Here is a 71,817-nt window from a genome sequence, read left to right as displayed (position 1 = left end):
GAGGGAAACATGGTGGAGAAACATTTCTGCACTAAATAAATATATAGAAATATAAATCCAGACAAACACATTTCACCTCAAGATCGCAGCTGCTATTTAAACGAAAATACAAATGTATGTAATATGATGAAAACAGGGCCATTACATTTTTATAGAGAATAATAATAAGGATAAAACCAAGAAGTAAATTCTTTGATTTTTTTGCACCACATTAATGATTTTCAGCTTCAACTGTTTGTCGTGTCACACTGATATCAGCATAAAGGCGATGTCTAAAAATACAACAATTAAGATTATGACAGAAGTGACTCATGGAAACCAAAAAATAAAAATAAATAAAAAAATAAAACATGACCAAAACTTGTGCTCTTTTACCGGTGAAAGTATTTAATTAAAGTGGTTATTTTTTAACATTTGCTCCAGTTATTACGACTGTTTGAGCTCATCTCTTCTTATGTTAATATTATTATCACTTGATATGAGGCTGCGATTTTATTCTCACTAAAATACTGATACATATATTTAAAAGGTATAAACATTTTTTATTTTTCTGAAGAATCATCAATAAGCTTCGTCTGCTGCCTCATTTACACATTTAACCCGCAGCTGATGGAGTCTCGTGCTCCTGCTGGAAGGTGTTTCTGGGACATGAATGAGACTAAATGAGGGTTCAATAAAAGTATAAAACAATTACACTTTGTTACAGAATATCTCCCGCTTCTCCTTTTGTTTGCTTTTGTTTTCAGATTCACCTTAAATGTTTCAGTATCTTACATGAGCTAAATGTCCCAGTTAACGTAGCTTCTTGTTCATTTAGGATATGAAATTTAATTCCCTTGTATTCGGTTATTGTGAATGTTAATACACTGTATTTTTTATTTTTTTATTTTTTTTTATACCCTTTGTCTGTCCCCAGTGGTCATTCTGCTTTGTAGCAATAAATACAAACACTGGTTTGTCAACACTGCGCTGATTAGATCACATGTCTTTTTATTTGGAGCATCTGATGGAGGTGTGATATTAATGTGTGTTTATTTCATAGTCCTGTTATTATTCAAATATACACAAATGCTTTGTATTTGATATTTTATACCACAGTGGAACATTTAGGTTCAGTCTACTCTCACCTCTCCAGCTGTTCTTTTCATCATATTTACGCTTTAAAGACTCCAGAAATTTAATGTTTTCCTCAACAGATTAAAAAAAATAATTATTCTCTTACTTACAGTATCTACATTTCTTATTACGATTGTTATTTATCATCATTTGTTAATATATTTCTTATTCTGTTTCTGTGAAGGGAAGATGGCTGCCGTAATAAAGACAGCTACTCTGTTGCACTTAAAGCTTTTATGCATTTCCTTTTATCATTTAACTGGATATGAAACAGCTGATGGCAGACCTGCTTAGAAGTGAGGAACAGAGGATTCCTTAAAAGATCATTTCAGTCGTTTGACATGCAGTTAATAAGGAAAGAACATCGAGCTCAACCCAAAACAAAACTGTGTACTGACGTGCCCGCAACCAAAGCCAAAGTTTAAAGCACAACAGAGAGTTCACACACCCAAATCAGTCATATTGTTCCTTTTATGTGGGAGCACAGGGGAAAAACGCGCAGACAGCTTTGCTTTCTTCAGTCTGCAACAGTCAATGCAATTAATGATAAAAACGACTGTTTAAATCAGAATCAGGTTTATTGCTGAGTGGGTTTGTACATACAAGGAATTTGCTTTGTTGTTGTGCGTAACGACCAAAATATACAAAGTAAGAGAAAATGCAAACACGTCAAATGATCATAAACAATACGAAATAGAAATTTACTACATAAAATTTGTAAAATATATTCTACAGTGAAAGAGCTGTTGCACAGTTTAAAATGAAGGGCATGAATGTACAAAAAATTAACCAGTAATGTACAAATGTTTATAGTATAAAGAGCAAATGCAATTATGCAAATAATAATACAGAGTTTGCGTTAATGTAAAGCGTCATGTCAGATGTTGATGGGTTACAGATGTGCAAATAACAAGATTTTTAGTTCATATCAACCAACGGGAAGCATAAATAAACTCAGCTTGTAATAATTAAAACATGTTCAGAAAATTAAACTCATTTTATTGAACACACTGAGTCTTTAGTCTGATGTAAACAATCTTTCTGTCACGAGATAAGTTATTATTCCATCTTTCCAAATAGTCTTTTTCTCTGTATCTTCCGTTTACAAATGAAATTGGCTGCCATAAGAAAAAATACTGTTACCATGGTTACCAACGTTCAAGTTCCTACTCATTTCCATTTTCATGACAATGGCAGCCATCTTATGTGTAGGTAGTTAAAGCAGAAACCACAGTTTGCAATAGACACTTGTATATTACGACCATTTTAGCTTACTGGGAAAAAATATTATTGACCATTAAAATGCAACTGTCCAAAACGACAGTATTGCACGTAAAAAAAACCCAAAAAACAAACAAACAAAAAAAAAACTGCTATTACTGAATGTTTCAGAGTTTAATTCTACCAGGTATCTTCTATGATTATGTTTATAAGTCTGTAATTGATGGTTTGTTTTATATTTGAGCAGAAATATGTGTTGACAACATTTTAATATCTACATTTATGTGAAACCATACTTATCTGTGGTGAAAGAGAAAACAAGAGTCTATATGCATTTTCTGCATTATATTACTTTTTTTTTTTTTTACAATACTTGGTTGTAATATTTCTAATCTTCTTATGAGATATTTGTAATTTTCTGCTTTCTCAGTTAAAAGTAAGGAGCTCTAAATAATTAAGCTCATGTTTATCAGACACTGCATGAAGAAGAAGGAGTAACAATGTTTTTCTGCTCAGTTTTACAGAGATGTGTTGATTTTGTCTGTTAATCAGGATGTGATTAACTGCAGGCAGAGACCTGGCAAAGCTACTGGTTGAAAGTTTTATGTTGAAGAGGAAAGTGGAAGCACCATGACAGTATACCTCTGACTGAAGTATACTCCATAAAATATTACTGACTGACTTGATCCCTTTATGGTGCCACAGTAGAGGTTAAAAATCTCATCTACAAATTATGGAACTTTACAGGTTGAGATAATGTATTCTTCAAATTGTTTTTTTTTTAAAGTGAGTGGAAAGTGAGCTGAAACCCATTTCACAGTTCAGAGAACAACATTCTTATCTAACAACAGATATTTTCTGCGTGTGTCTCCTCAGGAATGTAAAATCTTAAAGGACAGGTTCACAGTTTTTCAAGTCTGTCTTAAAACAACAGTCAAGTGCCCAAATGAACACTGAAAGAGGTTTTTCTTGCCATAATTATTCATTTCTTCTCTTCATAATGCACTTACAATGTAAAAATATATTTAAAATTTATCTGAAGCTAATATGAAGCTTCAGTCGTTCAAATGAGTCAAATCAAGTAGATATCCTTCAACGTTACAGTCTTTTAGTGCCAAAGTGACTTTTTTTGTTACTATACTTCCACTGCAGCTCAACAGAGAAACATAAAGAGGAAATTTAATGCTAAAAAGACTGTAAATGTGTCAGATATCCACTTGATATGACTAACTCAGACTGCTGAAGCCTCATATAAACTTCACATCAACTTTTAAATGACTGTGTGGACACACTGTGGATTTTGTCTCCATCACTTACATTTAAAGCACATTTGAAGGGGATGTTTTAACAGCCAGTATGAACAAGAGGAATGATTACAGCGAGGAAAACCTCTTTCAGTTTTCACATGGTCACCTGACTGTTGTTTTAAGACAACAGTCAGAAACATTGTGATCCTTTCCTTTAACTTATACAACCATAAGATAAACATAGAGGGTTATGATGAATGCTGTGGAGAAAAAGCCTCAAATTTACACTCAGCTATAACCTGCTGCTTGCAAAGAATGAATCATGTCCCGTTTTAAATTATTACATTTGAAATAAACAAGGTTCTACTGAGATTTGAACTCAGATCGCTGGATTCAGAGTCCAGAGTGCTAACCATTACACCATAGAACCATTTACTGCGCTTCTCCAAGTCATGAAATACAACACCTCCACCCAGCGGACAGAAGGAGTAACTACACACACATACACACACACACACACACACAAACACACACACACACACACACACACAGAGAGAGAGAGAGAGAGAGAGAGACAGCAGTGCAGCTTCATGGTGTGTTTTTAAATGTTTCTGAGTGTTTAAACTCAGCTCACATCTGTAAAAGTCTCAGTCCAGAGGTGTAACTTTGAGACGACACAGTCAGGATCAATTTGTTGATTTAAAAAAAATGGATTTCTGAATTTATTCCACAGTAGGTTCAACATTAATGTCATGAAACGACGGCTGCAGCATCTCCTTAAAGAAGAACAAATTATGCATGTTATATATTATCTCAACCAACTGACACAGTGCACTACTGCTGCTAAATGCATCTTTTGGCATTTTCTAAACAATCATTTTGTATGTAAACCTACCTTTTTAATAATTCTTAATTACTACACCACTGTGGATTCATTTCATCTAAAAGCAGAGACTGTGTTGGGACCAGCGTTTAATCGGAGGCAATAATTTGAGCATAACTTGCCGTCCTATTTCATTTCTGCAGCACAATAAATATTCCGTTTATTGTAGTTGACTGTTGACGCGGTGGTGTCGTTCATTTTGTTTTATGACGGCCTCTAAAATAGTTGCGTCCCGCAGCTTCATTTCATCAGAATCTCCCAGCGTTTTTATTTATTTTTGTTTGGGTTGATTTTGCATTTTGCAAAACTAATTTCTCAGTTACATTCTCGCCTTTATTTAACAACCGTTTTGCTTCATATTTAATGTAAGTGTGTTTGGAGTTAAACGGTGCAGAACAGATTTTTTTATTATGTTATGCCAACAATTAAAAAAGAATTTATATTCATGGGACAAATGATTCTCAATACTACAGTATATTTATCTACATAATGATATGAATGCTCCATCAACACAGCAGGCCCATGTGGAGATAACTCACACACTGCGGGCGTAATACGAACCAACATTTTAATGTAGGATGCTCTTTTTCACTCGTTTCTATTTGTAGCAAGAATTCAATTTTTACAAATCTGCTATTTATAAAAGCAAAATACTGAATAAAACCTCAATCATGTGTGGAATTAGGTCCGTTTCTTGTTTTATAAGCCACTACACATGTATTTAATAGTCTGCAGCCTAAAATCAAGATGATAATCTGTGTGGGCTTTTTTGTTTTTTACATTCCTACATTAGTGATTGCAGATCAAGTCTGACATCTACTTTTAGTACAAAGAACAATAACAGCAAATCCGGACTTTTTGTCTCTCGTTTTAATTCACTGTATCACGCCTTTTCCTGTGTTTTTCTCGTCTCGTGGTGTGTAGAAATGTGATTGAGGCTGTCTGGTCTCATCTTCAGACAATGACTTTAACATTTAGAAGGACAGTTCAGGCTCCAGGACAGGAAAGGGTGTCTAATAAAACCATATAGTCACGATGACTGTCTGGGCTAAATTACTTTATGGTACCTCTCTCTGTGTCTTGAGTGGGGGGAAAGTCACGTTTATTCTCCAAATGCATGCTGTTGGTTTATGACCCTGCAGTAGGATGAGCGCTGAGCAGATTATATGGCCGCAATAAATGAGGGAAGCTACGAGGCGCTGCACTGACTTTGACAAAACAAGGAGGCACAAATGTCTCTCTGTGGACTGAAACTCAGCCTACATACCTGAAAGCAGTGAAACACCTTGACGTTGAAGTAACTATAACCATAATAAAAAACATAATAAATCCCGTTATTGGCCCTATAATCCAGTGAAGCATCAAATATGACAAACTGCTTTTCCTGTTTACTTGTTTGGCTATTGTAGGATCATATCATAATAATAATAATATAGGATGATACTATTAGGAGACCAATATTATCATTGTTGCTAATATTAATTTTATTAGTAGCATTTTGTATGTTTTTCTATTTAAATTAACAAACAAACAAATTAAGCTACATCAATAACAATATAAGTAAAGTTTTACTGTAATTATCTATTATGACGATTCCACATTCAGTATAATAATAATAATTAATACTACAACGAATAATTATAATAATGGATGTCCAAGTAATGTTAAAATATATATACTATTGCAACTGGCTACTACATCTAGGATTCATAGAAATGTCAAATTAGAGCTGCAACTAACAATTATTTTCATTATCTGTCGATTATTTTCGTGATTAATCGATTATTTGTTTGAGGAAAAATGGTGAAAAATGTCCATCACTGTTTCCCAAAGCTCAAGATTACGTCGTCAAATGTCTTCTTTTGTTCCGACCAACAGTCCAACAACAACAAAGATCTTCAGTTTATCACAGAGGAGTAAAGAAACCAGAAAATATTCACATTTGAGAAACTGGAATCAGAGACTTTTTTCTTTACAAATGACTCAAGACGTTTGATCTGTTGTCAAAATAGTTGGCGGTTAATTTAATAGTAGGCAGCAAATCGATGAATTGACTTATGTTGCGGCTCTATGTCAAATAAAATCCTAAAAACAGTACCTAAACGCCCAATCCGTTGCATAAAACTACCGAGATTCACTGAAAAGAAAAAGGAAAACAACCCAGTAAGCACATAATTAACAATGATGTTGTAATGCTTCTTTTATTTCATTTTTCTTCTTTAAAAAATCACCACGAGCAGCATATTTAGCCTAAATGAGCAGATGAAGGCCTTGTTTCATCACATGTTGACTCCAGTTACATCACAGCACAGACCTGCCGCTTTAGGCTAACATAGCCTGTTGTTTCTCCTTTTCTCCCATCGCAGAGAGAACGTGTCGTGAGTCCATCTCAAAAAAACACTAACATATATTTATTTAACGTCCCGATAACATTCCCGTAACATTTATCATCATACTTTACATTCTAAAAAATAACATAGGTTGTGCGTCGTTTCTGTAGCTGTTTATTCTAACAGGAGGTAACAGTGAAACAGAAAAGAAAAAATAACCATCAGACTGCTGTCACACACACCGTAGCTTAGCAATGACTGGTGTGTGTGTGTGTGTGTGTGTGTGTGTGTGTGTGTGTGTGTGTGTGTAGAAGAATATAGACATATGAGAACAACAGATATACATACTGTAGTAACAATGACAACAGCAACAACAACAATAACAACAAATATGCCCACGAGGCCACATGCACAGTTTATAAAAACAAAACAAGGAGGCTTATTCTGTTTTGATGAACACAATGTTTAAAGTCCTTTCTGAAGAATATTTTAGGGGAGACAGGGGTAGGTTGTAACACATATAATTGAACCAATCAGATGCATGATAAAAAAAAATCACATGATTATCTGTGTATCTGCCTCTCACTGCTGCATTACTCACCTGGAAACACCTGAAATACACTGGAAATCACTGAAACTGTGGTATCTTCAATTTATTTAACCTTTTTCTTGTTTATTAAAGTTTAAAAATGTATTTAATGATTCTAATTTTGTAAATTGTATTTGAAAACATCACAAACCTTCCTGCACAAACCTTACTTTATGCTAATCTAACACTGTGAGGCTACAATAGCAAACTTGCCTCAAGGTTTTCAAGCAGTTATGAGCTACACATTTTTCTATATAATTATCCACAATTATGGAAAACACTGAAGAATACTCCTCTCAGGTTGTCGTCCTCTACAGCTGCATGAGATCATTTAAATTATAGTCAAACTACAGATAAAATGGCAGAGCATTACTTGTAATTTCTCCCCCTGTTGTTTTATGAGCGGTATCTGGGGGAATTAACATGTCGTCAACTGAACAGAGAAGATCTTTGATAAACTGTATTTCACTGCAGAGGTGAATTTTTTCATTAAAGTAACACGAGGTTTAATTTTACACCTTAAAAAGAAGTCTGGAGTAATGTTTGGTTATGACACTTATTCTGTGACAGCTCTGGTTTGAACAAACTTTCCTTTACAAAAAAAAAGAAAGAAAAAAGCACAAGTCAGTTCATCACAGGTGAAACTTTTCACATGTTTATGGCACCAAATGCATTTCAGACACTCACATGCTGAAGGTAACATGTGAATTGTGGATATTTCACCTGTGAATTGCAGATATTTCACCTGTAAATTGTGGATATTTCACCTGTGAATTGTGGATATTTCACCTGTGAATTGCGGATATTTCACCTGTGAATTGTGGATATTTCACCTGTGAATTGCGGATATTTCACCTGTAAATTGTGGATATTTTGCCTGTGAATTGCGGATATTTCACCTGTGAATTGCAGGATATCACACGTGAAAACGACGATTTCATGTGATAAATTCACATATAATCACAATCTGTACATGACGCAGACATTTCACATGTAAAAATGTCCTATTTGACATGTGAAATATCATATTTGACATATGAAATGCAATATTTTAGATGAGAAAACATGAATTTCACACATGTGCTCTCTCAGTAAGGCTAAATGGCATCGTCCACTACAATGAGAAATGAGAGTAGCAGAATATGAACAATCAGTCCAGCCACAGTAAATGTGCCTACATGTCTTAAGGTCTAATAACACTCTGCCATGCAAATTATATAAAGTTACAATATTTTAAACCATTAATATTTACAGATTTCAGCATCTATTCAAAGCTAACAGAAGTATTAAAGTACATCCACTGCTCCTTTTAGCCCTTTATGTTCCTAAATGTCAGACTTCTGTTTGTTTTGGTTTCTTTTCCACAAGTAGGTCTGATTAATTCCAAATAAACCCTCTGCAACTATTTTTCAGGTCATGTCAGACAGGTGCTCAGTCATGAGATCACTCATGGGATTGATAGTTTCCTTGTAGTACAGTCTCCCGTGGCACACTGAGAATAGTTTTATGGGGATGATGGTTTTAGCATTGAATCATAAAACATGATTCGCATTCAGCCGCAGGCATTTTATGTGAAGTCAAGTATGTGTCAAGTAGTTTCAGTTTTGGACATGTGAGATATACAACCTAATCAAAAACAGATGTGTTTTTAAAAAGGAGCCATTCATATCAAATAGTATGTTTTTTTATTCAATTTATGAATCTTCCTTTAAATGTTTTATTCTGACCGTTATTTACAACTAGCTCAGTTTCGAGCTGGACGGCGGTGTCTCTTTGTTTTGTAACATGCAGATGGAAGACTTTTACTCCAAAAGATCAAACATGAAAAGGCCAAAAGATGCTGATGGGAATTTTTTTTTTTTGAAAGTGTTACAACACACCCTGGTCTCCCCTGCAGAGTTTCACCATTGCTGCAGTTAACTCTACAATCCTGCCAGCTGATGTTAAAGATGTTGGGCATCACAGGGCATTTATTTTAACAGCTAATAACCTCACCTCCTCCTCACCTATCCTGGGAAAAAGACCAAACCCCCCAGCCTCCACTCCAAATCCATCATTCATTCATGTTCCTCCTCTCCCGGATCATCAGCTTCTTCATCTTCATCCGTCTGTTCTGGAACCAGATTTTGACCTGTCTCTCTGTCAGGTTTAAGAGTCCCGCCACCTCCAGGCGCCGGTCCCTGGTCAGGTACATGTTGTAGAGAAACTCCTTCTCCAGCTCCAGGGTCTGGTGTTTGGTGTACGGACACCTCTTCTTCCGGGTCGATTTGGCGGAGATCCAACTGGCTGATGGATTATCTGTTAGAGAGAAGACAGAATGGGATAGATTTTTTACTTTAACCAACTAGACTCTTCTTCTAGTTGGTCTCTGCTAGTGTCAGAAGTTCAAAGACTAACATAAAAATCAAAGCAAATATTACCAGGAGCAAAGTTTATGAGCCAGTGACTTTTGGCTCATTAGAAAAAGAAACAATACTACATACTTAAAAAACAGCTCCACATAAAGACAATGTTTATTCTCATTTATTTTTTACTGTAGCTCCTTATGTCTGAAACAACAGCAGAGTTTTATCCTTCAGGTTGAACTCATTTTACCCCTCCTTCATTTCAATACTTTAACTTAATGTGACATAATGTAAAATTATGTCCACGGTTCCTGATGTATCTATAGACCTCTTAAGATGAAAATGTTTTTGGAAGGACAGCAAGCAGCAATAAATACACCCAATAAAGATCAACTAAATCTCTAAAAGTCAGGCAGCGTTGATAAGTTGCCAAACTAAGCCTCATTTTTTAGAATTATTAAACTGCAGTTGGTGAGGGGATATTTAGAGTTTTTTGACTGACGTGAAATGTTTTATTTATTGAGCGCTTGAAAAAGTAAAGCAGCCAGAAAGTACTGTGAAATTACAGTTATTAGACAGACAGGCAGCCAGCAAGAGAGCAACAAGTATTTGGCTTGGGTTCACATCACTTTGCAGCACAGAGGGCATCTTTGCTTCTATTTTTAAAACTATTTATTTGATTCACTGGGCTAAAAGTTCATTTATAGACCTTCATTTTAAAGTAGGTAGACCTCTTAATTGATTCCAAGCTACTTCTGACATAAAAAAGCTGTTTATAACCTTTTATTATCTCCTAAAGATAAGCCAAAACATTTACAGCAGGAGAAATAGCAAAATATCTCACATTAATCTATAATTACAGAAAAAACATGAATAACATTATTATATTTTTAAGCCCATTCACTCTTTGTTTTGACTCACATTCGCTGTGTTTCCTCTGTCGCTTCTGCTGTACAACACTTCTGTTTATTGTGATTCAAACTTTTTAAAAAAAAAACCTTTTGTGGATTGTAGGTAAAAATATAATTAATAATAATACAGGTTTATTTGTTGCTGTATGAGGCATACTGCATGATAAAGTTATTTTTGTCCAGCGGTGAATTCAGTGCATTAAGGGCCTAAAAGTTATTAATGCACACTCATCCGTGCACTTCCTGCATATATGTGATCATAGAAATACAGTATAAGCCTACCTGTGTTTTCCCTATAGTGACAAATTGCTAAATAACAGCAATAGCACCTTAATTATTTTAATGGACAATAAAGTTTTATATTTGACCGTTTACAAGACATTTATTGGGCTATAAAAGTCACACACACTTACTTACATAGGCCACATTCTCCCTCTCTCACTCCCTCTCTCTCTCTCACACACACACACACACACGCACACACACCTGTGTATTACCACTTCTTAAAAGCTAATAAACATTCCTGAGTTTTGTATACATCTGTCTTTACCCGGTTCAGGCTGCTGCTGCTGTGTTTTCCTCTCCTCGTCCTCTTTCTTAGGCTCCGGCTTCCCTCCCAGCTCCTCCACGGTCCCCAGCCGCTCGAGAACCACCTCAGTCGGGCTCGCGAAGCTGGAATCCCCGGGGCTGCCGTGTGAGGGCGGTGAACTCTCGGGTTTAACAGCCTCAAACCTCGGGCTCGGATTAGAGAGGTCACCCTGAGCTGGGAGACACCCGGGGAAACCAGAGGAAGCTTGAGACAGAGTGGACTCCGGGGTGGGGGCAGCCCCCTCCCAACAGCGGACGAACCTACTCTCCGAGGCGGCCGCGGATGCGAGGTGTTCGGCGTGGGTCTGCGTCTGCGGGCCGTAGTAGGGCTGGTGGTGGCTCAGGAGGTGGTGTGGATGGAAAAGCCCGGGGATGGAGGCGCCGGGGGCGGGCTGCAGCTGCGGAGAAGAAGACGAGGAGGATGTTGGGGTGTTTGTCCAAGGAGAGAAGCCATTTAAGCTGGTTTGTTTGTTGGAGAAATGTGAAAAATCCGGAATGTGTGAGCCGGGGGTCCCCTCCTCCTCGGTTCCCCGGGCTGGCTTTGCGCAGCCGGCCGTCGAACTCTGCAAGCCTCCCGGGATGAAATGTGCACCGTACGGCTCCTCGGTCTGGAGCCCCATCATGGAATAATAATTCGTTAGCGACATGTTTATTTTATTATTTCAATAAAAAGACACTTAAGTGCGACTGTAAAACGTTAGATGGGCTGGTATAGTGGCTTACATCCTACCCTAAAATGGTAGTAATTTTTTCCTGCCCTTACCTTCTTCTCGGCTGCCTATTGGTTACTCTGTGAATCACATGGTTAGACTGTATTTACCCAATGTAGGATATAAATCAAATCATTCTTTTGTGCTCAGAAATGTGATAGTGGGCCTACTAGCCTACTACCAGATGTGGCTGACTGTAGGAAAGATAGCATGTAGGTTTTTAAAACTCTGGACTTGAACCACCGTTTTACAAGCTGAATAAAAAGTAGCAGGGAGCCGTTTACAAGCCTATTTGAAGTGTGTGTGTGTGTGTGTGTGTGTGTGTGTGTGTGTGTGTGTGTGTGTGTGTGTGTGTCAGGTTTGAGAATTTATATAGGCCAACTTTCATTCTGCCAAACCACTTTCTTAGAGCAAAGTGAATGGCTGAGTGTATTTCTAATTAGTGGCAATAATGTCTCATCATCTGGATTGAGATTAACAGAGATTAACAGAGATTCTTTGTATACAGTGTTTCTGTGTCTGAGCGATTTTCTTCATCTGTCCAGCTAATAATTAGCTTTACACTCATAATAACTACTGTGTATTTACTGTGTATTTCTTGGAAAATTAAAACAAAAACATTCATTTGAAATACATGATGAACGGCGCGCTTTCTGTTGCTTATTATCCAGATTTATTGTCGTCAATGGATTTCTGCCACTGGATTAGTTCCTGTCAGATCGTTTGATTTCTGCTTTTCTGATTCAGTTTATCTGGGTTTTTTTTTTTTTCTTTTTTGTTAAATAAAAAAATGTCACGTGTTCACTTACTTATTAACTTAGTGTCTTAGCCTATGAATTAATTCCTTGCCTAATAAATAAAATTATATTTATAAGTAAATACAATTATATTTATTTGGCAAGGCTACATGTATTTTTTATATTTCAAGAAAGTTTTTTTCCCTTTTTTTTATTTGTCTTGTGATATTTTGTTGTGTTGAAAACGATGCTTTTTAGTTAAACTGAAGGTGCTCCTGTGATTAAATCTGAAGCTAAATAAAATCATTTAAAACCAGATTAGATCCGTCTGAAAAATTCTGTCTGTTTATCAATAAAGTTGGTAGAATATTTTAAGCAAAAAAAAAAGATATTGAGGATGCCATTGGGGTTTTTTTTGTTGTTGTTGTTTTGTTTTTTCTTCTTTTTTTTTCTTTATTGCAACACAAAAGACAAAAACACTAAGAACACCACGAGGAAGACAAAAACAGTCAGGAAACAAGGTGATGTTGCGTGTTGTGTTGATATGATGTCGGTGTGTGTGTGTGTGTGTGTGTGTGTGTGTGTGTGTGTGTGTGTGTGTGTGTGTGTGTGTATCTGTCAGTCTGGGGATGAAGTCTTTAAGGCAGATGGGTAAAATCATAAGGCTAGAAGAGAAAAGAATAGTACTGCTGCTTCCAATTAGATATCAACATACTTGGTCTAATTGATTCAACATTCTCCATCTTCCTGTCCGTGTTCGTGTGTGAAAGTGAAATTCAATTGGCTGGAGAACAGGATGACACGCAGGATGGTGGCGTGGCTTACTCAACCCAACGAAATGTATGTGTTTTCAAGAAAGAAAGAAAAAAAACCTGTAAGAACCTTCCGCCACAGACCTTGATCGTTGTCTCTTGTGCTTTCTTAGCGCCATCTGCTGGCTGGATGAAAGCTTCCCAAACGGAATCATGAAAGACGGTCCAGATATTTCTTATTTTCTACACCAGATCTGGTCCTGTGGATCGTTATTTAAGAAGTGAAGTACAATATTTCCCTCTGAAATGTAGTGAAGTGGAAGAAATGTAATGCAAAGTACATCAAAATTTTACTTAAGTACATTACTTGAGTAAATGTAGCCTACTTAGTTACTTTCTACCACTGCTGTTTGCACTACAATCATATATTCTACCTCTACTTCCTGTTCTATTACTAGACCTACTTTCCACTACTTGACAATTACTACCCAGTTATTTAACACTTTAAAAATTAAAGTTCAAACACACTGAGCAATAATAAGAAATATATAAAACAATCAGTTAGAAAAGTGTCTGTGTTGTTGGGGGGGGGGGGGGGGGGGAGAAAGGCTCAGCCAGCTTGTGGTCCAGTTTATTGTAGGCCATTAGGTAAAATGACTTTATTTCCAACCAGGAAGCACAATCTCTCCTTTCATCTCCTTGTCTTTCTCTTTATGTCACACACACACACACACACACACACAAATACACACTCATGCACAGTCCAAGTCACACACAGGATGAGTGGATGTGTGAGACAAAGACAGAGAGAGAGGCAGCAGACTGTCTGAATTGCCCCAATAAAAGTCATTAAGTTGAGGAAATGGTGGTTGTGACGGTGTGGTGGTGTGGTGTGGTGGTGGCTTTGCGGTTCAAGGTTCATTAGCAGCCTTGGACTCGCTGTGGTGTTTCTGTTGTCTGGTCCCGTTGTTGTTCAAAGTCCAGGTCCTGGACCCCCAGATCGGAAACAGGAGAGAATACACATGAGACAGACACTGATGCTTATTTTTTTTTCTTTTATTTGACACTTTTCACTCATGGATGTTACATTTTATAGTATTGTAACCGGGGGGCCATAATAACCTGTTTAATAAGCTGTTTAATAAGATTTTTAATTAGTATGGTCGTGTTTATGACGGCTCCAAACTAGTTGTGATGTGAGATTTTTTTGACGAGCACAGAGAAACTTTCCACTTTCAGCAGATGAATCTGAAAACAGATTTCTAGAGTACAACTCTGCACAGTGAAGATCAAACATCCAATTAATGAACAATAAGCAAAACACATTTTTGAGTGGAAGGGGGACTTTACATATTAAACTCTAGTTGCTCAATTTCCCTTAAAGCCTTTTCAAAACAAACTGTTTCATAAAGATACTGCACCTCGCTGTCAAATCCATGAATGCATCTTTTTAAATGTACAACATACTATATATTGAAATATAATATATACTCTTTTCTACTGAAATATAATATATACTTCTTTATAATATATATAAGTAATGACTCGCTGATAATGGTATGCAATTCAACGTTTAATCACATTTAATTATCATTAAGTACTTCATTTTAAATCAAAGTAAAACCAAGAAATGTGACACTTTCTTATTCAATCTTTACAATATTTTACCTCCAAACACAGAAGCAAAACGGTAACAATACAAATATCAGAACATTTTACTGTAGATTGTCTTCGCTCAACTATAATTATGATATTCATAAGCTATCTAGATGGTTAAATTTGATTTTATGAGGTATATATTACTGACATGAGTTATTAACTTTGGAGCAGGCACGTCGGTTATGAACAAATTCACGTGAAGTGTCGCCATCTGCTCGGATGTTTGTTATGCCGTAAAAGCTCGAAACCTCATTAACGCAAACACACACACGCCGTTAGATTGTCAACAGTGCACGTCACCATCCAAACAACAAAAAATAAACAACAATCTCTGAGATATGAAGCCCAAAATATGACAGACGTGCATGTCATATATTTGATGTTTCTCTAAATCTAGTCTTTTGAAATGAAAAGGATAAAGTATATATATATATATATATATATATATATATATATATATATACACATTCCTTAGTATTTATAGGACTTGGGGGCCTGAGGCAGAGAGAGGTTTACTGTCTTCACACTAAGCCACATGACTTCACAGAGATGTTGGGTTCAAATAAGGCAAGAGGGCCATTGTGAATGTGTTCTTGATTAAACGTTAAGAAGATCAGCAGAGAGGAAAGAATATGTTGCTGTTTTCGGAGGCCCTAAACACAAGCTCTGGGATCGAAGTTAGAAGGAAACAGGATTTATTTATGCGTTGGACTGTTTGTTTTATCTTTTATTTATGACCGTGTTATGATGATTGGAACGATGTAGCGCCGCGCTGATGTTTGCACAGTTGTCAGAGTTTGTACGTGACGTTCATTGCGATGAAAGACTTGTCTCTCACTTCCTTCACCTTCATCCATCCGTCCGTCAGTCAGAACAGGTGATACCCCGTGTAGTACTGCAGTCTCTCCCTCTTCAGTTTCTTCTCTTTCATTCTTCTGTTCTGGAACCAGATCTTCACCTGTCTGGAACAATACAGAACAATAGAAACTTTGATTTTCTTTGTGCTCTAGCTGAGTTTATTTTAAAACAGAAGCATGCAGAGACACAATAAAACATAATAATGTTATTTTTCTTCAACATGGAAGACAGACTGTTCATATGGGGCATATCTGCACAGTGTTCACCTCAATATTATTGATTGGTTATGCCTGCAATATCAGTTCATAATAAATAAATATGATTAAGGTCAAGTTTACGCAACTAAAACAATCTGGTTAAAGTCATAGAAACATCATCAGTAAATATCAGTATTAAGTTTCAAAGCCAGGACTGTAATGCCACTGAACATTAATTGTTAATAGAGCTACACCAATATCTATATATCAGACTATATAAGATTATTGCAGCTATATTGGTATCAAAGTGTATATAGGCCGTGTCACCTTTACATATTTTCTTTAGTAGGCCCATCAATGAGCACTAAGTTTAGTTTTGTACTGTAAAATGTCCTGCTCAGTGTGTATCTTGGTCACAATTTTTTTTTTTTTTTAAATGTAAAAATCTAAGGGATCGTTTGTTAACATTATGTGTTTATATTAAAAAATAAATTCAGGAATATTGATATCAGTGTCAGCCTCAAACATCCAGCAGTGGTCTGGTTAAAGGCCTCATTGCTAATGTTGTTGAGTTTTTCAATGTTGACTATAAGATTATTAAATTTCAGCCATATTAGAAATGTTTTCCCCTCGCAGATTCAAAACAATCTTACCATTCAATGTTACCATGAAATGTTTAAGCAAGCACTTTGCTAGTAATTCCTGTTTTGCTACACTGCAGACTGTGCAGTATTTAATTAAAGTGCCGAATAACACCTGGTGAGTGCAGTAACAAATATCATCTTATGACCCTAATTCACTCTGATTTAACCCCAACCGATTCAGATTTAGACGTGCTCTCTTTTATAAGTGTATAACTGTGCTCCTGCATCCCATTTCACAGCTTTTTCCAGAAGCGAGAGTCAGTCAATCAGAACTAGGGTCCGAGCCTAATTGTTTTATAGCGCGATATATGACTTTTCATTAAATAAAACTCAATTAAGAAAATATTCCGACGTGCACGCACCGATCTGTCAGGCACAGAAGGTGGGACAGCTGCATGCGTCTGTCCCTGTTGATGTAAACGTTGAATAGGAACTCTCTCTCCAGCTCTCTGAGCTGCTGCTTGGAGTAAGGACAACGCTTCTTCCTCTTCACACGAGGCTCTGCTGGAGAGAAAGACAGAAATGATACGATGTGAAACACAAGAAAGGCCGGTAAAGATAAGTAGGTAGATAGTTAAAAGGACAATTACTGGAAAAAATTACCATCAATTTGAAATAATTAACAGTAAAAAAATAAACTCTTCACATCTTTCCAGTTCCAAGGCGCCACGTAGAAGGTTATAACATCTGTTTTGGCACTTTTAGTCAAATTTAGTAAATGACTTATTTGGCAAAAAGATGAAGCTCATGTGAATTGAATTGTGACTGAATTTAAGGTGAATGCCAAGGTCTGAGTCAAAACACTTAACATGACCTTCACGCTGCTGTGTAGCTGTTTTAGTGAAACCAGCTTCAAATTAATGCTGTTATTAAAAAAGGGTTCACATGGGGTTATTCGGGTATGCTGCAATTTTTAAGCTATAGACAGATCCGTGTTTATCCAGGCCCACATACACGGCCCGTCGTGCCACATGACTGTCTCTTATTTCAACAGCCAGCCACTGTCAGAGGCAGCAAACAGGGAGAAAATTGGAACGTGAACTAACTTAATTATGTCGTAAATGGATAAAATTTCACATTTACCACTAAAAGCGTGTTAATCCAGCTGTAGGCCTCATTCACATGAATACAATTTTAATATGAAAAGCACTATTTTAAAATGTAAAAATCAGAGCTTATCTATGTACGCTGTGTACACATCTGAGATAAGATAAGATAAAATATGTTTTATTGTCCCTGAGGGGATATTTGACTCGGGCAGTAGTGCTGCATGCAGCTGCAATCATCCTAAATATAATATGTGACCAACAAACAGTACAGTGGTGCATAAAAGACTTGTATCTAATCACTTGTACTGCCATATTTGAATTACTGTATGGAGATATGGGGAAACACCTATAAAAGGCCCTTATAATCATTATGCATACAACATAGAAGAGCTATAAGACTAGTAAACAACGTTGGATATCATGAACACACCAACAAACTGTTTTTAAATTCACAGGCTATGAAGTTCATGAACCTGGTAGAATTGCACAAATGAAGCTGCACAAATGTTGCATAAAGTAAGAAAAAAATCTACTTCCTGGCAACATATAAAAACTGTTCTCAGACACTCTGAAAAGCATGTGTGTTGAAACCGTGGGGTGAATTTGTTGAATGGGTTGGAAGAAGAACTTACGGGAAGCAGAAGTATAAATCAGGTCAAAAAGAGGCACACAAAAAAAAAAAAAAAAAATGTTTTTGAGAGGTTCAGGGATGAGGAGGGGGCGTGGCTTCTCCCATGACTGTAATACTCACGCTGGATGCTCTTATTGTTGTGTTTGTTCCTGCTGATCATCAGATAAATGTTTCCAGATGTGTGATAAACACTAAGTATATTATGTACATTATGTAGGTTTATGAATTATAAGATTATATAATTATAATTATAATTATAAGTATTAGAGAAGGGGCAGGAAATTATAAGTATGAACTTCCTCCTGCTCCTTTTCGGACATGTTGTATTTTTAGGTTTGTTTACTGAGAGTTACTGTAGTTGCTTATGTTAAATATTACTATTGGTTATTATTGTTTATGTTTTGTTTTTATTCGTGTTTGTTTGTTTGTTTTATACATGTTTCGAAATAAAGTTTATCAAATCAAAATCAAGACACAATAATAATTCAGGAGTAGAAAGTATTATGTAAATATTGCACGTGCCCAGAGTAATACCTAAACATCATACAACGAGGAATGAAATCATGGAAACCATACAAACAAAATTCATAATATATTAAAGTAAAAGCAACAATGTTTTCATACTTACGAGGCACGTAAGGATTGATCAGGTTGTTTGTTAGATGGAGGAAAGAAAGCGTAAAGCGCTTGTTTTTACATTTGCCGGCTCTGTAACGTAGCTGAAGGTAATAGTTCATATTCAGAATATAGAATGAATGAACATCTGTTATTTAGGAGATTATGTATCATTAAATTCCTCATGCTTTAGACTACACACGCCATCTTTAAATGTTAGTAGGTATGTTACAGCCTAATATTCAGTCATGTATCTCAATACGCTTTATTGAAAAGAAGAACCTGATTTAATAAAAAATATATTATACTGAATAAACAGAAAGAATCAAGCTACAATGAATAAATCAATACATACAAGAGTTAACAATTGTTCCAGACGAAGGCCTATAAATGACTTGCCTGGCGGCCCCGTCTGGGCCTAAACTGGCCTAGACTGTATGACCCCAGCAGTCAGGCTGTTATATCAAAACATAGAAGAAGACCTTGAAATATACATAAAATATAATGCTTAATATTTTTTTTTATCAAAACAGGTAGATAGTTAAAGTTAATAGATCTGTATCAGGTCTGAGGGAGTCACGACTGACGTCAGGTTTTCTTTTTAAAGATCTCCTTCTCGTCTCGTTTAGGTATTAAACTATTAAATATTCTGTCATTAAAATGAAAGTATTGAAAGACTTGACTTACTCGTGGCCTGACTACAGTCTCCTCCACTGCCGCTGGATAACGGCGCATCCTCCTCGTCCTCCTTCCCAGCCTCGGGTGACCCTGACCCCGCCCTCACCTCGCTGCTCTCCCCGCTGTGACAGCTCGTCCACGCGGCTTGCTTCGACTTTTTTCCTTGTTTGCTCGCAGGTGAAATCTCCGCTTTCGCGTCCACTCCTTCCTCCGCCTGCTCGAAAAACCGGTCGAAAACCGGCGGCAGGATTCTGTTACGACCTGCCTGGAAGAAGAGATGTGAGTCCGGATTGAACGCCGTGTATCTACCGGGGAGACTCAACGGGTCTCCGGCAAACGCCTGTGCGTGAAGACGGGAACTAGATGCACCGTAAACCGCCCCGCCGTGTAGGAAACAGTCCTTACTGGTGTTGAATATCGTTTCCAGCGGGGATGGAGTGCGCTGGTGTTCGTGATAAACAGCTTCCCCCGGTAAGTTGAAGCAGGCAGGCGGCGGAGAGGTGATGGAGCGCCTCGCCTGGAAGAGGGTCCATTTCTCCGGAGGAGGATGCTGCTGCCGCGGCTCATGGTAGCAGTAGCCCCGGTACTCCGACAGCCTTATCGCAGAGGGGGTGCTATGATCCAGCAAAGCTGTGCCGTTCTCCATTAAAAACGGCGAAGTGATGGAGCCAAAGTCAGACTTTGACGGATATGTGCAGCTTGGTAAATACATGGATAATTTTTGGTATTTTAAATTTTAAATGGCTGTGGTTTGTCCAGTAGCCTAGAAAGTGTCATAAGACGTTTTTCTCCTCCTCTATTTTCACATGGGGCGCAGCAAAGGAGTTGTTATTGCCTCAAATACAGCAATTATAATCAATATAATCTATCTCTGCATTGTGATCAAAGCCTTGAGAGCTAAAACAAGAGACATAGGCTACATAGGATATGAATAATAAGCCTATCTACACATCTCTTCAACCACAATGAAACATCTCTCAATGTCCTCCGGAAAGTGAGGAGAACAGAGTCTTTGACCTTGAGCCTGCCCACACTGGGTCTGCTGAGTACAATTAACGAAACCATGTTTGCAGGGCTGCATGTTTTTGCACTTAGGCCATGTCAAATCCAAGCCTGGCCAGCCCCAAACACACACACACACACACACACACACACACACACACACACACACACACACACACACACACACACACACACAAGCAAAAACTACTAAGTCTGACTTTATGACATGCTATAATACAAATAGATTGTGGTAATAAAACAAATCTTACAGGGAAAACAGACAGAAGTCATAAGAGTGTTCTGTATACTGTATGTATAATAACAGTGTGTTTTTCAGGCACAAAGAAAAACACTCCTCTGCATGCAGATTGATTCTCTACGGGTGTGTGAACATCACAAGATTTTCCTGGATATTTCTGACCTGTAAAACCACACCTGACGTCCAAAGCAAATTTCTTTGAATTTTCTTGGAAATGGAAGGAGAACAAACAAGTCTCAAAGGAATTTCAACTTCAAAGCTCATTCTGAACATTTATGAGGAATGCTTAGTTTGGGGCTAAATGTACTTAGTCCCTTTAGAAGTTTTTACACTCAGAAATCATCCATCTCGTCTCATGTGCCTTTGGGCAGAGTCCAATAAACATCTCATCTGTTCAGCTCAGGAGAGTGAAAGCTGTTTGGGGTCTGTTTTTGCTTCCTTTCATACTTTTTTATTGTAGCTTGAAAGACAAAAATAAATCAATTGGCTTGTTGTAAAGTATAATTTAGGGCCGGAGCAAACTCTGATTTATCTGTAGAATACAGTCTTGTACTCCAGTGACAACAAGGTATTTAGGGTCAAATTTATGTGAAATATGACTTGTTTAGGAGAAAATAATAATTCTAACTTTCCTGATTTTTAAGGGACAAATATTGACTCTGATACTTTGCTGATAAGTGTGTTTTATGACAGTATTCAGCAACTTTAGTTTTGTTGATTTGCACACCAAAACAGCTGAGTTTTGTTTTTAGCATTGTGAGAAATCTTGCAAAGTTGCTTTCATGTTAAAACTTGATGCAAACATGTAGTGAAATTCAATTAGCAGCCAATTATTTTGCAGACCAGTTCATTTATGTTTATTTTATTGGTGGATTTTTTTGAATCACAACCTTCTTAAAATATAAGACTGTTTGGAAGTCGATCATTCCAACTCTCTGTCTTCAGACCGTTGTTTGACGTACGTCATGTAGATAAAAATATATTTAAAAAAAATATCTTCTATATACAGTGTTTGCAAAATTATCAGTGTTATTACTGTCGATAGCAGCCTTGTTGTAATACTACAGTTGTGATAGTAGTAATGGTTGTAGTAGCAGTCGCTAGTCATATACTCACAGCAGCCTCTGTGAATGCAGTAAATACTGGCTGGTGACTAGTAGCAGTACAAGTAGTAGTATTTGTTGGAGTAGTAGTACTAGTAGCAGCAGTACTGTATTGTATTTATTGGGATCATATAGAGTGTTAAATGTAAATGTTACCACTTGATGTATTGTACCAGAGTTAGCTTATGGCTAATTTTCATCTGCATTCCCTTCAGCAGGTCACAATTCAAACATATAACAGCAGAAAGCAAAAAAACACACAGCGCACATAATACAAAATCAAAGCTACACACAACAGCACACCACACACACTCACAATGTCAACTAGAAATTAATAATGTAAGCTTGTCAAAATAAAAGCTAGATTATCTGCGTTCATGAGAAGACCATGAGATGGAATTTAGAGTCAGCGGTTACAGTGCTGAGTAGTTTTTAGCAGATAATTTTAATTTAGTTTTGAACGCGCTGATGGAAATGCAGCCCTTCATATCATCGGGTTGGACATTCCTGAGTTGTGGCTTTGACAGAGAAAGCTGACTGATGAAATGGTCTGGTACAATCTCGTATAGAGGATATTCTGGAGGATCTAATAGAACTTACTGAGCAAGTGTACACAGGAGGGGCCAAACCATTTAAACTTTTATAAACTCGGCACAAATTTGAGAATAATCTAAAATTCAAACCAATGCTACTAGCAGACAAGCTGGCCAGCAGCAGTAACAGTATTAGTCCAGTATTAACAGTAATATAATATAAGCTATTGGGAGCAGCAGCAGCAGTAGTGTTAGTCAGTATCTTAGCAGAGGTGGTTAGTTATACTGTAGCAGTTGTCCTCAGGTTACATCTTAGTCATGTCCTCATGATGTATGATCTATGTTAAAGGAAAACCTTGTGGTGGGGGATTTTCCCATTTATTGCTTAATAAATATGTGTCCAATCAAAAGACATTTCCTATTTCATGCATTCACTCACCATGAGGACATCTCGCTGAGAGACAAAAGTGTGTTGTCCTTATGGAATAGTCACTGACACTTCATACCCGGAATCATCTTTTTGATCTCCTCGATGTATACGGACCATATAATGTGTGCGATTCTGATACGGCCTTTGATGAGCCCATAGGCTCTGCTGACTCCATGAAAGTGTTACTGGATAAAGATGTGTGTGAACTAAGATGACTGTCAGAAAGAATATAATGTGACATTGAAGTTGATTAAGACTTTATCACATCAAGGACCCCTAAACTGATACATATTAGACCACGGACCCCCATCTGATAAGGTTTTTGTGTATAGATATTTTTTGCTGGGGACGCCCTGGAACACCCTCAAGCACCCCATTTTAATAATAAGAATAAGAATAAGAATAAGAATAAGAATAAGAATAAGAATAAGAACAATAATACATGATAGTTAAAGGATGGTTCACAATTTTTCAAGTCTGTCTTAAAACAATATATGAACACTGAAAGAGGTTTTCCTTGCTGTAATCATTCCTCCTGTTCATACTGACTGTTAAAAGATCCCTTTCAAATGTGCTTTATGTTTAAATGATGGGCGACAAAATCTACAGGCCTCGGTTTTGGGCAAAAATGTATTTTCTGAAGCTTATTTGAGGCTTCAGCAGTCTGACTTAGTCAAATCAAGTTGATATCTGCCACATTTACAGTCTTTTTAGCATCAAATTCTCTCTTTGTGTTTTCCTGTTGAGCTGTGGTGGAAGTATAGTAACAAAAAGAAGGATTTTGACACTAAAAAGACTGTAACGTTGAAAAATATCTACTGGATTTGGCTAATTGTGGCGGCTGAAGCTTCATATTAGCTTCAGATAAACTTTTAAATACATTTTTGCACAAAACGAGGACTATCCACCCATCACTTAGATTGTAAATGCATCATGAAGGGATCTTCTAATGGTCAGTATGAACAAGAGACATTTGGACATATCACAGTAGGCAACATCTCCATCACTAGTTTGCCTGGTAGTCGTGGCTTATTAGTGAAAACAGTGACACCCTTAGGCTACACTCACAGAACTAGAGTGACTCCAGGTAACTGATATATAGATTCTGTACATCAACTCACTCTCAGCTCGGTGTTTGTGATCCTGGTTACATCTCGTAAGCGCGGGTGATTTGGTGCGAACTCTACTTTGTAGCATTAAAGTCCTTTTTGGTGCTAAAACTCAAGTCAAATGAACAAACCAGATGCAGACCTGAAATGTGCATGATGGCTATATTTAGGTCATCACAAATCATAGGCAGATGTAAGTCATTAAATCAGCTGAAAATGGCTCCACCAGAAACCCCTGAAGAAAAAGGAGTGCAGTATAAATACCTTTGTAGTGTTTGGGGATTTTTTCCCGTTTGTTGAACAGTAAATATTTATATCTAATGAAAAGACCTGAATGCTCAGCACAGGGACATGCGTATGGAAAACCCTTCCATTAGGGCATGTCTGTTCTTTTTTTTTTTTTTTTTTTTTACAACTTCTTCCCCTGTTTTTGATCTGATTATATACTGAACATGTTAAATGGTTAATTACTGGACCACATCACAGTTGCTCTAATAGTTAACAACCCAGAAAACATGTGATGACCTCTAGTAAACATGCTGCATGCTTCTGGATGTGAATGCGCCTGTGTTGTGTGTTACGTCAGGTTGTGTGTGTTTGTATAAAACGCCTTTAAAAGTGTAAAAACAGCTAATGAATTATTCTCACTTTAGCTTTATGCTTTTATGTTCAGTTACACCAATTTAGGGTCAACGAACGGCAACTACAGCCGACAGAGAGCGAATGAATAAACGAAGCTTTAAAAAGTGAAATAACGTGGCTTCTCTTCTGTATTGTTGTTGCGCCACAGTGTTGACGTCATTTTAGTATCAAATAGATGAACACACCGGATTTAGATCTGAGATTTTATGACTGTTCAGGCTGTCTCATTTCTGGCTTATAGCATTTGAAACGTGAAACGAGAAATGTAGACGAAGGCCTCAGTTCATTTAAAATATAGGCCCAAACCATTAAACCCCTTCCGAAAAAAAAATAGCCCAGATAAATTAAGTGTAATAAAAGAGTGGGTCTGTAGTTGGCTGATCTTGAAACCAAAATAGGCCATTAAAATATTTTCCGTGCAGCCTGGAAGATTATTAAAGGCTTGGCTGGACTTATTTATTATTTTTTTTATATATTCAAATGGTTATTATTGTTAGTAGTAGTCGTTTATTAACATCAATTACCTGTTATCACTTAGCACTATAAAGTATATAGATATGAAATGAATGATTTGAATTATGTAACTAGGTCGAGAAATTATACCTGTCACGTAAACTGAGACTATTTAGTCCTGTTATTTTCCACTTTAACAGTTGTTAAGGGCCTGCTCCTATAGTGGACTATAGGCCTTTATAATAATTATTATTATAATAACTGCAATAGTTTGTGGGCCACAGTTATTTTTTATTTTATTTTTAGCAAACGAATCAAACTTTTTTAGCCTATTAGGCATTTTCTGTTTGAAATAGCAAGGCGCTGCGGTACATTCAGTTCAAATGCAGGTTTAAAAGTAGAGAAATTTTACTGGAAGATTAAAGTTAGTCGACAGAGCATTTCAGGGTGAGTTTGGTGAGCTGAAATGGGAACAAACAATAAAGAGCACAAAGGAAGATAATGGCTAAAACCTAAATATTAATGAATAATAATAGTTAAATAAAGGATTGAATGTGAATTTTTTTTTAAAAAAGTGGGAAAAAGCTGTGCGAGCTCGGTCTTTTCTCCTGCTTTGAAGATGTAACTGTATCACTCCGGAGGCCAAATGATACTCCAGCACTTCCCGTCACCATCTACCGTCCTCTCAAACACAATGCAAACTTTCTATCTGAATTCTCCGAATTTTTATCCCGTATTTCTACCAATTTTGACGATTTAAATCTCATTGGAGATTTTAACTTTTATGTTGGATCAACGCGAAGACTCAAAGGCCTCAGAGTGTTTAAATCTCATTGACTCTTTTGATTTTATTCAACATATTAAAACACCAACGAGCAGACACACCCTTGACTTAGTTTTATTAAAGGTTATTGATGTTACTGCTATCACTGATCTTGTGCATGTGTATGGTTTTAAACTGTTTTTGCTGCTGATTTGTAAAGCACTTTGAGCTGCATCCTGTGCATGAATGATGCTATATGAATAAAGTTCATTCATACATTCATTCATTCATTCATTCATACAATCTCCTTTGATTTTCAGCAGGATAAAGGAGGCTTACCTTGTCGTTGGTGGATGAAAGGCCCGAACAGCAGCAAATCCAGACCAAACTCACGTCCAAGCGTCGGCATGGACATCTGTCCTAAAGCAGGTGTCTCCCTGTTTTTTTGACAGACTCACACTGATTGCCAAGTCCAATAAATGGTCTACCGCCCTAAACTTAAGTGTCTTTGAACCATGTGCCGTCCACTCGAACTGTGCAGTCAATAAAAGTGAGCCAGGCAGGCAAATGGTGTCATGCAAAAAAGCCTTTCATCCTCACCGGAGAGACCTGCATAAAGGATTCTAGACATATGGAGGGAGACGACATTGATGCTCATGTCATAATATCAAATGATACTCATTGAGGTCTACAATCGAACAACATATGAATATTTGCTAATGCATGTGAGAGTTTTTTTTTTTAATAAGGAAAGAGTAAGACTGCGCAGGAAAAAGATACAGATTTTATTCTAATTCAGCCTGAAATTCATAGACAGATAAAGAATAGATAGAAGGTGCCACGTAGCTGGAGATGACATCTAAAATTTTGTGTCCAATTTTACTTTTAAGACAAGCATGTCAAAGAAAAAAAAATCCAAATACAGAAATAGGAAAACCCACAACGAACAAGAAAGCCACAATGAGCAACAGGACATCTTTCTGGCATTACAATTATATTTATTCTCAGGTCAGTCTCATCTTAGATGCTTATTAAAAATAAATCTTCTAAACTAAAGTAAGTACATCAGTAAATCTCTAGACTGTCTTGCAAATCACGCAAAGATGAAAATACACACTGATCTGTTCCCTTTAATGCACGCCAGTTTCAAACGAATACTAACATGAGTGACCATTTTATTTATTTTATTGCGTTTTTACTTTGCCAGATACACTGTGCAGACACGTGATGTGATTACTGCTGTGGTGTTCAGTGACTTTGCAACCATCCATTTGTTCCATAATGCAATTAGTGTGTGTGTGTGTGTGTGTGTGTGTGTGTGTGTGTACTTTGTTTAAGTGGGGTATACTGGTGAGTTGGAAAAGTCCCTGTTGTTGATTTTCATTCTGGGTATTTAATTTATTATGGGTTAATGAAACGGAAATAACATCGGGGTCAGGAATACTCATCAGTTATAATATACATCAACAGCCAGTGTGTGTGTGTGTGTGTACGTGTGTGTGTGTACGTGTGTGTGTGTGTGTGTTTGTGTGTGTGTATTTGTGTTTATGTGAGAAAGAGAGCGAGACAGAGAGAGAGAGAGAGAGAGAGAGAGAGAGAGAGAGAGAGAGAGAGAGAGAGAGAGAGAGAGAGAGAGAGAAGGAGAGAGAGCGGGAGAAAAAAAGAGGGTTTTATTAGGCCCATAACTCTTCAGACTCCAGAGGAAGCTGTGAGCATTAAAGCTGAAGGCCAAATCTCTGCACACCGCAGCTTAATCTGAAACAGCTCAGCTGGGAGTTGCGAGAATGCTTCTAAATATTTGGGAGATTCCACGACTTCACAACAGTGGACCACTATGGAAACATACATTGAGTGTGTGTGTGTGTGTGTGTGTGTGTATATATATGTCTGTGTGTTTCTGTCCAGATCAACACTAAACAACTCCCAGAATGCAGTGAAACTGAGACACTGAAAGGGGGAATTTCCTTTAAGAAGAAGTCACTATGAATTTGTTACCCATATTTACATTCAAGGAAATCTATGGTTACACTTACAGTCCATGTGACTTCCAGTACATGTGAAAGATTTCTGACAAAGGGCACACAGTGTCCTTTAAACATTCAACTGAATTGTTCAGAGCAAGGATGATGGGCAGACATTTAGTACACTAATGTTGCCATGCAGGGCATTAGTCTATGCAAACTGAACATCATGCAAACTTTGAAATGTAGGATTTGATCAATGATATTCAAGACTTATCAATATTTTTAGAGTAATTATGGAGCTGTCTCATTTGATGACTTGAAACTTTAAAAGCACATGTCAAAACAGTTAGCAGCAGCAAGAATGACTTCTAGTTTAAATTGCACACATTATAAGGTAACTGCTCTGAAGAGTTTCCAGTTTGTGGCTTAAAAACCTTGTGAATCGATTTGCTTGTTTGCAGTTGTATGTTGTAAATTATGATAAAGATGTCTACTGAGCCATTATTGTAAAGAACAATGATAGCATTATTGCATGGGATATTATCTTGATCTTAATGTCAGATGGGTAAAAGAGAGGTTCCTAGCGCTCCCTTGAGTACATTAGACATACAGCAGGCCAGCTTCTCTTCCTCAGTGTTGGACAGAATATGTGTTATGGTTTTATACTGAGCTCTGTTATTATTGTGTAATTGTGTAAACAATAGTCTATGCAGATGTTGATAAAAGGTCATCTGTTGCATGCCTGCTCTCCTTATTTATATTGAAAAAATAATAGAGACTGCAATGAGAGACATAATGGATGCACAAGGAAATCACACAGTTTTCCCTGTTATGGTGCGAACGGAGCAGAAATCACCTGGTCATGTAGGTGTCAGAAGGATTTAAGTTTTGTTTTTTGTCATCTTTGAAGTCATTTTTTATTAAAAGTAGTGATCAGAATGATGAAACTCAAACTGATTAAATAACAAATGCCCCTAGTAATGAATGGCTACATAAATAATGAATATTTACAATCAGACTATCATCTTTTTAGAATAATTGATTTACTGAGTCAAACATATGACGTATTAAGACAAAATAATGAGCAATAGGCTACCAGGAGCACTTTTATTTTCATCCTTTTCAAATAACAAACCAACACGTCCAATGATGAGTGACAGCCCTCATGAAATAGCCTAATGAAATTGCGACAGCTAGTGGCGAAATTCTGACTTACATCTTTAAAAAATAAACAAACAAACAAACATGAAGCTATAATCTGCAGTATTTAACAGTATTGAATGTGTGTTGAGGTTCTTTTTTGGACTCTATTCATTGTGGATGACTGGGTTTATAGGCTATTATTTTACCTTTATATTGATTATTTAGTGACTTACCTTTCATTAGTTGACCTATCTAATTGTAATGGGGTTTTTTTGTTTGTTTTTGAAATTACTGAATATCATCATTTGATGTTTGGATATTCATTGTTGTGAATATTTATTATTTGATGATCTGCTCATTAACTGCTGTGGTCATTTATTACTTCAGTTTGAGTTTTCATCATTATATGATTTATTTGATCCTTTCATCATATATGTAATGAATTATTAAATACAAAAATTTATAAAATAAATGAATCACATAAGTGCGTGTGGCTCATGTGTCTCTGTCTCCAGTTTTTGAATGACGGTGATGTTTAGGACAAATTAAAATCAACTAATGAATATATAATTTTTAAAATTTAGCTATTAGTTGATATGATAGTAGTCATAAGTAGTTATTGAATTCAGTCTTCATCGTGAGCCTAAACGCTCCTAACATTGTGTAAACGGAGGGCAGTCTGCATATCAAAACAGCGAAGGGCAGAAAAAGACTACAACGCAAAGGACTCTGGGAAACACACCAACCTCTGCTCCCGGGTTACGTCAGTTACGTCGACAACACGCCGCGCCAACTCTCTCTTTGCAATAGAGATGTCAGTTTAGGTCACAGAGCAAAACTGAGCGCTAAAGTCTACGGTTTGCTTGTTTCTGCGCTAACGTGACTAAATGACACGCTAACAGAAACATAGAAACACCACCTAACGTAAGTACTTATTTAAATTAAAGTCCTATTAATGATGACCAGTCTAACCGACAGCATGCCTGCTGGGGACCTCCGTAACGTTACTAGTCTGTTATTATTGTTGTAGCTAGCTAGTTGACAACATCAGCGTTCAAACATGTAAGCTATATTTTTGTTTAATTCACATAAAAGGTATTTGTGAAGTTAAATTCAGGCGAATAGCCTCTCTACCTGTTATAATGATGGTTAGATTACGTTACTGTAGCTTGCTAGCAGCGGTTTGAAATGCCCAGTGTAATGGAGCAGTTAACGTTAGCCAGTTGCTAAGGTGAAATTATATTATTGTTCTCATGTAACAGGACAATGCTAAACAGGAAACCGACTTATTTACCTGCAAACCGTTTAAGTTATGAATGGAGAGTCTTAAGGACAAAAGCTAGTTGATGTTGTAACATTACAAATATTTATGTCTGGTGACCACCCTGGTACTATAACCCGAGGGATTTTAGTTAATATACTCTCTTAAATTACACATGTTGACTTCTAAACATTTTTACGAGGTCATTATTTTAGCATGACTTCAAGTTATTTACTTGGGGGGGGGAAGTGTTATTGCCAAGGGTGCAAACCAGTAAAATTAGAACATGAACGTTTTGCTAGTAAGTTTTGCAAGACATACAGTTTTTTTTTTGTTTGTTTGTTTTTTGGCTCACTCATATTATGATAAACACTGAACTTTTCTTACTGGCTTCCCCACTAAAGACAACACAACAGCAGCCTTTAGGCCACAGTATAAATGACTGAGTCATGTCCTGCATAACATCCTGTTTAAGAGTCCTAGTTGTTGACATAACTAGCACCTAACGATTACTTTCACTATTGATTAAACTGTCGATTATTTTCACGATTAATTGATTAGTGTTTTTGTCTATAAAATGGCAATCATTGTTTCCCAAATCTCTAGTTTTGTCCTGACAAACAGTCCACAACCCAAAGATATTCAGTTTGCTATCTTAAAGGACTAAAGAAATAAGAAAATATTCTGTTTTAAGAAGCTGGAATCAGAGAATGTGGAAATTTTCTTCTAAAAAAATGGCTCAAAATGATTAATCGATCATCAAAATAGTTGGCGATTAATGTAATACTCTGTAACTAATCGATTAATCGTTGCAGCTGTAGTCGTAACCGGTGAGACGTTGCCCTTTTATACAGTGAGATAAAACTAGAGCCGCTCATAGTAGGTTGATTTTTGCCTCGTACAAAGCACATGATATTCCACGTGAACCACCTCATATGTCAGACTCTTTTAAGCAAAGTCCAACTTCGCAGTAGATTATCTGTCAGTACTGTACAGCTTTATGTTATGTTACTCCTGAATTTATATAAAGGGCCCTTTGCAAAGATTTTCTCAGTAAATCCTCAACAACAATAGCCGTCACTGTGCCCAGTTATTCTATAGGCAGCTTGCTAAATCCTGTGATGATGTAAGTGCAAAAGTCATAGAAAGGTTTAAATGTGGTGTTAAACATTAGCAGCATAAATTATGCAACTTTAACAGCAATAATTATGTGCTTTGTTTACCCGTTTAACAGAGACTTTCTGTTTCACAGTGAACCAAAGGAATCAAAGAGGAAACTACTGTAATTTACAGATATGGGAGCTCTGATATCCCGATGGAAGGTAAGTAGATGGAAGAAAAGGAAGAGTTAAGTCAGAAAAGTCCTGCCACTGACATTTAAAAGGTTATCTTGCATCACAAGGATTTACAAGGGTTGATCAATAAAGAGGGGACAAATCATGCAGAGCCTCAACCAGTAACAGTAAAATCTTTAAATAAGCTCCAAAATATACAGGCAACAATTGCAGATAGACAGAAATCAATAAGACTGACCCTCTACTGACTGACCCTCTACCCTGGTCAGCATAGTTGTTGAAACAGTAGCATCTGATTTTTTTAGTTTTATTCATTCATTTTCTTTGGCAGATTTCTCAAAATTTGCTACAAAAGTCTTGAAATCTGACGCACTTCATCATTAATTCCAGTTTTGTTCCACTGTGTCTATACGAACACACAGCGCCTGAATGTGTTGAAAGACTCACATAAATTCTATCTTTTATTTTTACAGTTGAATTATTTTACTTGACAGGCTTTAAACAGTGAGACAAAAAGTTATTTCTGAACACGGATTGATAATAGAGTTTTGTCTTGTGTTCCTCCTGTGTGATGACAGTATTTGAGACAATTTGGTGGTGATAGTCGTCACCTCACAGAACCCTCTGCTCGAGCTGGATTAAATTCACTCACTATTTTTAGACATACTAGAGAAGCCAAAGGGAAATAGAAGAAGAGAGACAGAGTGGAGCCCGACCGATATATCTGTTGGCTGATATTTTCAGACGATATTGGCTTATCCCAGATATATTGTTGTATATTGATGTCGGCGTATATGTTATCAGATATGCACTGATGTTTTTTATTTTTTAAAGTCATATAGGCAGCATTTTATGTATATTTGACCTTAATATATAATCTTATATTCTATTTGTGTCTTTTTTAACTTATAGTTATTTATAATTATTAAATTCCCAGTGAAGTTTACTCTTTCAGTGCACTGATGTTGATGATTTTGGATCATTTATTTTATCGTTAAACTGTAATATATCCTGCCTCCATTGCATATCTTTGTCACAAGTGTTTGATATTTGAGGGATCATTGCAAAAAAAATGTGATATATAAATATAGATATAAAATATTGGCAAATATATCGATATTGGAATTTTTTTACTCCTGCATATCGGCATCGGCCAAAAAAATCCAGTGTCGGTCGGACACAGAGACAGAGAGAAAACAAGGGAAAACACATACTTTTGTACATCACATCTGCTTTTATTTACTGTCCTTGAGGTCGAAATATTTCCATGAACCAGGAAATGACTCTTTGATAAGTCACTAGCTAGCGTTGGGTTTACAGGAACAGGTTTAATTGTTTACTGATGAATTAATCAGTTCTGAATGTGTTGGCTGGAAGTGACACTGAGAAGCTCAGTGTTCATTGTTCTAATGATGTTGTTCTGATCTTTACCCTCCATCCAGACAAAGCCAACAACAGTTGAGCAGCTGGAGAACTTGGACAAGGTACTGACTAAATATTGTGTCTGATTTTATGTGTTCACACATTTCTTTTAGCATAGAAGATGTATACCTACAAGTTTGCAAATGACCTTTTTCTTAATGGGGTTATACAGTCAGCTGTGGCCTGGATTACTGAAAAAAAGGGGATGAACGTAACTGAACATGAGGCAGAAATTCCATGTTTTAGTCAGCATAGTTACTGAGCTAACTTTTATTGATCCTGAGTCATGAGAAAGGTCACTTGTTTAATGAAGAAGGGATGCGGCACCGAGCTGAAACCATAACTCATAAATGAGTATCCCAAATGAAATGAGAAAGCACAAAAAGCAAATCCCTCTCCCGGAAACCGAAAGACTGTGAACTCTACGTAACATTTGATTATTGAAGATTGATTATCTGTCAGTGTTTAAATAACCTTTAACCTCCATCTATCTCTTGTAGGAGATTAAAGAGCTGGAGGAGTTTAGAGCTAAAAACCAGCGTCTGCAAAAGGTAAATTCAGCAAAATATGGACAGTGACGTTCTCGGATTGTTTGGTTTCCTTTTCCTCATCAACGTATCTATGTGCATCTTTCTGCAGCTGTGGGTCGGCTGGTTGCTTTTCTACTCGTCGGTTCTTTACCTGCTGGTCTCTCTGATCGTCTACTGTCTCTACCTACCTGAACAATGGTTGGAGAGACTAGCCATGGCCCTGCCTTTCTTCATATACCCAGTGCTGTGAGTGTCTGTGCTGTTTTCCAAGATGTTTTACAATCCTCTGCAAAGTACAGATGTGTTATTTTGAATCTGGTTTTTAAGTCCTTGAATTTTCTATGCTCTACAGTGAGCAGATACAAATATATCTTTAGTTTGTTCTTGTGTTAGTTGACAAGTTTTAATCGGATGTTGATAATGAGGAATAATTACTTCTCTCTTTGACTGTCTTTATCTTTCTCTTCACCAGGGTGTGGTTCATCAGGAAGTTGTTGATTTTTATCTTTTCCAAACGCACTGAGAGAAACAGTAAGTTGTCTGTCAGTCTCCCTCTGTTCACCTCTTCATTCAGTTAAAACCTCCTATGTCTTTTTCAGGCTTTTGTTAATCTCAACGGTCTCTAACGGGCTCACGACTCACCACACTGTTACTGTTGTCGTACTTACAGTAACTGTTACACATTTCTTACAGTGATTACATTGATTTTATAGTCTGCCTATAAAGACAAACAGCTTTTGTGTTCTAAACATCAAAAACCACTTTGTAATACAAACTCATTAACTTGTATTAAGAGTACACCATTTCTGAATACATCTGACATATTCCATTTCAGAGCAGAAGTGAATGGAAATGAAATTGATTTTTAGTTTTTTTTAATGAACTAAAGTTGTTTCTGCTTCTTTTTTAGATGATAAACTAGAAGATTTAAAGGTTGCCAAAAAAAAGATTGTAAGTGTCAAATCCTTCACAGTTGTGTCTTTTTTACTGACTTGTTTAAAGAGAGTTGGGATGTTATGGGATGCAGGAGTGCAACATTTTGATCTTTATTTCATATGTAAAATAGTATTTCTTGTCATCAGCATGATGATTTGTCAAACAAGCTGGTCATTACAGCTGCTTTCTGTTGGTTTTTTTCACTGATGACTCATGTCAAAACCTTTTTTGGGGGGGGTCTATTATCTTATATATATTTATTCAGACTTTGCCCGACATCAGATGAATGATTCTGTCTGAGGTTTGCCGTGATTCTCCTTTGTGTTTTAACCAAGAGACCACAATTCAGTCTGCATGTTAGAACTAAAGTTTCCCCGGTTTATGCTTTCAGCTTGAGGAAGTGATGGAAACGGAGACGTACAAAAACGCCAAACTCATCCTGGAACGTTTTGATCCCGAAGCCAAGAAGAAAGCTGTGAGTGCTGTTGTCTAGTTTTTTTTTGTTTTGCCTGAATGTTTCTTAATCGTATCTTGTATTTTATTTTTGTTTTGTTTGACATTTGTCGGTTTTGTTCACTGTTGCTATGTTGCAGGAGCTGGAGTCGACTCCGGTGCGTCCTCAGATGACTCCCAGACCAGGACAAGGTACAACACATGCAGAAATACACAACCAAAAGATAAAAGCGTGACATTTCAAATTTAATGTGCGGTTTTGATGGAGCTCAGGCCAACGATTCCTTGTTACTGAAATACAACAAAAGGATACACATTAAATTATTTTCTCCGCAAAAGAATTTTTCTTAATGAATTCCTTTCCTCTCCTCAGAGATTCGCCAGAGGGGGGTGGCAATGAGACCCATGCCAATGGGCACCCCAGCTGCCATGGTAATGACTCCCCAACGTGGAGCACAGACCCCATTGGGACCAGGGGGCACACCTGTGGGTAAGGGGACAAACAGAGATACTTAACGAAGTATGTAGCAGGATCACAGACACCGAGAGCTTGTCAGTTGTGATGTTTCATTGAGGAACATTACAAGTCACATCTCTCGCCGGTCCCTGCAGACTCTCAGTCGGCCAGGCTACGGGCGAAGTCAAAGGCAACTGGAATAAACAGCAAGACCAGTTGCCTTTGACTCAGTTCTTTTAGACATCAGTCTGTGTCTTTATTACATGTTGCTCTCCCTCCAGAACCTGTCCCTCTCTCAGCTCCAGGAGGACCACCGGAGAGATCTGCTCTGTCTGCGTCTGTCCTCCAGGGGGCAGTACCCAGGACCCCCTGCTCCCCTATACCTGGTGTCGGTAGGTTGAAATGGAGTACATCCTCGTATAACACCGTATATTTTGGTATGAAAGAAGAATTATCAGCTGTAGCTGGTTTCTGTGATTTAAATTTGGGGTTTGTTTGATCCAATTACCTGGTTTAGGCCCCACCAGAATGGCAGTACACATCAGAAGTCTGTTGAATTAAATATAAACCTCTTAAACCATCCAAAAACACACTCTAAATTATTCCTGAATTTAAAAAGAGTAATGCATTTTCTCTCTGTGTGTGTGTATAATAATCTCCATGTGTGTGTTATTGCAGGCATGCATCCTCCAGGTCCTCCATTAGCAAGACCCATTCTGCCCAAAGACAGAGGAGCTGTGGACCGAGTGGTTGAGTACCTGGTAGGGGATGGACCACAGAACAGGTAAAGACAGTGTTTTTTTTTTTTAGATCTAAAGCACCTCATGGATGTAGCTTGTAACATACCAAAGTCACGTCCTCATTTAGCAGTCTGCAGATTCTCCACAAGGGAGTGGTGTTTAGTCATTGTCAGACTACCTCTATACATGCTAACCTGCCCCATCTATAGTACTGGATCAGTATCAATTTGTATTAGTTTAGACCTGTAGATGAAGACATGTTGATGTTGCTTCCTACTGGAAAAATAACTAATAACTACAACCACTGTGAAAAGGAAAAAAAAGGCTGCAGCTCATTGTTAGTGTTATAATTGCAGAAGCTTTTAATGTCCTTTCCCGCAGATGACAGCGACATGTCTACATCTGCAGATCTACTGCTTCCATAACTTTTCCTACGAGAGTTGGGTGGAACCCTTGATCACAGACACACCCCATACTTTTCTATTTCTTGTACATATTTGGCCATATTTGTATTGAAAAGTAAAGCACAGAGGTACATGTCTTCTGGGAAAACAGGTAATCACTGACTAACGTAGGGGCAGATAACTAGAGATTTAACTATTGTGAAAGAACTCCTGGAATACACCGAACATCACAGATTTATGATCTCAAGCAGTCTCTCTCCCACTGATCTTTCTTCTTTCCTACAGATACGCATTGATCTGCCAACAGTGTTTCTCTCATAACGGCATGGCTCTGAAAGAAGAGTTTGAATATCTAGGTAAGAGAGACAGAAACACACTACCACATTTAGTGAGAAGGACCATCAAGAGAGAACGTAATGCAAGTGAAGTTTTTGAGATTACAAACTTCAGGAGATCATTGTAAGGCAAACTGGGATTATTAACCAGGGGAATCTTGATACTTGGGCTTTGTCCTACTGGGTAAACTGATGCAATCTTCTCTTTTAATACCGCCTCTTTCTGTTTCGCTCGCTCTTGTTTTCTTTCTCCTTCTCTCTCTCTTTATTCTCCTCTCCCCAGCCTTTCGTTGCGCATATTGCTACTTCCTGAATCCAGCTAGGAAAACCCGCCCTCAGGCTCCCAGGCTCCCAGAGTTTAGCTATGAGAGGAGGCTGCGTGCAGAATCACGTTCCCCTGGACCAACACCACGCTCTGGGACAGACACAGAGGAGAGCACGCCCCCTTCTGGAGGTACAGAAGAACACACATACACAGACGGACACACACAATCAGCAAGCAAGACCAATCAGGTCTCCTCAGGTCTGGGAAAAAAAAGCGAAAAAATGTGTTAAAGTCAAGAGCAATGCTGAAGAGAAGTCCTAATTAAGACTGATGCTGAAATTGTAGAAAAATAAAAGGTTCTACACACTGGAGGAACGATCAGAGACGGACTGAAATAAATATCTGAGATCAGACAAAAAGAAAGGCAACTGAGAAAATTGGTTGAGACTTTGAACATGTTTGCTACACTCCTGAGAGAGACCTGCATACGCACACACACACACTCATACACTGTTTTTTATGTAACTTACTCCGTGTCCTAACCACCCGTGTCAAATGCTTCTTAGTGTAGCGCTCCAGTTGAATTTTTTCTTTAGTTTGTGTTTGATTCTTTTCCCATCTTTAATGATGCCAACTTTTATCCTTTTGTAGTTGTTAGTGAGCAGGGAGCCAGCGGAGGTGAGACAGCACCACCTTCAAATATCATCATCTTCTCTGCTACAGGAATCTACCGAGTGTTTTTGTGATTGTAGTTTTAAAACTGAGAAATACACGAGATATAGAATACCTGTCATCTCCTTCAAAGTGATCTCTCAGTGTCTGAAATACAGAGATCAGTAGAAAAGTTCATGCTCTTGCAGACCTGGTTCTTGCTAGATGAGGACGACTTTCTTGTTTGTTGTCATGGTGGTGCAACATAATCAAACCAGTTGGAGGGAAAATGCAAACAAATGTCTTTGAGTGGCATACTGGTTAAAGAGTGTGAGTCATACCTGTTAGTCAGTATCGTTTTGGAAACTGATTCTTCGTTAGTGCAAAGTAGAAACAGCAGCAATCAAGCATGAATTTCATCCGTCTCAACATCCTGTATCCGTTAAATTTACATTCATAGAAGTTCCACAGTACATTTCCTTTGTCAGACCTGTGAGCACACTTAACTGTGCAGTATTACAGTGACCAGTGGGTTTAACAGTGTGATCTTGCCTCTAGCTAAGGCTCCGGCTCCGTGGAATATGGTCCACAGTTTCCAGATCCAGCACAGTCCAAAGAACCCTCAGAACCGACCTCTGCAGAGTCCAGGTTCCCCAGACTCTCCTCCTCTCCCTGCACTGTCTGATCTGGCTTAATTTGAACTGATTAATTGATTTGATTAGCTCCCAAATGAGTCACTTTTCTTGGCTATAGAATCCTATCCATAACATTATAGAGCACAGTCTATGCCTATCACAAATCACTACTTCTGGTAACACTAAAGCAATAATGGGTTTTAGCAGTTCCTGGATGACTACACCAGACTTGGGTCAAATAGTTTTTACAAGTACAAATCCGCTTTGGAGATTTGCAATTCATCCTACAAAGTTAAAAAAAAATCACAATTGTAAATGCTTTAACTGAAATCTGATGAAGCATTGGTGGATCAGCTCTAAATATTTGGTGCCATATGAAATAAAATACTTCTTTGACCCAGATTTGGTCTTCACTGAGTGTACAAAATATTTAGACCAACTTTGTAATTGATCAGTTTACTATATTTATGTCTAAATTGTCTCAAGAAACCATCTCTGGTCCTCTTCTACGCCTACATTTGGTCAAAAACAGATTGGACTTGTGTCTGTTTGAGTCACTTCATGTAAAAAAAAAAAAAAAAAAAACATCAGTGTCTAATATTTCGTGCACAAAGTGTCATTTTTGTGTTTAATCCCCATTTGGATGGGATATATTTCCTGAGGGGAGCTTGAGTGATTTTAATATAAGAGCGCTGATTAGTTATCTTAACACATTTTCCCTTGATCCCAGTTTTAATTACAGTGTCAAATACCTCCGATTAGGTGAACATGTTGTTCATCCTGAAACTTTAAGTCCCATTTAAGTCAGCATATGTCTGAGATTTAATGCATCCACACCTGTGTTTCCATTCATTTTTAGTTCAGCAGGTGACGTACGTCATGTGATTTTTCCCTCAGAGTATCCTCGATTATCACAAACCGCCATCTGTAATTGGACTGTGTGATCCAGAGCAATGAGTTTAGTAGAAGAACAGAGCAAATATTTTATTGCCTATCTCCTCCTGGAATATTAATCCTTTCCAAACAGGGCTCAACAAGTCTTCCTTTACGCCACAGGCTGGACAGATTATTTTCTATTTAACGGAATGAATCTTCAAGTATGCAAATAATGGTGCATGTCGATGAATCTCATTTGATTTTTTAGATCCACAGTGAAACATGCTAATCATTTTATTAAATTGCAATGATTCTAACAATGTAATTATATTCCTGACATATGTGTATCTGAAACAGCAGAGCCTCTGTTGTTGTTGACGCTGACAGATATTTTTCAGTTTTAATTACCCTCATGAGGCTTTGTTGTTGAACTCCATTGTCAGTCAACTCCTGTTTAACTCATGTTTATCTTAACAAAAAGAATGCCGCTGATTTCCTCTGATTTATCACTGTTTTTAACTCCCAACAACCAATCGTTTGATGTATTCACATAATCTTAAAAGCTCACTCTTTCTCTCTTACCTCCACCTTTTCTCTCACCCTTCTGTCTCTTCTCTCGCTGGTTATTTACATGTCTGACTTGCACTTCTTCTCCTCAGATGAGAAAGAGATCGGGGAAGAGGAAAGACCCACCAAAGACATAGAGAGTGAGATCCAATCAGAGGAGCCGCAGCCACAGCAGCAGCAGCAGCAGCAGAAGCAGGAGGAGGAGGAGGAAGAGGAAGAAGAAGAAGAAGTGGTTCAGGAGGAGGAGGAGGAGGAGCAGGAAAAGGTGGAATCAGAACAAAGTCACAGCGCCCCTTGTGAGACAGAATCTCAGCCATCATAGTTGCACAGAGTCCAGAGGAGGACCAGGAAGGACTGATTATTCTGTCCAGACTAAAGGTGTTGGTATTGGCCATGATAGACAGGTGGCATTTTAAAGCAATATGGAAGAGCAAGGATTGCCATTAATAGTAGTTTGATATTTTTCTTCCCTGCAACCAAAAACTCAATCAATCTCATTTGTATTTCAGTTTGAAGCGTTTAGTTTCCATTTTTTTCGTGTGTGCCTAAATTCAACTGTTCAATTGTAGATGCAATTTCCTGACTCTCAAAGTCAAAAGCCGTCATACTGAGATGAAGCAGGTACGGACGGTGATGATGCTGATTAAATAAATGCAACATATTCTTAATGAAGAACATAATGCAGTATGAGGATCAAAATTCTTATTTATGAAATTGTGTATGTTAAAATTGCCAAACCGTATTGCCTGAAAATGATGCCGACATATCATGGCCTTTTAACAGTTTGATTGGTTGACTGGGAAGGTGTTAGATTGATGATTGTAGTTTTAATCCGAAAGCTGTTTCCTGATAGAGTAGTTGGCTGCTGATAGTGCTCCTTATGTGGTGACTGACAAGCTGTCATAGGTCAATAGTTTATAATTTATAATGTAAGGTTCTTTTTAAGTAGTTGGCCACTGTATGATTTTATTAATGAAAAGTGTTATGATTTTAGATATAACTGCTGGTTCACAAATGGTTTGTCTTCAGATGCGGCAATAACACAAAACATACTTAAATCTAAATTCCTTTATTAACTCTTATTTCGGTAATTTATTTTTTCACTCAGTTTGGTTTGTGTATATTTTGCTTAATGTCACAGTTACTCATAATGGAAATATTAAGTGTAGCACATACATGTTATTTATTGTTTTTGTTGGGTAATGTACAGAATTCTTCACTTAAGTTCTCGAGAGATCATAAAATCCAACGAAGTGCATTTTAAAGGACCAGTGTGTGGGATTTAGTGGCATCTAGTGGTGAGTTGGCAGATTGCAAGCAGCTGAATACGCCTCATCCTCCCCTTCCAAGCATGTAGAAGAACCTACGGTGGCCACGAAAAATACGAAAGCCCTTTTCTAGAGCCAGTGTTTGGTTTGTCCGTTCTGGGCTACTGTAGAAACATGGCAGTGCAACATGGTGGCCACCTTGGAAGGGGACTCTGTAGATATAAAGGTCTCATTCTAAGGTAACGAAAACACAATGATCCTTATTTTCAGGTGATTATTCATTAATGAAAACATACATATGAATATCATGTTTCATTTCTGCCGAGTCCACTAAATTCTACACACTGCACCTTTAAGACAAACCTGTTGTGAATCAGGACGTCATTGATCGTGTTTACAGAATATGCATACAAGTGTACTGGTAAGTTACGAGAGTACTGCTATGACTTTTTTGTCTCCTATTTTTAATCCCTCATACAGGCTCTTCTAGCCTAATGATTAAAAATCTCTGATAACTTTGTTATACTCACATTTTTACTAAACACTGATGCATGTACGCATTATATCATGCTGGGTTTTTTAAGTGTTTTTTTTTTTTTTTTCATGATGTTTTAGCAGCTTATTCCAGACAAAGTGTATCTGGGAGCAGTTACCCAGAACACAGCTAATATTCTCCTCACTAGGAGCAGAGGTCGTATACATTGACTGTTGTTGACCGTTCATGCCTTTTTTTTTTTTTCCTTTTTGTTGGTGAGGGAAGTGAAATGCCGAGTAACTTTTTTGACAACAGCAAATTATTTCCAGTAATGTTAAATGACCCACTTATTACTGCAGCTACCCAGAACAGAAGAGTGTGTAGCAGCCAATAAATGAACTCTGTGTTTTTTAGCAGACGCATGTGTTTGTTTGCAAGCTTTTCTAAATCTGAAGTATGAACTGACTCTTGTAGGTTCTACTGAATGATGAAAGAAAGACGATGTAGACTCATCAGGTCTGCCAAAATCAGTCAGACTTCACAGAAATAATTTGACTTCCTCATCAAGCTTTTGTTGTAGTGTTGGTTTTATGGTTTTTTGCAGCTTGTCAACCTAAGCTAACAATACTTAGACAGAAGCAGTCTGATTAAACTTAACCTCTAAACATTTGGCAGGTGAAGAAACTGGAGCTAAAACTGCCGATTTATCCCTATCTAGTTATTGCCAATTGTAGTTCTTACTAGTATTATTATTTGCCAAATGCTCTGGTGTTTTATCTGTATTTCCTGACTTCATTTGCACTGTTTTGTTTTTCTTAGTATTTATTTGGCCATATTATATTTTAATCTATAGTTCAGGTATTGCTGCACTGTTTGATTGTAGACATTTAGAACTAAATCTATAATTGCCTTGCTACTGTCACATCTATTTAAAGGTACTTCCCTGGTTTGGGTACTGTAGCTTTCATGGTGCTGCAGATAAGCATGTGTTTTAAAATTGAAATTGTTTTCTTCTAATGTCTGCCTTGGTTGCTGCTGTTATTTTCATTGGTTTACAGTGTAATCTGCTCTATGTGTAGCCACTATAGCAACATCAAATTAAGGAGGTTTATGGTTCATTTAGCCAGCACTGGCACTTAGTGTTTTTGATGATAACCACTTTTATTCAGTTATTAAACAGAGCCAAAAAAAAAGTAAGTCTCTATGCAAATATTAATATGTCTCATCACCTGTGTTGTACAGGTGTGGTCCCAGAAACACAATCAGTTCTTGTGGGGTAGACAGTCAACACATTAAATTCTATTTAAAGTGTGTACTTGAATGAGTTCAGTCTCTGATTTTCAGACTATTTCTGTATGTTTCTAATTAGTCGTTGACCTCCTCGAAACCTTGTAGCAACCCAGAATTATTTTGCAGAAGCTGCTCATAATGGTTTGGGCCGGCCTGCTGAATCGATACATGGGAGCTTAAATGTTTTTGGACTAAGCTTTGCTGAATGTTTAGGGGAGCGCATAATGAATTGAAAGCCTCCAATCGACCACAGCTTGACATTTTGTTTTAGTCCCGTTATTTATCTTCACCAGACAGCCGTTGCATCATTATGCCTGTACCAGCTCACTGACTTGTGGTCAGCTGAATGCTGTCAGTGTTAACAAGCTTTCTCCATAATGTGTGCTGGTAATGAAAATGTGGTGAAAGTTCAAAATATAAAGCTGCCACTTTGATATTATAAAAAAATCTATAATTCTCAACAAGTTATCTCACATACTGACATGTAATATCTGTTTATTTTTTTGTATTTGTAGGTTTGTTTTGCTCTGATAGATTTATCAGGCACATTTCTGCCAACGCTGGTTGTCATTAAGTGTGCGCATGGCACGCCTAATAAAAGTTTTTCAACAACAAAGGAAGGCAATTGTTATTCTGTTGTGGTTCTGAAATGCTGTCCCCATCCATTTCACAGATTAATTTAGTTTCTGCCCCAAATGTAACTGTCTTCAAGGTCAGTTACCGCCCACTGCACCCACCCGTAACCCATGTGGAGCATCCCATGAATCCCAATCAGAAGCTACAGTGTTGTTTTTAAGTTAGAAGATAGTTATATAAAAATGTAAGATTCAATGATACAATATATTATCTAAGAAGTCTGAGATTTGGATAACACTACCACTATAATATGACAATAAAAAATGTTAATAGGACTTCACAACTACTACACAACTGCAAATATATAAAAAAAATCAACAACTTTGCTGTATCATCAAACTAAAAGGAAGGTCTTCTTGTCTCTTGTCCAAAGGAAACAGCTGCAAAATAAATCAAGTTGCTGTTGAAACGGGCAACAACACTGCAGCAATGACATTTTAAATTTATGAATTTTTTCACATCCATTGCTAAACAACCTTCCTTTTCAATGCCACAGTTTTTATTGATTACTTTGGCACAAGTACATCTGCAAAAAACACACAAATCAGCTTTGATCCCTTTCCCCCTAAAACAAAAAAATACTGATACGTCATTATCACTTTGGTCACTGGTGGAAAATCTCCACTCACAACTTATAGACTTTAGCTTTTGTTGGCTGTACATTCACTACTAACCTACAACAGACTTCAGGCCTGTTGTTTTTTTTTTTTTTTTTTTTACAGATATTCACTGAAAAACAGGCAGATTTTCAGTTTGTGGTTGAAAAATCATGTAACGAAAAACAATACTGGAAACTAATGAGCCATTAAACTGTACAACAGTCAGTGACAAAACAAACCTCGCCACTAACCCATGAATATTTGAAGAAGAAAAGACCAGAATTTTTTGCACAACTCACAACCTTCGACAACACATAAATATGAATGAGAAGTTAGGAAGTCAATTGAATGTCAAGCAAAACAAAACAATAAAATTTCCAGACTGGAAAATATCTTGCCTGCACTCATAGACCAAGGCAATGTCATCAACCAGACTCAGTCTATAAAACTGGCAATAAAATTGGACTGAAATACAATGAAATTAGCTCTGTTTGGAACTAGCTGAACAAGTGATGTTTCTACATAGACCTTTACTCTAAACTGATTGTCTCAGCTCTTGACTGACTAATGGAGACAGAATATCACATCTATTCTCATGTGCTCATTATAGTGAAAATAAAAATTCATGTTAAAAGCCCTTTTTTCTATTTAAACCACAAAAAAACAAACTGATGACTACCATTTGTTAACAGTAATAAAATACAATCATCAAGCCTGAGTGGCAGAAATAAACACTGCAGAAAAAAAACCCTCTATGGGTCAGGCCTCTACAGCAAGTTGATCTTGATGAGTCTCCCAGCAAAGAGGGCAAGCGTCCTGATGATACACACGGCCATGAACACACAGAGCAGGATGTGATCCAAAACCATGGCGACAAACTTCCACTCCTCTGCCGCCTGGAACAAAACAAGGCGAGAATGAGTGGAAATCATGCACTGGACTACTTTTTGGCTAGGCCGAGTGACTTCCTGGAGTCTACACTGTTACCTGGCAACCTCATGGTGACAAGAATTCAGGAAGTCACTGTGAAATTTCATTTAATTTTCATTATTTTTGCAAAAAGAAACACATTTAACCCATGATAGTCTGTCACTACATTTGGATGCAAATGCAGATAAAAAGTTTTTAACATTTTGAGGATTTTGCAGCCTTGGTAGAGGCTTTTAACTGAATTCAAGGCTGTTTTATGAATTTTATGAACTTGAGTGGTTTGATGAACTTGTATCCATTATTCATGCAGGTGTTGTCTTACGTTGTTAGATTCCTTGTCTGAGTCCATTGTCTCAGAGATGTACCTCACTCCTTCAATGGCGCTGGATCATGGGACGGAGAATACCCACATTGCAGTGATGCAAAAGTTTCTGCACAACAGTGAAGATGAGAATGGTACGGAGTGTGTCACTTCAGGTCCAAGTACTGGCAATCCAAGGATCTAATGCTGGTGGTGCACCTTGCAAAGTGAATGCACCCAGTTTTGGATGGACCGTTTCCACCAGCTGAAAGCAGATGGCGTCATAGACAAATCACTGATCCAGTTTTGCCTCCAAATGCCATACAGGTACAGTATCCTAAAAACCTTTGGCTTATCAACACAGATTTAACTGTAGCCATTTTCAAATATGAACTCCAGACAATATCCGAAGAATCAGGTTCGGATATTTCCGGAGTTGCCATTTCAGACGTGTAGCATACAATAGGAGATTGTCCATGTCAGACGCGTTCTCATCTACCGGAAATACTCCAGTTGGTTTAGGTAAGGGGTGTGGGAAGCAGGACATGATGCTGATGAAAAGTACGCTGCAGTTGTAATTCAGTGTTTTTAAGCTTTTTGTCAGAAATAAAAACCTTTTATTTTACAACAAATCACAGGAAGTCTTCCCTTCCATTAGCGTGTTCAGGCCCAGTCAAAACAATGTAGCTTAGCTGGCCTGCGTTTGTCAAACACCAGTCACATGTGTAAAGTAGCAGCTGCGGATGAGAGGGGAGTTGACTGCTGGAAGTCAAAGAAGTCATATTTAAGTTGATGTTCTGCATGTTCAACAGTTGTTTGATAAATTGCGTGTACCATCTCCCTTACTGTCGGATTTTGTTGCACTTACAGCAGCGACCAGTTGTAGCCCGCTTGCTCGCTGTGAATTCAGTGCTGTATTCACACATGGGCTCAATTGGACATTACACAGACTTTGTACTAGGACGCTGGCAGGGTTAAGTCCATTTAATGACCGGTCTGAGTGATTCGGACATTTGTGTCCTTCGGGTAATGTCCGGATACCTTCAGGGTTGCAGTGCATGCGCAGTGTAACCCGTAGAATTTTTTTCAGGCCCGAAAAAACCCTAAATGGACAAGGCGCACGGGATGGCATATTCACGTGGTCATCCTCAGTCAGGTGAAATTTATATTTGCATTCAATTTTTTGTTTGCTTGGTATATTCAAGACTTAAAACAAAGTGGTCACAAGCAGATGATGACTTAATAAGCTGTATTTATTGCATAAAAATAAACTGATCCCTCTCTCTTCTTCCCCATCTGTATTTTTGCTTGACTCCAGAGTTTTGGAGAAAAACGTTGATATATTTGTTTGTCCATCACCTGCGTTTTCTCTTTTTAGGCGGTGCCATGCTCACATCAGCTAACCTGCATCCCATATGCGCTCGCTCTTGTTCTGCAGTAATTTAAAGGGACTCTGATAGCAGTGGCACTCGCATCACATCCCAGGCAACGATACAGAAGTTGACTCATGTTTCAGAACAGTGTTGCACAGAGGCTCCCAAACGCTATTGATTGTTGATTTCTGAATGAATGGGTTTTTGGCATTATTTTTGGCATTCAAAAAAACATTTTTTTGGCCTGATGGGGGGTCTCGTTGGCCCGGTGGCCCACTGGGCCTGTAAAATTATAGAGGAAACGCTGCTAAAGTTTTGAAATGCTGGCAGCAGATCTCTGAATAATCTGAATATAAATTCAATGTGAGATCTGTCACATATTGTTTTCTTTCTAGAATTGAATATGAATGCTTTAATGGTCAAAACACCATCAAACCTCATTCCTAAGTCTTCAGTTAGTACCTCTCTCCCTCTTCCTTACCACACTGATAAGCTGTATTAACTGCAGTCCCACGGTGACCACTACAGCTTCACTGAAGTGGTTTACAGGGCGAACCACCTTGTTGTAACCAGTAAACAGGTTTTTCACCAGACAAGTCTCATCTTCTGAGCAGAATACTGGACCTAGAACAAACAGACATACACAAAAATTAAGTCAGGCATAGCTGAATGGTTACTGTGCATACCACATAACTGCAGCATCCTTGGTTTGATTCCTGCCATGGACCTTTGTTGCATGTCATACCCATCTCTCCCTCCCCATGTTCCCTGTCTGCCTCTTCACTGCCCAGTGTCTAATTAAGGCATAAATGCCATAAAAATAATCTAAAAAAAAAATTAAGTCAGTCTTTACTTCTTTATTGACGGAAGATCAATCAGGCAGTGCAGCGTTTCCTGCTAATTACTACAGTGGCAGTCCGCCAGTTTCATGATGAACCAAAAATATTTTCACACTTCTACGTGTGTTTATCAGTCATTTACTAAGTCATCTACAGATCTTTTTTGTTTTTTATGTGCAAATAGGTTTCTTTTTTTTTGGTCACACTGATCAATAAGGAGAGGAAAGACAGTTTCTGACTGCAAAAGTTTGGAATTAAACTTTAAAAACTTCAAATTTAAGTTAAACTAATCCCAGCAATGTAATATTTATGCTGTACACAAACTCTGGTTCACACATTCATTGCAAATGTTATTCTGGGCTCTCTGGCTGAGGTACACAGTGAGTATGACATATTGTCATAGCCAGCTGATGACCATGTGCCCACAAATATTTTCATACCGGAATTGAAATCACAACCGACGTGACAGGGAAGCCAGCAGATTGCATTTAACTGTGATTCACACACCAAATATTTCCCTAGCTTACCAACCTGAAACCCTTGAATGTGAAAGAGACAGTGAATGGATAGGAAGGTAGAAAGACAGGAAGAGAGAGACATTATCAGATGACAGACAAGGGGCAACAGGCTGATACAGACGGATCAACAGCAACAGCAGTCAAGTGACTGGAATTCCACATTGGTAAAAAGTCTCCGTACTGAATGTCCTATGAGCTGTCTGCAATCAAGTCTGTTTCTGTATAAGTCCTTGGAGCAAGGTTAATCTGAGTGATCAGAGGGTCTTTGGGAAAACGAGCCCTGGCCAACTCACTTGACATTAAGTCTGGATCAGTTAGAGTTCAGAACATTTAACCTGCATTTAACACCTCTTCATACAAGGTGGGTGTTTCCAGCCAACAGACTCACAGTTGCTCTTAGACCATGCCTTAGTGAGCCCATAAATTAATCTATGCCTATGAGACATGCAGTGAAAATATACTGCGGCCCACTAACAGCCTAGACCAGCTTCACTGGTCCTGTGGCTTCCTATAAGTGAAGGCTGGTGTATGAACAGATGAAAAATGACAATATAGTAAAACATAGTTGTAATGATATCAAATGATGTCTTCATATGAGATGTTATAATTAAAAGCTCCAGCTAGTAAATATTTTTCAAAGTGGACATGTAGCATCCGGGAATAAAGCCCTTCAGATGATTTACTCAGCAGCATTTTTTATTGCACATCTGCAGTGATGCAGATAATGTCCCACTGGTGGCTTACAGGCTGCATCCATTCATCCTGACACACCAGCTCTATCTGGCCATCAAATCAATTTGTCATTGGTGTTTCATAAAATGTGCCAGTGCCCAAATCACTGAATTTGAATGGATAAATAAAAGTAAAATACAATAATAAAATAATAGATGATCTGAATCTCTCTGAACACTGAATGCTTGTATAGACAGAAAAAAGAGATTGATTCAGTGCATGATAATCAAAAATCTGGTAAAATCAGGTATGCTACTGATAAACCATTTAAATGAAAACAAAATATTCGCAGTTGTGTGGAGCATAAAAGATATTTTATTCATAAAGTACTGACTTAATTTAAAAAAGTCTTTCCTTGCCATTTTAGATTAAACTGCATGTTATAGCAGAAATATAATGCAGAAATATGCATGACACATCTGCAAAGTGCTCCACGTTTAGGGAAGGCAGGAAATTGATGAGGAAATTTTCCCACTGGTTAATAAATCTGTGACATCACCGGTGTTACTGCTTACACCGGACATTATACAAGGTAAGGTATTTGTCGATGGCACTCAGTATCTGTCGAGTGCTTACTTTGATCTTTAACTTAAGATTTTTAGTTTAGATCTTCCCCTTACTTATGAGTTAGTGACAGCGGGTTTCAGGCTGCTACTGCTCAGGATCATCAGCAGGTTGTCCTTCATGTACAGCTGGGCTGTGGCGCACACAGACGCTGGGATGAGCCAGAACCGCCGCTTAGAACCAGAACCGGAGCAACCCACCTGCCATCTGCAGAAAGACACACCAAGAGCAGGCTGAGCAGGCAGAGAGGGGGAGAGTTTCTGTTGAGACCCGGGAAACATGAGAGCAGCTGCTCGCTAACAGCTACGTGTGTTTACAGCAGAGAGCTGGAGGGAGGACAGATGTCTCACTCTGCTACTCTGTGCTGCGAATCTGCTGCTGCGGATGGTCACAGAGCAGACACTTTCAGTTTATAATTGTTGTGTCCATCATCTGACTAAGTATTAATAAAACGCTTAGTATTTTACAAATTAGAGTTTTTTTTAAATTTGATGAACGTGGGCACTGATATGCGAAAATGAACTACATGGGTTTTATTCCCATTTAAAAAAGCAAAATGATGGTGGGGGTGGTGCGCAAGTAATGTAATCGGTGTACTTGTAAGGTCACAGAATGAATTCCTCCAGGAGACAGTGTGTGCATCAACAAGCATGTGTCCTGTCCTGGTGTCCTTGAATAAAGACTCTAATCCATAACTTTTCACTGATTATAAATCACTCTGGGAGAGTGTCCTGAGAGGACATCAGCCACAGTAAATGCCTTAGATATGAATGCAGCGAGGGATGCTAACAATGCTGAGCTGCCTCTTTTAGGGTACCTGAAGGACAAATGCTAGCAGTCGCACAGAAAGCAACAGGCTGAATTTCAAATTCAAAGATCCAGTTGTAAACTGTTGTTTAACGATGTGAGGAAAAGTTGTGGCTAATATGATGTCGTATGATATTATATACGACTCAGAATCATATCAGATAAGAAGGATGATTCCTCTCTCCCCCCCACTGCTAATATCTTTTATACTGTGCTAGCTACCCCTTTAATATCTCTGGTTGTATTAGGCCAATGTGGGAAATGTTGCAAATGAGCAGGTCTGGTTTATGGCAGTATTGGATTTTTACAAATTGCATCAATGTAATGAAGCAATTTGATTCATTATTTTATCCATAAACTATTGCTGTACAAAAAAATATAAAAAGTTACATGTACCATTATAGAGGATTTTATTCATATTGCCTACCCCTAGTGTGCATTTTTTCATGTGTCAGGAAGCTTTCTCTTGTTTCTGAGCATGGCCACTTGATACATTAGTACAGTCTCTGGAGAGAGTGTGGAAATAAATAGCTTAAAAACATGTTTTAGCTGTAGTTAGTTGTATCTATCTTTGGTCCAAGGGAACAAGACTATATTTACCCGTTTTCCGAGAAATTTTCAGGACATTCACTGTGACAGCTATACCAAAAACATAACCAAGAGGGTTGAAATATTAAGGCTCACACACAAATGCACACACAAGAGGACTCACCAGCAAATACACAGAGAGTCCATGCCAGCAAGATCTGGACCTTTGGAAGGCTCATATCTCCACCAGATGTTTGTACAAAAGCCCTGAAATCTACAGCATCAGTTTAATAATGTTTTGTTATCCAGTTAGCAAGTTGCAAGCTAACCTATCAACGATGTTACACAGAAGCAGCCATATGCACTAAAGCTGTAGCAGTCAGTTTGGAGTTGAAATATATTGTGGGGCGGTGGATTCTGAGCGCTGGTTTCTCATGGAAAACGCCGTTCCACCTGCCCCACCCAACAACATCCCAACCTCTCATCCCACCACTTCAAGGCATCGGTGACAGCTGGGAGTGTGTGTGTGTGTGTGTGTGTATATATGTAAACCTCAGGTTGTTATGTACCCATGGAAATTAGAACAAGTTATCTAATCATTAAAGTTTTAGAACAATGAGCCATCAAAAAAGTTAGTCCTAGAGCACAACTTACCCCAAGGTAGGGGTAAAATGAGCGCTCTAGGGGTAAATACTGCTACCATTAAATACTGATATAAAAATGACACAAAATCAAACAATTTTGAGATAATTTTGAACTTTATTAATGCCATCAATTTAACAAAGGAAAAAACTCATACTTTTAAGTAAAATAATATGTTTGTGTCTTGTTGTTCAACATGTTACCGAAACATTTTCAGTAAAGATTAAACTGTGATCTTTGTGTGTTAGCCACAGAAAGAATGGGTGTGTAAATGTACAGACAGGGGACAGATTAATGGAAAAACTAGTACAGGTCTGAATGCTTGACCCCTACAGTGACAGGATCCGGTGGCTCTGTTATGCTGTGGGGGGCATTTTGCTGGTATGGTTTGGGTCCACTTGTCCCCTTAGAGGGAAGGGTCACTGTGAATCAATACAAAGTTGTTCTGAGTCATCATCTTTATCCTATAATGAAACATTTCTTGCCTGATGGGAGTGGTCTCTTCCAGGATGACAGTACCCCCATCCATAAGACTCGAGGGGTCACTGAATGGTTTGATGAGTATGAAAATGATGTAAATCATATGCTATGACCTTCGCAGTCACCAGATCTCAACCCAGCTGAACACCTATGGGAGATTTTGTACTGACCACCACCATCATCAAAACACCAAATGAGGGAACATCTTTTGGAGGAATGGTGTTCATCCCTCCAGTAGAGTTCACAGACTTGTAGGATCAATGTTAAGGTGTATTGAAGCTGTTCTGGCAGCAGGTGGCCCAACACCTTACTAAGACCAAACATCACTGGCAGGTTTTACCCCACAACCTCCGTTTTCACAAAACTGTTGCACAAAGTAGTTCAGATCCACCATTATGTTAAGTTTATGACATGTAATACTGTCCAAAACTTATCTATTTTAATTAAGATACAAGACTGATAACTTTAGTAACATGATGAATTCACGTGGCATGACAAAAATCTTTTTTTTTTTGCTTTTTTTTGCTTACCACTCTCTCCATGTGCTTGAGTCCAAGATGGATTGAGTAATGTGAACTATACTTTCTAATTTGTGGTCACATGATTACTTTTGTTTATGGTTACCTAGATAAAGGGGATGGCTCATTTTACCCTCTGGCTCTGTTTACCCTTTTCTCCCCTACGCTTTTCTTACGGGAATGACTCCAGCATAGCATCTAATATCAGTCTATAAAACTGGCAATAACATTGGACTGAATTACAATGAAATTAGTTCTGTTTGGAACTAGCTGAACAAGTGATGTTTCTTCATAGACCTTTACTCTAAACTGACTGTCTAAGCTCTTGACTGACTAATGGAGACAGAATATCACATCTATTCTTATGTGCTCATTATAGTGAATATGAAAATTCATGTTAAAAGCCTTTTTTCTATTTAAACCACAAAAAAACAAACAAACTGATTACTACCGTTTGTTAACAGTCATAAAATACAATCATCAAGCCTGTCAGACTGAGTGGCAGCAATAAACATTGTAGAAAAAAAAAAAGAGGAAAATTGTTAATGACAAGAATGGCTTCAAATATGACCCACCTAGATCATAAGACTCAAGCCTCTGAGATGTCTGGATTTGCCTTTTACTGCAGTCTCCTCAATGTCAGTAAATATTCAGTACACATTCAAAGGTGACACAAGAATAAGAACACATTACAGCATTTTAAAATCAACTCACACTGTGTCTGTTTGTGTCTAAAAGAGACAGACACACCCCGAACAGTCCAGTGACAAACACTTTTCAGCTGTATCTCCAAGTGTGACATCTATTCTGATCTCACTCACACACACACACACACACTCACACACACACACACATACACACACAACTCCTCTATCGGTCAGGCCTCTACAGCACGTTGAGCTCGATGAGTCTCCCAGCAAAGACGGCAAGCGTCCCGATGAGACACACAGCCATGAACACACAGAGCAGGATGTGATCCAAAACCATGGCAACGAACTTCCACTCCTCTGCCGCCTGGAACAAAACAAGATGAGGATGAGTGGAAATCATGCTCAGGGATTTCTGACTTTGAATATCCATAATTTGGGTATTTACTAATGAGTAAGTGACACTCTGATGATGTCATAGGTCATTTTGCACCAGTGATATAGAAGGTTTGGCTTTGTCTCTGTTCACATCGATGAGGTCAGTGTGGTTGATGCTCGGATGGAATTTTGCTGCTTTATGTTTTAATGTTTGTTTTACAGACACACAAGAGACCTGTCAATGTGATAAATTATTTAAAGACCAGTTGCTGAAAGCAATGATAATAAGTGGTATTTAGAAAATTGCTAATTTTTGCCACCACATCACTGGTTAGAGGGTTCTCCATGTGTTTCTGTCAAAGTGGTTATGTTTTTGATTTGTTTGTCCAGTTAGCAAAAAAAAAAACAACAACAAACAGATTTTATTGAAACTTGTTGGAAAGTTAAATGAATAGTTTGACATTTTTTTTTGGAAATTTGGCTTTTTTGCAGAGAGTTAGATGGGAAGATCGACACCACTCTCATGTCTATATGGTAAATATGTGGCTAGAGCTAGCAGCTAGTTAGCTTAGCTAAGCATAAAGACTCGTAAGAGGGGAAATCAGCTAGCCCCTGTCTGTCCAAAGATAAACAATTCTGAGCTAACAGCACTTCCAAAGCTCACTAATTAACATATTATATCTTATTTTTTTAAATCTGCACAAAGTCTGAAAATTAAGTTGGTGGGGGGTGGTGGGGGGAGGGAGGGGGGGTTCATGTGCTGAACTACTTTTTGGCTAGTGACTTCCTGGAGTCTACACCTGGCAACCTCATGGTGACAAGAATTCAGGAAGTCACTGTGAAATTTCATTAATTTTCACTATTTTTTTAAAAAAAGAGGCACATTTAACCCATGATAGTCTGTCACTATATTTGGATGCAGATGCAGATCAAGATGCTGATAAAAGGTTTTTAACATTTTGAGGATTTTGCAACCTTGGTAGAGGCTTTTAACTGAATTCAAGGCTGTTTTATGAATTTCATAAACTTGTGTGGATTGATACACCTGTATCCATTATTCACGCAGGTGTTGTCTTACGTTGTTAGATTCCTCGTCTGATTTCATCGTCTCAGCGATGTACTTCACCCCTTCAATGGCGCTGCGGACATCAGGGTTTTTAATGATGGGAGACTGGTAGGTGACACTGGTGGGGGCGGGGTTACCTGCAGGTTGTAGTTGTGGGGATAAACAGAAAGATTTTTTTCATGTTTTAATCACTTTCTTCAGATCTGGAGTCTGTTGGCATTAACTAAAACATTTCACTCACACCTGCATAGCATAACATGTACACAGTATACAAATCTGTCTTTCTGTCCAGAACATGTAAAGTACCGCTTATCTGTCAAATTATTTTGCGTGATCTGTCATGTAGTTGTCGCCTTGCCTGAGATGTCAGAGATGTCCATGTCAGTAGGGAACAACCTTTTCTGTCGGATCTCCTGACTGGGACGCTTCATAGTCGAGAAGAACATCATGTTGGGAATTGTTTCGATGAAGACCTGAGTGACACACGGATGCAGACATTGATTTCACTTCTTTCAAACTGTTTTTTTTTAATGAGTAACATATTACAACAACAGTACTTCTCACATTATCTCAAGTAAAACAAAACATGAACCTTGCGGATCCACACGGGCATGGTGTGCGTGCTGGGCGATCGGTGATGTGTGTTGATGACGATGACAGTGATGATGATGGAGGCGATGACAAATACCATAGTGAACAGCATGTATTTCCCTATGAGAGGAACGGCACTGGAGGTGGACGGGATCAGCTCCACAATAACCAGCAGGAACACAGTCAGAGACAGCAAGACAGAGATGGAGAGAGTCATCTTTTCACCTGGAGACAGATCAACACATAAGACAGTTTACTTTTAGACTGTAGGTTATGATGCTTTGTCTGATTTTTTTGAATCCACGCTTACATTTATCTTACACTTGATTGCACCTGCATGATTTGCTTGTTATGATTTGAGTGGTGGGTTTAGAGGACTGCATTATTAGTCGCTTGTAGTGTTGCGTGCTTAAGTTTATGTGATTCTGGGACGGTTTGATTTGGTTTGTGTTTTCTGGTTTTCTGTTACTCTGTGTTTCCTTTGTGTGTTCATGTGCTCCTCCTTACACCTGCCCTGCATTCGTCCTCGTTAACCCTGCCTGTGTCTCAGTGTTCTTCCCCAGTCTGCTGCCACCTTCACACCTGCCCTATATCAATCTCGTCAGCCCTGCCCTGCGCTCAGTGTCTTCCCAGCCTATCAGCTCGCAGCCTGCCCCTGTGTCTTGTCACCTGTTCCTCGTTTGATTAGTTTATAGTTTGTATTTAAGGTCTGATTTCAGTTGAGTTTTGTTGAATTGTTGTTCTGTTTAGTTTGTGCCTCTCCGCTCTTCTGTTTTGCCTGCCCAGTCCCAAGAATAAAGAAGGTTTTCTTCAACCTTGCATTTCAGTCTCTGCATTTGGGTCCATTCCTGCTACTCTACATGGCAATACACTCCAAAATCTACGTACCAGAGTCAGTAGGCAGGTAGAAGACCAGTCCGGTGAGAAAAGAGAACAGCATGCAGGGAATGATGACGTTGACGATGAAATAGAGAGGCAGCCGCAGCATCAGGAAATGGTAGGTGATGTCCAGGTATGGTGTATCGGGACAGCAGGTGTAGTACACCCAGTGTTTCCAGCTCCTGTAGTCCTTCAACACCCATTCACCAGACTCCATAAAGTTACTGAGGTCTGGCCGATCATTGTCCTAAAAGACAGAGGAAAGGGAAATAATGTATGTTAAACTCCGGTGTTTTCATATTCAGCTTTTTAATAATTAGTGATTATGGATTAATATGTAATTAATTTTGCAAAACATGCTTGCAGTCTTCCTCTTCATGCAATATTTTTGGAAGATTTAGGGCCCTATCTTACACCCGGTGCTAAGTGACGCCAAGAGCGATGCAAGTGTCTTTGTTAGTTAAAGACCGACGCAGTTGTCATTTTCCTGTCCAGCGCCTACTTTGTTTAAATAGTAAATGCACTTGCGCCCATCAGATCACCTACGGGCGTGTTGGTCTTAAAATGAGGTGTGGTCAGGCGCATTGTTGGCACGTTGCTATCTTGAGGCAGCAGGGAGCGATTGCGCTATTGACCAACAAAAACCTGGTCTGAAGTCAATGGCGTAGTGTTATTTTAAGGGCGCTTCATCAAAATAGTAATATGTGCCTACATAGGCGGGTGCACAACATACACTCTGCTTGTTACACACACACAGGAAGTGCACAGACATGCAAAAGATTACAAATAAAAGAAGATTTTTATTATTATTGTGTACATCAACATATTTTAAAAAATACATGTCATAATGGTTAGTCATAATATTTATCAGAATTAACTAATTGGGTGAAATTGTCTAATTATTTGACCATATCATGGCAATACAGGTATTTAAGCAGACCCGTCAGGTTGAGGGTGTCTGTCAAGACCCAGTAAACGGATACCAACAACAGATCAGACACAGACCGACTTCCCTGCTACATCAATACATGAGGACATAAACATGGGGAAATAAATGAGGTGAAAACAATGATTAAGCTAAAGAAGGAAATACATCTGCACAGCTTCTAGCTGCTGCCAGCAGCAGGATCAGCACCTTGGAGAGCCATCTGCTCGTGCGCTTTCACTTCACACACGAGCAGATCTGTTTCCTCTGCAGAGAAGCGTGCCGTCTTACTACTTGGCAAATGTGCCATTACAATAGCAATCTGCCAAAGTACAAGCACACCTGGCTTTTAAAGGGAATGGGAGATGACACTGTGTTTGGTTTATTGCATGTTATGCCCAAAACACACCCATGATTAATCAAGAGATTAAGTACAACCCTTTTGAACCATGTGCCTGGTGCTGCGACCATTTTTTCCGCTGTTAAACTAGCAGAAGTGGATTTGGACACACTCTAAATGTGCTTGTGCCATGCACTTCAGACCGTGTGCTTTTGATCAACTAGAGTGTGATGACAGCAGTGATAGGTGATAGATTTTTTAAGATGGATTGTTACTACATCTGTAGTACATTTGAAACAAAAGACAATTCATTTCATCACAACCTTTCATACTTATCTGTCTTGACTCATCTTGCAGAATGTGTAAATGCTTCTATCAACCCTATAAATGTATAAGTTACACTCACTGGGTTGATGACGACCAGCAGTCCATCGTATGTCCAGGTGCCCAGTTTCATGCTACAGTTCTGCAGGTCGAACGGGAAATGGAGGACAATAATCTCACAGTAGCTCTTAAAGATGGCCGGAGGGTTCCATGTTATCAACCCAGTGTGCTCCAGCAGGCCTTTAGTTTCATGGATGATGGCAAAGTCACCGTCAGCACTGGACGACAGGGAGAGAGGGGAGGAAGAGTGTGAGAGGGGAAGAGAGAGGTACTGTACATAGGTGCAGTTTTCATACACAAAAATAAAAAGAGAATGTGTGTTTGTATGATTACTTGTTGTATAACACCAGGTCAGGTTTCCAGATGTCTGTTGAAGGGATTCTGATCTTCTTGATTCCTCCGTAATCATCTGGATTCCACTTCAGGTTCACATCTACCCATTGCTGGGATGAAAATACATTTTATCTACTAATGTACTGCAAAGCTCATTATAGTTTTATTCCCATTTGAGCATTATTTGAAAAAAAAAAACATATTTACTTCCTACATTGTGAAAATACAAGTAGTAATTTACAGAACAGCAGAACAAATACAAATCTTGTTACCTCCCGCAGCCACCCTGCCACAAATCATTCCTTATTTATATTCATAGATCTTATCAACAGCCTCCTCCTTATGAAAAAAATAATAAAGATCACTCATTTGTGAGATAATTCGTGTGATATATTCACCAGCTAAAGCATTATTTTGTTGTAATGAACTGTGGTCATATTTACCTGTCTGAGACGGACATTACTGGTCACAATCTGGTTAACTTCATCCTGAGTGAGATGCAGAAAAATGACAGAAAACAGTCAGAAAACAGCCATGCAGTAGCAAGTAGTATTATTTTTAAGTTTTTATGACTAAATAGAATTTGTATGCCTGCTTATAACAATTTATTTTATGCTTTTATGGGTTCTCTGTGTCATTTTAATTATATTAGACCAATAAAAAAGATAAAAAGGATAGATTTAAAAAAAAAAATCAGGTGCTAAATTTTCCCTCCACTTCAAGTTGAACTCTCAGTGGTTGTGCATGCGCTCGGTCATTAATGTCATTTTTCCTTTGTTGTCTTGCTACAGAGGACGGTGGGCTAGCTTTGTTGTTGTAAAATTTAATTAAATTAACACCAAATTTTAAAGGCAGCCACTTTGCCATTAGCTTAACTGTTAAAACCTGCCAGTAGTTCATGCTAGCTAATGTTAAATGTCCGTTTGTTGGAAACTGACAGGTTTTGCTAGCAGCAAGAAAGTGTGCTTTGGAGACACTGCTAGTTAATTGTCCACTAGCCACAGCTGGTGGGAGAGCTGGATACTGCAACCTGAAGACAGAAGAATATGACAGCCTTTTAAATTTTTAAAAAGCAGTATGTAAATAAATGGTGATGAAGGACTTGTCTCAATGACAGATATCAGCCCTTCACAGACTGGTGAAACTAACTTGGTGCTTGTGTTTTGTTGCCACCAGATTTATGCTTGTTGTGACCCTGTTATGGATGGCAGGTCGCCGAGTCTATTAAATTAGGGCATAACTTTGAGCTGATCTAGTCATCTAACTTAGGTGCATAGTGTTCTCATTAACAGAGTACGGCTGGATGTGTGCATGTTAGCAGTCTTGGTCTGTGCAGTGCAACTAAATCTCGCAAATTCCTGTTTTGTTTTGTTTTTTGCATTATGTTTGCATTATTTTGGCTGCCATGACTTCACATGGTGTAAAAGTTCTTTCTGCTTCTGTATGTGACAGTCAAAATAAACCTTGCTTCTTGAGGGTATTGGAGATTGGGTAGCTGGAAAGAAATGCTAGAAGTGTTACATAACAGTTTCTGTTGTTGCTTATTTCACATCACTAGGCCTTTGCATACGATTTCATCTTCACCTTTTTGACTGACAGGGTTTTCAGACCTGCCTTGTTTATTCCAGTGAGTTACCTCAGACAGCGGCATAGCTCTACTTTTTGCCATCCATAGATTGCTGTGACTTTTTCTCTCATCAAAGGAACTGTTTTCTTATATTTTGATGATGTTATTTGCCATAAATGAATTTGATTGATCTCATTTTTCACTTTAGATATGTTGTTAACAGGATGCCCTGTTTTTGGCCATGTAATACAATGAGAACATTTCTGTAAGTTAGTAAATTACTGAGATTTGTGTTTTTGTTTTGAAAGCTGTGGTTTAAAACCCTGCAGTGCACACTGGGCTTGAAATTACTACAATATTAATAACTGAACAGTATTTTTTGCTTGATTTAAATATTATGCCAGGAGAAGTAATATTGCTTATGAAAATGACTCCAGCAAAAGTTAATAGCTCTTGTTACTGAGTTGCAGCAGTGAGCAAACATAGACTATCCTTATACATTCATAGAGACATTAGAGTACAATGTTTACAAGTCTGCCTAGTGAGTCTTGAATTACAGATGGTAGTGCATTCTTAGTGCAAAGACAAGAAAGAGCTGCAAAGTTGCAGTGATGACAGTCATTCATTTACTTGTTTATGTAAAACGCAGAAACTGAGTCACAAATGGTTTTCACAAATAAGACTGCTAAGTATTTGGAGGAAGCCTGAAAGCATCAAGTGAAAATTTTTGCAAGCATAATGTCATGTCACTTTAATTACTTGAATTGTGTGAGATGTTAAATGCAGAATCAACCATGTAATTTCTTCTTGTTCCAGTACAAAATTGCAGTATCACGCAAAGTAAAATTGGCCATATTACAGTTTTGAAACGCTGGCAGCAGGTCTCTGAATAATCTGAATATAAATGAAAGGTGAGATATGTCACATATTGTTTTCTTTCTAGAATTGAATATGAATGCTTTAATGGACAAAACACCATCAAATCTCATTCCTAAGTCTTCAGTTAGTACCTCTCTCCCTCTTCCTTACCACACTGATAAGCTGTATTAACTGCAGTCCCACGGTGACCACTACAGCCTCACTGAAGTGGTTTACGGGGCGAACCACCTTGTTGTAACCAGTAAACAGGTTTTTCACCAGACGAGTCTCATCTTCTGAGCAGAATACTGGACCTAGAACACACAGACATACACACAAATTAAGTCAGGCATAGCTGAATAGTTAACATGCATGCAACATAGCTGAAATGTCCCTGGTTTGATTCCAGCCATGGACCTTTATTGCATGTCATACCCATCTCTCCCTCCCCATGTTCCCTTTCTGCCTCTTCACTGCCCACTGTCTAATAAAGGCATAAATGCCATTAAAATAATCTAAAAAATATTAAGTCAGCCTTTACTGTTATTTGATGAGTCTCATCTTCTGAACACATCGCACATGGAGGTCAGAGATCAGTCAGGCAGTGTAGTGTTTCCCATTAATTACCCAGACAGTGGCAGCCTGCCAGTTTCATAATGAACCAAAAATATTTTAACACTTCTACGTGTGTTCATCAGTCATTTTCTACGTCATCTACAGATCTTTTTTTTTTATGTGCCAATAGGTTTCTTTTTTTTTTTTTTGAGGAAAGACAGTTTCTGACTGCAAAAGTTTTGAATTAAACTTTAAATACTTCAAATTTAACTTAAACTAATCCCAGCAATGTAATATTTATGCTGTACAGAAACTCTGGTTCACACATTCATTGCAAATGTTATTCTGGGCTCTCTGGCTGAGGTACACAGTGAGTATGACATATTGTCATAACCAGCTGATGACCATGTGCCCACAAATATTTTCATACCGGAATTGAAATCACAACCGACGTGACAGGGAAGCCAGCAGATTGCATTTAACTGTGATTCACACACCAAACATTTCCCGAGCTTACCGGCAACATGAAACCTTTCAATGTGAAAGAGAGAGTGAATGGATAGGAAGGTAGAAAGACAGGAAGAGAGAGACATTATCAGATGACAGACAGGGGGCAACAGGCTGATACAGACGGATCAACAGCAACAGCAGTCAAGTGACTGGAATTCCACATTGGTAAAAAGTCTCCGCACCGAGTGTCCCATGAGCTGTCTGCAATCAAGTCTGTTTCTGTATAAGTCCTTGGAGCAAGGCTAATCTGAGTGCTCAGAGGGTCTTTGGGAAAACGAGCCCTGGCCAACTCACTTGACATTAAGTCTGGATCAGTTAGAGTTCAGAACATTTAACCTGCATTTAACACTTCTTCATACAAGGTGGGTGTTTCCAGCCAACAGACTCACAGTTGCTCTTAGACCATGCCTTAGTGAGCCCATAAATTAATCTATGCCTATGAGACATGCAGTGAAAATATACTGTGGCCCACTAACAGCCTAGACCAGCTTCACTGGTCCTGTGGCTTCCTATAAGTGAAGGCTGGTGTATGAACAGATAATAAATGACAATATAGTAAAACATAGTTGTAATATATATCAATATTATCTTCATAGGAGATGTTATAATTGTTGACAAATAACCACTTCAAAATGTTCTTACATCAGCTAATAACTATGTTATAGTGTGTTATACACATTTATTAAATGTTTATATACTGCTTTTAAATGCTTAACTGCTTGTTTTAGGATTGTGTCCGTGGACAGATGTCATTTTTTTCCCCCAATTATACATGAGAGCTAACATTGCTACACCAACTTTATGTTAATGCTCATTTGGCAAACATGACTAATTTTTGCAGATGTATGTATGTTCTGCATTACATCACTACGTTTGTTCTGCACATAGACTGTAAAAAATATGGACGTAGCCACCATGATGCCACCCATTGGTTTCTGAAGAGTAGTTTTGAAGCTCAAAGTGGGCGGCTCCAGCCATCACCATCTTGACAGTGCCTGACTCCGCGTAACTCCCGGCTGATCCAAAACGGGCAAAGAGGTGGAGGTGAGGCGGGCCGAATGAAGCCTGTTTGCTGAAACAAGCCACCTAGTGGCTAGCGACCTGTCACTCAAAGTGTCCACGTCCATAATTATGCATAACTTTACGATTTAATACAATTTAAATGGGTGACTTATAAAAAGATTCACCCTCCATACAGTTGTCATGAAAGGAGAAATTAGCTATAGAGACCTAAACCGTTTTTTGTACCAGGCTATAAACATGTTTATTTCTGCTGTAAAGTTGGGCATTTTAACATGGGGGTCTATGGGGAATGACTCGCTTTTAGAGCCAGCCTCAAGTGGCCATTCAAGGAACTGCAGTTTTTGGCACTTCCGCATTGGCTTCATTTTTGAGCCCTGGAAGTTGCCGCTTGGTTCTGCGTTGCAGGACTCGATATATAATTAAAAGGTTATCCTAGTGGCCTGCATTAATGTGTGAATGTATGCACTTATTAGCATGGTTATGATCAAACAGGCTGAAACTCTGGAAGGGATACTTGTGTGGGCTGCACTAGATATTACAAGGCCATATTTATTGGGATTTGAAGACACGTTTTGTTATCTACAGTAGTCTTGTGAAACATCATTTAAAGTTTTGATGTACTATGAAAGTGAAAACTTAAGCTTTCGTCATCTTTGTTGTGTGGCCTATGTGCCGCTATACTTCGTACTACTGGTGACCTATTGCATCATCTTTGTTCATGTAATCACAGTAAACATGTCATGCACTTTTGTTTTAATATGACCCAGCAGATTAGCACAGTGCTGCTAACTGTGTTGTGACCCGTTACATCCGTTGCATGTTATTTCTGGAATCTGCTGGCTATCCACACGCAGCCTGAACCGAGCAGGCTCTCAAGATCTTGTTTCATTTAGCCAGCAAGAGCAGAGCACACACTCACACACACTCACACACACACTCACACATACACACATACTCCCACAAGCTGTTTGTTGTCTTTTGGTTTCCTTTCAAAGCTTCTTTTGGGATCTTTCTCTTGTTGTTGGTGTTGTGTACAGTGCTGATGTTCGTTTCCCTGGCTGTCTGCCGTTGTCTCTGTCTGACTGTCGCTGTCTGCCTGCTCCCTGTCTGTTGTCCTGCTAGCACGCTTTGATCTGGCCACAGACAAAAATAGAAGGGAGGCGGGACAGACGAGCCACTTGGAGCTGTCAGTCATTGCCTACTCTTAACTCCTATTTCCGCACAATACTGAACTGTCACAGCAAAATAAAACAGCTAAGGCTCTTTCAATTTTCTGCCACTTTCTAGCTGAAAAGTAACAAAAGAGTAGGTGTGGAGACTATTTTGAGTTGCGGAGTTGCATTTGAGTCCATGATGATGTAGTGAGCATGAAGCTAGCTTTTGACCAAATGCCACTGGTTTGAGTCACTTGACAGGCTGGGAAAGTAATATGTACTTTATTGAATTGTTAATTGTGTTTGGATGTATTACCCTGGGCGGTTTGAATGGTTAACCACACCTGCCATCATAGAGCTTGTCAGTCTATATGGTTGTGGTTTCCATTATTTAAATATTCTGATCTGACGAAGATCCAAGTAGGATTGAAAGGTTGTCATTATTACACTTTTGTGGCTTGGAGTAAGTGTGCAGGCGTTAGCTTTTGTCATTGATGCTGTTGTCTGATAGCCTGGCACCTACGTGATGTGCGTATAATTACTCTCCTTCAACAGGCTGGAAAGTGAACCACACCATTATAAAATATCTCTAAATATATTGCATTCTTTTCTATGAAGGTTATTTTTCTTCCTCGAGGAAGTTCTTATGTACGATATGTAGAGCTCCAGCTATTTGCTATTTGCTAACTATTTTGATAATTGATTAATCGTTTTGAGTCATTTTTTAAGACATTTCCAAATTCTCTTATTCCAGGTTTTCAAATGTGAATATTTTCTGGTTTCTTTAGTCTTCTGTGACAGTAAACTGAATATCTTTGGGTTGGTGACAAAACATTTCCCATAGAACAAGGTGACATTTGAGGATGTCACCTTGGACTATACTATAGTTAAATCATCAGTGTTTTTGCGATTCTGATAATAATAATAATAATAATAATAATAATAATGATAATGCTCAAGTAAATTTCATTGGTAAACACAACCTAAAATGAAATTAAACCAGTGCAGCCAGATCTAGGATCTTTTCACATGCTTTGAGTTGTTTTATTCTGGTTGTTCCAGAGACTAAAGGGAACTGAAGACGTCGATTTCATTACGCCATCACATATCGCACCTTTTCTCGGCAGCCGTTAATTCTTTCTTGTTTGTGAAGCACTTCGAATGGCCTCATTTGTACAACAGATTGATTTTATACATACAGCACATAAACAGAATGAGGATGATGATGATTGTTATTATAAAACACTAGTGAGTGACTTTATAGGATCATAAATATTCACCATATTCCTTTATAGGCCTTCATAGAGAAACAGGCTGCCCAGATGCAATTGCTGTGATACTAAAATGTATTTTCAGAAGAGTGTTTAATTCAGTTTACTAATTTTAAACTGCACTCTTACTTTTGCTTTTAAGACTCCAGATAAATGTCGGTGCAATGACAAGATAAGCTGCCCTGACCACATTACTACCACAATTACTAATTTGTGGCGCTAACTCTTACAAAACAGTAGCATGAAAGGCCACAGTATGGTTTACTTTTAAAGTTATGTCATCTGAAGATCTTTATTGATTTAACCTGATACAAAACAATCATGTTTTGAGACTGGAATAATCTGTTTGGTATTCTGACACATAAGCTCCAGCTAGTAAATATTTTTCAAAGTGGACATGTAGCATCCGGGAATAAAGCCCTTCAGATGATTTACTTAGCAGCATTTTTTTATTGCACATCTGCAGTGATGCAGATAATGTCCCACTGGTGGCTTACAGGCTGCATCCATTCATCCTGACACACCAGCTCTATCTGGCCATCAAATCAATTTGTCATTGGTGTTTCATAAAATGTGCCAGTGCCCAAATCACTGAATGGATAAATAAAAGTAAAATACAATAATAAAATAATAGATTATCTGAATCTCTCTAAAGACTGAATGCTTGTTTAAACAGAAAAAAGAGATTGATTCAGTGCATGATAATCAAAAATCTGGTAAAATCAGGTATGCTACTGATAAACCATTTAAATGAAAACAAATAATTGGCAGCTGTGTGGAGCATAAAACATATTTTATTCATAAAGTACTGACTTAATGTAAACAAAAGTATTTCCTAGCCATTTTAGATTAAACTGCATGATACTGTATATGAGGGTGAGTTCATTCCAACTCTGCATCCTGAACTGTATTTAAGCCATTTCGGTTATTAATCTTGCTTATGTGTGTATATAATATCTTTGTAAATATAAGCCTCTTAGGTTTTACTTTAAATCTCAAGTGTATGACTGTATGATCAAAACAGAGAACATTGGGAAATGTTCCTGCTCTTTTTCCTTCTGCCTAATTTTATTTATAATTGATCTTAAATCATATTTTCTCTTTGAGATACTGCAGAAACCCCCAGTGCTTCACAGAGGTATGAGTGGATCATGTAATTTGATGTTAAGTAGATGTTTTTAGTAATTTAAGTCATGGTCTCCTCATTTGCTTTTCACGGCTTACCGGATAAACTGGTCACATTGTGTTATAATTACTGGCTTCGTTTCACAGCAGTCCATAGAATACATGGGTATGAGCGTTTAATGAACGTGTAGTGTAATCATTTGTAGGGATCAGTGGACATGGTTAAGCACACAGTTAACATCATGAGCAAAACATTTGTTTAAATGATATAGAAAATCATCAAAAAGAAGATTATCAAACACAGAAATATACATGACACATCTGCAAAGTGCTCCATGTTTAGGGGAGGCAGACTAGGCATGGTTGTTAGTAGGGATGCCACGGTGAGGAAGTTTTCCCACCGGTTAATAAACCTGTGACAACAACGGTGTTACCGGTTACACTGGATGTTACACAAGGTAAGATATTCGCAGATGACTCTCTATCTGTAGACTGCTTACTTTGATCATTAACGTTAGATTTTTAGTTTAGATCTTCCCCTTATGGCTGCTACAGCTCAGGATCATCAGCGGGTCGTCCTTCGTGTACAATTTGAAAGCATCTTACAGTCTCCTGCCTGTATGAGAATAACAAAATGAGGGGGAGGCAGAGTGCTCCGCTGTGTTATTATTAACTTCATGTCTCCAGCAGTACAGAGCAGCCTCTCTGCTGCACCTTTAGTTCCAGGGAAAGACATCGTTGACATTGTTAAGACACTGAGTGGGTGCAGGGTTTTTGAGGTCAAACAGACTGAGTGCCAAGTTCTTTTCTTTGCACCAGAGTTGGTTGAAGTTGTTTAAGTGCTGCAGTGTGTTTTGTTCAGCTGATCTTGTTTGTTACTGCTGATCGCTGCTCCACTATGCTAACATTAGTCTCTGAGTGATGGCGTAGAAAGTTCACAATATACTTCACGTTTGTCTTGCAAAGGTAATTATTTTGTCATTAAATCAAAAACTGCTTGCAACTACTGCCGTTTTTGAAGATGAACTACAACGTAACTCTAGTTTGTGCGCGCTGTAGACTGTCCGGGTGCTGCACTGTCCTCACAGTTGAGTTCCACCTTTTTTGTTCTGTCAACATCATGTTATTAATGACATTTGAAAATCGATTCAGAATCGTAAGAGATAAGGATCAGGATTCTTATGTGAATCCATTTTTTCACCCACCCTAGTTGTTAGACCATCCAGTATTTGTAAGGTCACAGAATGAATTCCTCCAGGAGACAGTGTGTGCATCAACAAGCATGTGTCCTGTCCTGGTGTCCTTGGATAAAGACTCTAATCCATAACTTTTCACTGATTATAAATCACTCTGGGAGAGTGTCCTGAGAGGACATCAGCCACAGTAAATGCCTTAGATATGAATGCAGCGAGGGATGCTAACAATGCTGAGCTGCCTCTTTTAGGGTACCTGAAGGACAAATGCTAGCACACTTGGCAACAGGCTGAATTTCAAAGATCCAGTTGTAAACTGTTGTTTAATGATGTGAGGAAACGTTGTGGCTAATATGATGGTATATATTGTATACGATTCAGAATCATATCAGACAGGAATCATGATTCTTCTTTCCCCCCCACTGCTAATATCTTTTATACTGTGCTAGCTACCCCTTTAATATCTGTGGTTGTATTAGGCCAATGTGGGAAATGTTGCAAATCAAAGAGCAGGTCTGGTTTATGGCAGTATTGGATTTTTACAAATTTGCATCAATGTATTGAAGTACTTTGATTCATTATTTTATCCATAAAGTATTTCTATACAAAAATATATAAAATTACATGTGCCATGATAGAGGATTTTATTCATATTGCCTACCCCTAGTGTGCATTTTTTTGGTTGCAGGCCATGTTTCAGGAAGCTTTCTCTTGTTTCTGAGCATGGCCACTTGATACATTAATACAGTCTCTGGAGAGATGAGTACTCTACAGAGAACATGAATTTAGCAACATAGAAAAGCATTTTGCTTAAATTTGTCTTAAATTCGACACATACAAGCTTCACTGAAAATGTAACATACTAACAGTTTTCATAAAAGGACAGCTGTGAGTTGTCTTCTAAATAGTGGAAATAAATAACTTAAAAACATGTTTTAGCTGTAGTTAGTTGTATCTATCTTTGGTCCAAGGGAACAAGACTATATTTACCTGTTTTCCGAGAAATTTTCAGGACATTCACTGTGACAGCTATACCAAAAACATAACCAAGAGGGTTGAAATATTAAGGCTCACACACGCATGCACACACAAGAGGACTCACCAGCAAATACACAGAGAGTCCATGCCAGCAAGATCTGGACCTTTGGAAGGCTCATATCTCCACCAGACGTTTGTACAAAAGCCCTGAAATCTACAGCATCAGTTTAATAATATTTTGTTAGCCAGTTAGCAAGTTGCAAGCTAACCTATCAACGATGTTACACAGAAGCAGCCATATGCACTAAAGCTGTAGCAGTCAGTTTGGAGTTAAAATGTGTTGTGGGTCGCTGGATTGGCAAGTGAACTCTGAGCTCTGGTTTCTCATGGCAAACTCCGTTCCCCCTCCCCCACCCAACAACATCCCAACCTCTCAGCAGACTTCAAGGCACTGGAGACAGCTGGGAGTGTGTGTGTGTGTGTGTGTGTGTGTGTGTGTGTATGTGTAATAAACACAAATCAACACTGTCATCATTTCTCTACATGTGGATGTTAAGCTTTTCTTACGGGAATGACTCCAGCATTGCATCTAATATGAGGGAGACAGAGGAGCAGAGGACAGCGAGACACAAAAAGACAGACATTGCAGGGGAAAGGAAGGAGACGGACGGACAGACAGACAGACATGAGGGGACATGAGGAGACACAGAGACAGGGAGGCAGACAGGAGGACAGCTGAGAGCTGTCACTGATGGAATGAGAAGCATGTCCACAAATGCTGCTGCTACCCGTAACACACACACATGCACACACGCACACACACCCACACCCACCACCTGCCAACATGCATGCCATGACAGGAAACTCACCAGTATGGGTGTCAGACTGACCAACTGAACAGTAATACATCTCCAAAAGACAACAAAGGTTTAAATTTTCGCTGTGTCTTAAGGTGCTATTTTATGTAGCTAAACTTAGCATTATTCCAATTTTGCTAAGTGATTCTCAAATTCTATGATTCCAACTTCTCAACTGTGAATATTTTCCGGTTTCTTTTGTCCTCTATGATAGTAAACTGAATATCTTTGGTTTGTGTACTGTTGGCCGGGACAAAACGACACACAAGGATGTGTGACTTTCATTTTTCACCATTTTCTGACATTTTATAGATGAAACAACTAATCGTGAAAATAACTGACAGATTAATTGATAATGAAAGCAATCATTAGCGCATCCCTGATTTTATTTTGGTTCATCGAAAGAACAGTCAAGGGGTTAATAGTGAATTTGTCGGTTGGTCTAATCAGCAATCCTAGATCAAATTCGGCAAGCCAAGTAAGGTTAATTACATTCAAATTAAATCAAACTGAAAATTACACTTTGATTATGAAAAACTCCAATATTGCATTTTTTTTTTTTCAATTCTGTCAATAATAATAAAAGGGTAGCTTTGAACTCGGAACTGTCACATGATGGTAACTAGGTTGAGGTTGTTATATTGCTTTTCATCCACTGGATGGCAGGAAGCAATTTAGGAAGCTCAGCCCAGAGCATCAAACCAGCAACAAATATTATGACAGACTGGGCCTGCGGGTTGATTTTCTTTTCTGGTTAATAGAGTGAAACCAATGAGAGCAGTAATATGCCCTTATATTCTGCTGCATTCAAGGGAAACTGGGAATTTGCCTGTTTCTAAACCCCAGGCCAGAAAGCCATGAAAGATCATGACTAATGACACAACACTTGGTGTGGGTGGACTTCCTTTCCCCCCAGGTCCGTTGAACTTTCTCTAAGTTTTTGTCCTTGGCATTTAACTGAAAATAGTGTCAGTAAAGTTTATTTAGTATAGCACAATATATTGAAAATAAGAGCATAAAAAGGAGTAAAGTAAACAATAAAATATAAGCAACAGAAAGACCTTTAAAACACACAGAATTACAAACACTAGACAGCACGAGACAAGACCACAGATCGTATGTCTATAGGAAGAGCGTTGCACAGTGGTGGAGCCACAACCTCATAGGCGCAATCACTTTTTGTTTTTAGTTGTGAGCGAGGGACAACCAGTAAGTCCTGGTCAGAAGACCTAAGCGACCTACTGGTAAATTGTCCTGCTGGGCCTGGTCAACAGCCTTGTAGCAGCGTTCTGGACCATTTGTAGATGGTCCAGGGATGAGTTGCTGAGGCAGGTGAAAAGGGAATTGCAGTAGTCTTGTTGGGATGATAACAAAAGTGTGAATAACCATCTCTAGCTCAGGTTGTGATACGACAGACCAGAGTTTGACAATGTTTCTTAAATGAAAGAAACATGTACAGGTTAAATGATTTGATATGTTGATCGAAGTGATCAAATATAACACCAAGATTTGTAAGATTAGACTCTACAGCTGAAGAAAGAAAGGGACCCAGTACACTGAGCAACCTAGGAAGCAGTGATAAGGACCTCAGTCTTATCTGCGTTTAGCTGTAAAAAAAAACCAAAACAAACCCCACAAAAAACCCCACTGCCCTTCTGACTTAGGAATCTGGTCCTTCTGCTGGTCATAAGAATCATCTTTTCCTTGTTTACAGTGCTTACCAATGTGTCACTTGTTCTTTATTAGGGTTAAACTTGTGCTCACAAGATTCAAAGATTAAAGGACATTGACATTTTATAATGTGGTTAGTGTTTAGTAAGTCACACAGCAATTATTTGAATAAAATAAAACCAAAACCTGAATGAATCAACTGTTGTCTCCACTAGATGGCAGTACAAGATTGAGAAACCACATCACAAAGGCACAGGGCTTGATGACATTATGGCCCACACTGGCTGGATGTGTAAATATGGTTGTGTGTCTGTGTGTGTGTGTCTGCGTGTTTTAGTCTGTTTGCCTATTCTTCTGCCTGTCTGGCACTCTAGGTATGCTTCTCTCTGCCAGTTTGTATATTAGGATTTCTCTCTCTCTGCCTTTCTGTCCGTCTCACTGTTCTCACCTGTCTCACCTTGTTTTTCTGCCTGTCTCTCCGTCTCTGTTCCTGTTCAGGAGAAACACACAGACGTTTTTTTTCTCCTCTTTCCTAGCTTATACATGTTTAAGAATTGGGGCTCTGCACTTTGAATGGAATGTGAAAGAGCACTTTGAGATGAGTAATGAAAGCCACTTGTCAGTGTCTTACAGACAACTGATATCTCAATTTAATTCTCTCCATTTATACAAACCCACTGTGGCCCTACAATTGTTAGCCAAAGTTCATCCGTATGTCTAAGATATTGTGAAGGTAATCCAGTGCATAAAGGTGTTGTCAATCAAGAACTTTTAAAAACATCAATTTCTTCACAGTAAATGTCAGCCCCTTTGAAATGGCAGATATCTCTAAGAATGAAAATTCATTTCCTTGTTGATGAAAAGGTTATCCAGTTGAAGAGGGAAGTTTTCTTGGCAACAAACCACTGACAACAGCTTGGATATTCAGCAATTATGTGTTTTGATTTAGTGGAGGGACAGTTTTCAGATTTATGTGTGTGTGTTTACCTGACACATTTTAAATCCAACTTGCAAAAAAACAGAC

General features: G+C 38.2%; 4 protein-coding genes, 1 long non-coding RNA gene and 1 other non-coding gene across 10 annotated transcripts; 1 reads left to right on the top strand and 5 right to left on the bottom strand.

The window, feature by feature from the left end:
* Positions 1-3,942: 3,942 nt before the first annotated feature.
* Positions 3,943-4,014, bottom strand: trnaq-cug (transfer RNA glutamine (anticodon CUG)). Its single transcript has one exon. It is a non-coding gene; the product is annotated as a tRNA-Gln (tRNA).
* Positions 4,015-6,671: 2,657 nt separating this feature from the next.
* Positions 6,672-12,891, bottom strand: LOC137197349 (homeobox protein Hox-D9b-like). 2 transcript variants are annotated; one of them, XR_010931405.1, is made up of 3 exons: positions 11,193-12,891; positions 8,286-9,684; positions 6,672-8,109 (listed from the first exon to the last, which is right to left on the bottom strand). XR_010931405.1 is itself a non-coding variant. In XM_067610701.1 (2 exons), the coding sequence occupies exons 1-2, from the start codon at positions 11,875-11,877 to the stop codon at positions 9,440-9,442; spliced, it is 930 nt and encodes a 309-aa protein (XP_067466802.1). In that variant the 5' UTR covers positions 11,878-12,891; the 3' UTR covers positions 6,672-9,439. The 2 variants fall into 2 exon arrangements, 1 of the variants encoding a protein (XP_067466802.1); XM_067610701.1 differs by having other exon boundaries at positions 6,672-9,684.
* Positions 12,892-14,340: 1,449 nt separating this feature from the next.
* LOC137197564 (homeobox protein Hox-D11b-like) lies at positions 14,341-20,472 on the bottom strand. Its single transcript, XM_067611059.1, has 4 exons — positions 19,770-20,472; positions 17,150-17,291; positions 15,973-16,050; positions 14,341-14,416 (listed from the first exon to the last, which is right to left on the bottom strand). Exons 1-4 carry the CDS (start codon positions 20,470-20,472, stop codon positions 14,341-14,343), a joined length of 999 nt encoding a protein of 332 aa, XP_067467160.1.
* A 9,452-nt stretch (positions 20,473-29,924) lies between these two features.
* Positions 29,925-43,641, top strand: lnpk (lunapark, ER junction formation factor). Of its 4 annotated transcripts, none has more exons than XM_067610696.1 (16): positions 29,925-30,085; positions 31,675-31,744; positions 33,160-33,201; positions 33,640-33,690; positions 33,779-33,915; positions 34,142-34,200; positions 34,580-34,620; positions 34,997-35,080; positions 35,199-35,250; positions 35,432-35,548; positions 35,815-35,907; positions 36,194-36,299; positions 36,945-37,015; positions 37,278-37,448; positions 38,469-38,558; positions 40,081-43,641. In XM_067610696.1, exons 2-16 carry the CDS (start codon positions 31,718-31,720, stop codon positions 40,308-40,310), a joined length of 1,371 nt encoding a protein of 456 aa, XP_067466797.1. In that variant the 5' UTR covers positions 29,925-30,085; positions 31,675-31,717; the 3' UTR covers positions 40,311-43,641. The 4 variants fall into 4 exon arrangements, with proteins under 4 accessions (XP_067466797.1, XP_067466796.1, XP_067466799.1 ...); XM_067610695.1 differs by having other exon boundaries at positions 35,797-35,907; XM_067610698.1 differs by lacking the exon at positions 38,469-38,558.
* Positions 43,642-44,134: 493 nt separating this feature from the next.
* LOC137197352 (uncharacterized) lies at positions 44,135-45,878 on the bottom strand. Its single transcript, XR_010931406.1, has 2 exons — positions 45,509-45,878; positions 44,135-45,152 (listed from the first exon to the last, which is right to left on the bottom strand). It is a non-coding gene; the product is annotated as an uncharacterized lncRNA (long non-coding RNA).
* Positions 45,879-52,647: 6,769 nt separating this feature from the next.
* Positions 52,648-68,616, bottom strand: chrna1 (cholinergic receptor, nicotinic, alpha 1 (muscle)). The gene is made up of 10 exons (XM_067610700.1): positions 68,390-68,616; positions 60,628-60,770; positions 58,475-58,519; positions 58,032-58,141; positions 57,721-57,916; positions 56,059-56,296; positions 55,172-55,395; positions 54,938-55,052; positions 54,592-54,716; positions 52,648-53,502 (listed from the first exon to the last, which is right to left on the bottom strand). Exons 1-10 carry the CDS (start codon positions 68,442-68,444, stop codon positions 53,374-53,376), a joined length of 1,380 nt encoding a protein of 459 aa, XP_067466801.1. The 5' UTR covers positions 68,445-68,616; the 3' UTR covers positions 52,648-53,373.
* Positions 68,617-71,817: the final 3,201 nt, after the last annotated feature.

This window comes from Thunnus thynnus, chromosome 14 (genome assembly GCF_963924715.1).
Source record: "Thunnus thynnus chromosome 14, fThuThy2.1, whole genome shotgun sequence".
In the NCBI taxonomy this organism is placed as follows: domain Eukaryota; kingdom Metazoa; phylum Chordata; class Actinopteri; order Scombriformes; family Scombridae; genus Thunnus; species Thunnus thynnus.
The sequence above is the reverse complement of the archived record's forward strand: the minus strand, read 5'-3'. Positions and strand labels throughout refer to the sequence as shown.

Coding starts and splice junctions, on each gene's coding strand:
- LOC137197349 (XM_067610701.1), bottom strand. CDS start 11,877: ATGTCGCTAACGAATTATTATTCCATGATGGGGCTCCAGACCGAGGAG. Junction 9,685..11,192: donor GCAGCAGCAGCCTGAACCGG/GTAAAGACAGAT, acceptor TCTCTCTAACAG/ATAATCCATCAGCCAGTTGG.
- LOC137197564 (XM_067611059.1), bottom strand. CDS start 20,472: ATGTATTTACCAAGCTGCACATATCCGTCAAAGTCTGACTTTGGCTCC. Junction 16,051..17,149: donor CTTCTGTGCCTGACAGATCG/GTGCGTGCACGT, acceptor GTATTGTTCCAG/ACAGGTGAAGATCTGGTTCC. Junction 14,417..15,972: donor AGACTGCAGTACTACACGGG/GTATCACCTGTT, acceptor CTGGGGGTCCAG/GACCTGGACTTTGAACAACA.
- lnpk (XM_067610695.1), top strand. CDS start 31,718: ATGGGAGCTCTGATATCCCGATGGAAG. Junction 31,745..33,159: donor CTCTGATATCCCGATGGAAG/GTAAGTAGATGG, acceptor CCCTCCATCCAG/ACAAAGCCAACAACAGTTGA. Junction 35,081..35,198: donor CCGAAGCCAAGAAGAAAGCT/GTGAGTGCTGTT, acceptor GCTATGTTGCAG/GAGCTGGAGTCGACTCCGGT.
- chrna1 (XM_067610700.1), bottom strand. CDS start 68,444: ATGAGCCTTCCAAAGGTCCAGATCTTGCTGGCATGGACTCTCTGTGTA. Junction 60,771..68,389: donor GACTCTCTGTGTATTTGCTG/GTGAGTCCTCTT, acceptor TGTGTGTTCTAG/GTCCAGTATTCTGCTCAGAA. Junction 56,297..57,720: donor TGCTGGTCGTCATCAACCCA/GTGAGTGTAACT, acceptor TCTGTCTTTTAG/GACAATGATCGGCCAGACCT.